Below are 72,089 nucleotides of genomic sequence, written 5' to 3'. Positions count from 1 at the left end.
CTATATTGACTTGCAACACCATACATTAATTTTGCCTATTTTTGATCTTATATACATGGAATCACACTATGTTTGTGAGATTTATCCATGTTGTTGTTGGTAGCTGTAGGTTAATCATTTTCATGCCTGTATAGTATTACATCATGTGACTAGACAATAATTTATTTATCCATACTACTAGTTAGGAACACTTGGGTTATTTCCAGGGTAGGATTCTTATAAATAATGATGTTATGAATCTTGACTCAATCACTTACTAACTTGGTGTGACCTTTGGCAAATTACTCAACTTCTTTATGCTTCATTTCTTTCATTCATAAAATAGGCTAATAATAGCAACAAACTAACCCATCAGGATGCTGTAAAGTTTAAATCATATAATGTAATGCACTTAGCATAGAATCTGGAATCCTGCAAATATTCAATAATAGGAGGGTGCCTGTTGGTATCACATTCCAATTCCACTTCCCTATATTCACGCAAAACGGGAAGGTCCCACCTCTCATTTAGCTTCCAGAATGCTCTGCCCCAGTGGAACTAATCCTATACGCTCTGGCTCCTGATTGTTAGAATGAAATGAGAGGGGACCTAGAATTACCTGGTTCTTTTCCCTGTAATCCAGCCCTCAGCTGTCACTGTCCTGAGTTGCTGCAGCCATAGCAAAGGAAATCTATTACAGCTCTAATCACCTATATTAGAAAAAAAAAATTTCAGTTTCTTTTGGAGTTACAGTTCAACAGTTTTAATGATTAAAGTGAAAAACAGAAGATGAAAGAACTGGATTCACGGTGAGGGAGGTTAATCTTTTGATTCTAAAATATTTTTTGCTGCTTGCTAAGTGTTTTGTCCAAAAGTATCTTTGATTTTAAAAAGAAAACAATTAGGTGCCATGAAACTCTGGCTAACATATCTTGTCAACTCAAATGGCCAATTTATAAGCATGAAAGTTACCAATATGGGAGGACATGAAAAAATGGAGTCCTATCATTAGCTTGTAATGAAATGTTATTTAAAAGAATAATTTGAAATAAGAAATATTAATAAGAAGAAATTTGATGTAATGTTACAAAGTGCAGAAAAAAATCCACTCACTTTTAGCTTTCTTTTTTTTTTTTATGAGGAAGACCAGCCCTGAGCTAACATCCATGCCAATCCTCCTCTTTTTGCTGAGGAATATTGGTCCTGGGCTAACGTCCGTGCCCATCTTCCTCCACTTTACATGGGACACTGCCACAGCATGGCTTGACAAACGGTGCGTCGGTGCACGCCTGGGATCCAAACCTGTGAACCCCGGGCCGCCACAGCGGAGTGCGCGCGCTTAACTGCTGAGCCACCGGGCTAGCCCCCATCTTCCTCTATTTTATGTGGGATGCCTGCCACAGGATGGCTTGATAAGCGGTGCATAGGTCCACTCCCAGGATCCAAACTGCAAACCCCAGGCCGCTGAAGCAGAGTGCGCAAAGTTAACCACTATGCCACCGGGCCAGCCCCGCTGTTGGTATTTTTGTTTTGTAAATTTTCTGCTAATGTCCTTTAGCCATTTACTCATTAGAGTATTGTCTTATTCGTTTATAAAAGTTGCCATATATTAACCCTTATCCTTGTCTTATATGTTGCAGATGCTTTACCAGTTTGTCATTTGCCTCTTAACTTGATTGGGAGCTAATTAATAAAGTTTAGAGTATATCATACAGAGGCCTGGCTCATTGCCCTGATTTAAAGCCTGATGCTACTACTTTGTTTTGTGTCTTGGGCAAGTTCTATAACCCCCTGTGCCTCAGTTTCCTTTTTGGTAAATGGGGATCATAATAGTATCTATTTTATAGAGTTGTGAGGATTAAATTAAATAATGCATCTGAATGACTGAGGACAGTCTCTGGCATATAGTAATCCATTTTAGATATGCTTTTTTTTGTTTGTGTTGTTTTTCAATGTACAGAAGATTTACATTTTATATAATTGAATCTGGCAATCTTTGTTTTAAGCCTTCAATCTATGTCTAAGCTTTAAAAAAAAAAGGGTGAAAGAAAACTTTCCACAGCTTTTTATTTTCCAAAGCACAGGTTAATTGGCAAGATCTTAGAGCTACTTTGTATAACTGCTAATCCATACAGACTTATAGGAAAACAATCTATCTGGCAATTAATGCCACTTAATTGTACACTTAACAATGGTTGAAATGGCAAATTTTATGTTATAAATATTTTTGCACAATTTAAAAAAATTAATAATATAATATTCCCAAAACCATTGAATTGTACAATTTAAATGGGTGAATTATATGATATGTGAATTTATGGCTCAATAAAGCTTTTTTTTTTTTTAAAAAAACACCTAACTGGGAAAGTAATGTCCATTTAGAATATGATTAACGTCCCTTCTCTGTGACAACAAGAATTGCTTTGCATTTTGATTCGTTCATTTGACACATATTTATTGAGCACCCATTATAGGGCAAACACTGGGCCAGGCCCTGGGGGTGCATTGAAGACCAACACAGTTGTGGAGCTGGTAGTAAAAGGTATGGGGGACAAACGTTAAAAATTCACCCAAGGGCTGGCCTGGTGGCATTGTGGTTAAGTTTGCGCGCTCTGCTTTGACAGCCCAGGGTTCGCAGGTTTAGATCCCGGGCGCAGACCTACATACGGCTTATCAAGCCATGCTGTGGTGGCGTCCCATATAAAGTAGAGGAAGATGGGCAGGGATGTTAGCCCAGGGCTAGTCTTCCTCAGCAAAAAAGAGGAGGATTGGCATCAGATGTTAGCTCAGGGCTAATCTTCCTCACCAAAAAAAAAAAAAAAAAAAATTCACCCAAATGAATATTTAATTACAAATCCAAAACATGCTGTTATGGAAACTGAATATTACTATATAATGGGGAAATAATTTAAATTAGGGGTCAGGAAAGGCCTCTTTGAGGAAGTCAAGCTGAGACTTAAAGGAAGACTAGGGCTTATCTAGGAGAATTTTCCAATGAATTCCGTGAACATATTATAGTAAATAATGAACAGCCTTTAGTGACATTAAATTTTATGGAAACGGCAACAACAAAAACAAACACCCTAACAATTTTCCTAAGACGTTTACACCTACTCAGTTCTCACTCTGATCACTGATGCTGGGATGCAGTAAATGTTCTATGCCAGTGCTCTGTGGACTTTGGTGTGCCTAGATACTTTCCTGAGAATCGCAGGTTCTGATTCAGTCCGTCTGGGCTGGGCCCTGAGATTCAGGTGCTGGCCGTGCTGCCTGGCAGAGAACAAAGGAAACAGACATCTGAATTCAATAGATGCGGCAGCTTTCTTGAATTATTTTGTGACCTCTCTCTGTTTATTTTCAGTTCAAGCAAGTTTGCTGCTGTTGGATTTCATAGAGCTTTGACGGAAGAACTGGCTGCCTTAGAAAGAACCGGAGTCAAAACAACATGCCTCTGCCCTAATTTCATAAACACTGGCTTCATCAAAAACCCAAGTACCAAGTAAGTGGAGACAGAAATGGTGAAAAAAGGATTGGTGATTGCTATGATTATCAGCCATTGTGTGGGTTTCCCTAAGTATTTTAATCTTTAAAATATCTGATATTGGATGCCCTTAGCTCATCTCAGTTTCAGCTTCTATAGATTGTGGGAAAACAGGTGGAGAGATAGAGAGGGAGAGAATTGTATATAAATAAAAATATGAATGATAGGGTGAACTTGCTTATCCTCCCTTTTTTCTTCCCCTAAGCAGTGGTTCTCAGACTTAAGTAAACATGCATTTCACCAGGAGTGCTTGGGAACCATGTAGGGTCCTACCCCCAGAGGTGTTGATTCATTGTGTTTGGTTGGGATAGAGTAGTGGTGGGGAAGGGGGCCTGGATCTCTATGTTTAACAAGCACCATATTATAATAATATCATATATATAATATAATAAGAAGTCATTGATAAAGATAACCCAGGACCACAATGTGAAAAACAGTTTCCTTTGGTAATCTAGAGATTATCCTCCATAATGAGTACCAGACCATAGTCTTTCCTTGGTTAAAAAATAAAATTATAGGGGCCAGCCCGGTGGCGTAGTGGTTAAGTGCGCGCGCTCTGCTGCAGCAGCCCAGGGTTCGAAGGTTGGGATCCCAGGCGTGCACTGACGCACCGCTTGTCAGGCCATGCTGTGGCAGCATCCCATAGAAAGTGGAGGAAGATGAGCACGGATGTTAGCCCAGGGCCAATCTTCCTCAGCAAAAAGAGGAGGATTGGCAACAGATGTTAGCTCAGGGCTAATCTTACTCACCAAAAAAATAAAATAAAATAAAATTATAAAAGACGAGCTCTGAGGTTAATTTTAATGTTTCCTCTCTTTGGAAATAACTTTAATGTCTTTGTAAACATGATGCAAACTTTTTTTTTAATTCTAATATAGAGAATAATATAAATAAGAAAGTTTCTTTTAAAATTTCCTTAATGGGCTGGCCCAGTGGCTCAAGCGGTTAGGTACCTGTGCTCTGCTGCGGTGGCCCCGGGGTTCGCAGGTTCGGATCGCAGGCGTGCACCACGCACTGCTTGTCATGCCATGCTGTGGCGGCGTCCCATATAAAGTGGAGGAAGATGGGCACAGATGTTAGCTCAAGGCCAATCTTCTTCTGCAAAAAAAAAGAGAGAGAAGGATTAGTATTGGATGTTAACTCAGGGCTGATGTTCCTCACAAAAAAAAAAATAAAAATAAAAAAAATAAAATTTCCTTAAAACTCTCTGTCCAGTAGAAACTACTCTTAACATTTTGATGAACATCCTTCTAGACATCTCTCTATGTACAGGTTAAATGTCTAAATTTTATATAACTGGCATATATTACACATGGGGTTCTGGAAGCTGTAAGTAAACTGCTGACTTCCCTCAGCATTATGATTATAGACAACAATACAATATTATACATTTCAAAGTTGCTAAGAAGCTAGATCTTAATTGTTCCCACTACAAAAAAAGAAATAATTATGTGACGTGAGAGATGTTATTAGCTAATGCTATGGTGGTAATCATATTGCAATATATGAATGTGTCAAACCAACACGTTGTCACCTTAAACTTACACAATGTGATATGTCAGTTATATCTCAATGAAAATAAATAAATCAATTACTTTTTTTAAAAAAGAGTTCACTAAAACTGAAAGGTGTCAAAGGAAGAGGTGAGTACCATCACCAAGGATAAAATTTGCCAATTTCTTACATTATTTCCAGGATTTAGATCACTGAAATAAGATTTCATTCAGACTGTCTTTCAGCAGTTAAAAACAGACACTATATTTTTTAAAATTATGATTCAATTTTTTACCCTTGCCCCAGGACAGGGCGCCACCTTCACGTGGGCAAGGGTGCCCTCTCCTGGCAAAGCTGTACTAGTACAATTAAAAAATAACTGAGAAGGTTGCTGTGGGGGAAAAGAGGAAATAGAAGCTGGCATGATTCCAGCCTAATCACAGGACTATAATCCAGCTAAGGAAGGGTCTGGGGCTTGGTCCTGCCATGTGAACCCCTTTGAAGAGTAGCTGATACTAGAGTGGACACCAAAGGTGAAGCTGGTTTTAATCTAGAAACTTAGTTCTTCTAATTAGATGACAGAGAGATCCTACTCTCGTTTATATTTTGGACACTAAATATAATCTGTAATTTTCTTAGACCTCATGACAATACTTTGCTTAGCGAGATCAAGTAACTTGCCCATAAGTTGCAGAACTGAGATTCAGACCAAACATTTTCCTTTTTACACAGGGGACAGCCTTTATGAAATAAGGAAGCTGAACCAACCTCTAAATGATTGATTCAAAATAATTTGTATCATATTAATGTTGGAACTTAAATTCTTTTTTAAAGCACATCAAAGATGTAGCTTATTGATTCTTATATTTACACATCTAACACACTGCAAAGAAAAGGATTTACTGTAAAGGTTATAATGCAGCATTAATCTGAGTTCATTGGAATTAAGTGTAATCAGGTGTTTTGAGTAATTTTTTTTGACAGGTAAGAGTTATTTTTGTTAAAAAAAAAAAACTTGGATATCAAGAAATTGTTTTATTAAAAGCATTTATTGAAGGCCTACTAAATACACAGTACCCCACTAGGTCTAGCACCTTACATAAATGACCTCTAATCTCTAATCCAGGAGGGCTAGATTTGGCCCAGGGCATAGTTTGCCTACTTCTGCTCTAATCCTTGTAACAATTCTGCAAGGTAAGTCTTACTATGCCTATTTTATGACAAAGAAACTGAAACTTGGAAAAGTAAAGAAAATTGCCCAAGGTCACACGGCCCCATAGTGGCAGAATGGAATTCCTTCCTAGTTCGCTGACTCCAAATGCCCTACTCTTCCTAGCTTTATTTTTTAACATAAATTTTTAATTGAAGCTTCTTTCCTGAGAATCATCATTTTAAAAATGTATATTAAATATTTCATTGGAGATATCTTTATTGCTTTTCTGATAATGTATGATGATCATAATCAAAATTTAAATGATATAGAGAAAAGCCCCTTCAAAGATGCTACTCTTCCAGAGATAACTTTATTGAAAAATTAGATTTCCAATTTAAGAGGCTATAGTTCTTAATTTAATGCATTTCTTTTTCTGGTGCATGGAAACATACATACTATTCTGGAAGCTGCCTTTTTGACTTAACAATATGCTGTTGTCAGCTTTCTGTGTTGATACATAAGGAGCTACCTTACTTTATTCTTTTTAATGTTAGCCTAACAAGCTTTGGATGTACGTCTTCTCTGTGGATGGACATTTAGATCTTTAGTCTTTCATTATTGTAATACATGCATATTCTTGTTTGTGTGTGCTTATACACGTGTAGACATATGTGTTGTGTGTTTACATATTCATATATGTGTATATATGTACATGTATGTATTTATATAGTGTGTGTGTGCATGTGTATCTTTGCTCACTTTTCCAGCTATTTTATGATTCTTTTTTTGAAACACAATTGCTGAATCAAAGAGTAGGAACTTATTTACCTTTGGTACATTTATTAGATTACGCTCCAGAAGGATTGTCCTAATTTATCCTCCCGTCAGCAGGAGGTCAAGTGCCCATTCCCCTCACCTTTGCCAGCTTTCAATATTAGCACACTTTTAATTTTTGCCAATATGATAGGGAAAAAAACAGTACTTCAATGTTATATTAATGTATTTTTGGTCATTAGAAAGGTTGATAATCCTCTTTTCATATTTAATAAGTCCTGTTATCTTGTCTACTCCACTCTGCTTATACAGATCAGACTGCGCTGTACAAGTGCTTATAAAAACTGGGTTAAGGAAGTTCCCTTATGTTCCTAGTTTGTTGAGTGGGTTTTTTTTCATGAAAGGGTGTTGGATTTTGTCAAATGCTTTTTCTGTGCCTATTGAGATGATCATGTGGGGCTTTCCCTTCATTCTGTTAATATGGTATATTACATTGATTGATATTTATATGGTGAACCACCTTGCGTTCCTAGAATAAATCTCATTTGGCCATGGTATATAATCCTTTTAATATGATGCTGGATTGGGTTTGATAGTGTTTTGTTGAGAATGTTTGCATCTATATTCATAAGTGACGTTGGTATGTAGGTTTCTAGCGATATCTTAGTCTTACTTTAGTAACAGAATAATTCTGGCCTCACAGAATGAGTTAGGAAGAGTTCTCTCCTCTTCTATTTGTTGAAGGACTTTGAGAAGGACTCATGTTAATTCTTTAAACATTGGGTAGAATTCATCATGAAGCCATCAGGGCCTGAGCTTTTCTTTGCTGGGAGTTTTTTGATTACTGATTTAATCTCTTGTTAAAGATCTACTCAGATTTTCTGTTTCTTCTTGAGTCAGTTTTGGTGCTTTGTCTGATCCTAGGAATTTGTACGTTGCATCTAGGTTATCTAATTTTTGGCATAAAGTTGTTCATAGTATTCTCTTATACAGGCATACCTCATTTTAGTGCACTTCACTTTAATGTGCTTTGCAGATATTTACACAAGACTTGCGTTTTACTCAAGACTCTCCACCAGCAAAAAAGCTTATGACTGGTTGAAGGCTCAGGTGATAGTTAGAATTTTTTAGCAATAAAGTATTTTAATTAAGGTTGTGGATTTTTTTTTAGACATAATGCTGTTTCATACTCTCTAGACTACAGTATGGTGTAAACATAACTTTTATATGCACTGGGAAACTAAAAAGTTCATGTGACGTCCTTTATTGTGACATTTGCTTTATTGTGGTAGTCTGGAACCAAACCCACAACATCTCCGAGGTATGTCTGTAATCCTTTTTACTTCTGTAAGGTCGGTAGTAGTGTCCTCACTTTCATTCCTGGTTTTAATAGTTTGTCTTCTCTTTTTTTCTTGGTCAGCCTAGCTGAAGGTTTGTCAATTTTGTTGATCTTTTCAAAGAGCCAACTTTTGATTTCATTGATTCTTTCTGTTGTTATGTATTCTCTATTTCATTTATCTCTGCTTTAATCTTTATTATTTCCTTTATTTTGCTTGCTTTAGGTTTAGTTCTTTTTTTTCTAGTTTCTTAAGGTGGAAAGTTAGGTTACTTATTTGAGACCTTTTTATAATTTTATTTATTTTTTCCCCCAAAGCCCCAGTAGACAGTTGTATGTCACAGCTGCACTTCCTTCTAGTTGCTGTATGTGGGACACGGTCTCAGCACGGCCGGAGAAGCGGTGCGTCAGTGCGCGCCTGGGATCCGAACCCCGGGCCGCCAGCAGCAGAGGGCGTGCACTTAACCGCTAAGCCACGGGGCCAGCCCAAGTTCTTCTTTTTTAATGTAGGTGTTTATAGCTATAAATTTCTCTCCAAGCACTGCTTTTCCTGCATCCCATAAATTTTAGTATGTTGTGTTTTTTCATTCATCTCAAAGCATTTTCTCATTTCCTGCGATTTCTTCTTTGTCCCATTGGTTAATTTCCACATATTTGTGAATTTTCCAGTTTTCCTTCTGTTACTGATTTCTAATTTCATTCCATTGGATTGGAGAACATACTTTGTATGATTTCAGTCTTTGTAAATTTAATGAGACTTGTTTTATGGTCTCACATGCGGTCTGTCCTGGACGATGTTCCTTGTGCCTTTGAGAAGAATACATATTCTGCTGCTGTTGGGTGGAGTGTTCTATAAAAGCTGTTAGGTCTGGTTGATTTATACTGTTGTTCAAGTCTTCAATTTCTTTTTTGATCTTCTGTTTAGTTATTAAGTCCATCGTTGAAAGTGGGGTTAATATCTCCAACTCTTATTGTTAAACTGTCTATGTCTCCCTTCAATTCTGTCAATTTTCGCTTCATGTATTTTGGCGCTCTATCGTTAGGTATATGAATAATTTTTTTCTTTGTGAGGAAGACCGGCCCTGAGCTAACATCTGCCAATCCTCCTCTTTTTGCTGAGGAAGACTGGCCCTGGGCTAACATCCATGCCCGTCTTCCTCCACTTTATATGGGACACCGCCACAACATGGCCTGACAAGCGGTGCATCGGTGCGCACCCAGGATCCGAACCAGCGAACCCCGGGCCGCCGCAGCAGAGCATGCGCACTTAACCACTTGTGCCACCGGGCTGGCCCCTGAATAGTTTTTAATTAAATGTTTTTCCCTCAAATAAGTCATCTCTTTTTTTCCAATTAGTGATACAAACAATGCAGCATAATCTGAATGTATTAGATTAAGTGTAATTGGATGTTCTGATTAATTTTTTTGACAGCTACGAATTACTTTTGTTGAACATCCTTTTAAAACATCTACTCTCCTGTATGTAATATACATATCAAATTTTATTTTCTCTAAAAATTTAGTTTTTGTGTGTGCTACAGATAGTTTTTATTGTCTAGTAGAATAAAAAAGAAGATGTTATATAAGGAGATGACAAGTGACATTTGTGTAGTATAACTGTATAAAGTACTTACATGGACATTTCCCATTTAACCATCACGTTACCAGTGGAGCACTGAAGCTGGCTTATGTAACTCCATGTTGGTAGCTTGAAATTGGCCATGGTGGGAGTATTTACACCATAGAAATTGGAAAACGCTACAAAATTGGTAATTCTGTCCCCTGGAGAGTGAGTTGTTAAACATTTACCAGCACACCACTACATTATCCCCATTTTTCAGATTAAACACAAAAACAAAAACCTGAGCTTTAAAGAGTAGAAATGTCTTCCCCCAAATTACTCAGCTACTTAAGTAAAAATAGTTAATCAAAAACAGTCCTACCTGAAAATACTCTTTCTCCCTGAGTATTCCTATGCTGCCACATGCGTTCTTCCCCACCCCAACAGATTGGCCCAAAGTGTTTTTGGATAGTTTCTACAAAATCCGTTATGAACATTTATTTAATAGGATTTGTGACTCTTGTTAACATTAGACTATCAGGGAAAAAATATTTTCATGTACCGACATTTTAATGTTAAGATTTTATTCTGCTAAAAAATTGAATTTTTTTCTGGAAACCTTTGCTTTTGGTCTTTTTAAAATCATGATATTGGACAGCCATTAAATTTAACAAAAATTCCTCTGACAGAGGCTAAGACCTTAAGGTAAAGAGATGGAGTGCACTAAGAAAAGGTCAGTCAGTGCAACACTATTTGATTGGTAGGTCAGCAAGGCCACAGTGTGACTGAGGGAGTGTGCTGTTTACACAGGTGTTTGTGAGCTTCCATGGAGCGTGGGAATACTCAACATGCTGGAAATATGCTCTGAACACTTTTCAAGGCACAAGCATCCTTCAGTTTCTAGATTCATCCTCCTTGATACCCATTACCTATCTATGCCACAGGCTACGGGACTATTAGTCTTCTTCAAGCTTCCATTGCCTTTCATTTTTGCCTCCTTGGGGCCCAAAGCCATCGCTCTCATTATCGTATTTCCTCTCCTGTCACATCTCTAAGCTTTTCATATGTAATACTATTACTCCAGGGTCCTGGGGTGAACATAGTCTTCTAATAAATGATTGACCTATGCTGAGAAGGAAAGGTTATGTCACATATACTTTAAGCTCTGCTCTCCTTCACAGTATTCTGTTATCATGCTCGCTTTTAAGTACAATACTGCACTCTCAGTTGTCTCAATTTTACTTTACTGCATATTCTTTTTTTTTTCCCAATTAGCTATTCTGTATTCATTCCTAAAGACTCGCATCTAATTCTTTTCATCTCATTTCTCTTCACACGCATTTAAAATCTGCCTCCCCAAAATGTTCGTCACCCAAACAGTTTGGTGACACTGGTGAATTTCATGAATATATTTAATTATGTATCTTTTTTCTAAGTCATTAATAAACTGTTAAAAACTTAGCACCAACTCTTGTACAACTCTATCTTAAGTGTACTTATTCTAACACCCAGATAACAAAGGCTACTTTGTAGGGACCACCTGCTACTCAGTAGTGCATATGCCAAGGTGATTACACAGTGAAGATGTAACATGGAACTAAGTAACAAAGCTGAAAATTAAATTAAGACCTAACGAATATAAGGATCCATATGGAGATCAAGGACCTAGAGCCGGGGACATTCCTATGTGTTAATTCATCTGACACTTTAGAAATTTTTCACTTAAGAGTCTTAGTATATAATAAAACTCATATAATGGAATCTGACTTCTTTCCCAAGACTTCTAAAGATTTAAAAGTGAGTTTTTCAGTCCTAATGTAGCTAAATTATTTTTGAGTCCTAGTTACTTTTGTAATTCTCATTTGCCAAATAGGGACTATAGTATCTCCTTCATAGGGTTGTTGTAAAACTTCAATGAGATAACCTATGTAGAATGTTTAGCACAGTGTGCAGTCCATGATAAGCACTAAATAAATGGTTGTTATTGTTATTATTATTATTGCTAAAGCAGCTACCTTTTTTTTTTGGTGAGGAAGACTGGCCCTGAGCTAACATCCATTGCCAATCTTCCTCTTTTTGCTTGAGGAAGCTTGTCCCTGAGCTAACATCTGTGCCAGTCTTCCTCTACTTTGTATATGGGATGCTGCCACAGCATGGCTTGATGAGCGCTGTGCAGATCCACGCCCAGGATCTGAACCCGTGAACCCTGGGCCGCTGAAGCGGAGCATGACAACTTCACTACTATGCTACCAGGCCGGCCCCAACAGCTACCATTTTTGAGCACCTATGATGGGCTTCATGCTGCCAGTCAGTTGTGTTATGGTTTCCATGGTAATTTAACTCATTTGTTTAGCAGCAGACTGAAGCTGGAGGCTGAGTGAAATGTTTTGTGTCTGAAGACCACTTCTGATTTCAGTTTGGGACCCACCCTGGAGCCTGAGGAAGTGGTGGAGAAGCTGATAACTGGGATCCTGACTGAGCAGAAAATGATTTTTGTTCCGTCTTCCATAGGCTTTTTTACAGTGGTGGAAAAGTAAGTGAGAGTTATGTTTGTCAGCATTATAAACAAAGCTTTATCTATTACATGTTTCTACTCAGATTTAAAACCAGGCATTTGATAAAGTACAGTGAAATGGAATCAAGTTAATAAAAATAATAGGCTTCAATCAAATTAAAAATCCATCAATTTTTAAAGCCACATTTGTTAATCATTGAAGCAAGATTGGTATAGCAGTTGGGTATATGAAATGAATAATTTCCACAAGTTTTTAAGTCTTTTTTTTTTAAAGAAAGAAATGTATGTATTTCTGGAAGTTTTGTCTTAAAAATGAATAAATATGAAGAAGGAAGTTTTTAAGCATTATTACCTAATGGAATCATAGGACAAGGATATTGGAGGAGACCATAGTTAGGTTTTAAGATATTCATTTAAATATACAACAGATAATCATTGAGCTCTTATTTTGTACAAAATCATACTGAAGCATAGGAATTGCCAAATAATCTTTTATAATTTTAGAGATCCTTGAGCCTTGCTGCCTCACATGTGGTCCACGGCCTAGCAGCATCAGCATCACCTAGGAGTTTGTTGGAAACAGAGTCTTCTGGCCTCCTGAATCAGAATTTGCATTTTAATAAGATCCACGGGTGATTTGTTTGCATGTTCAAATTTGAGAAGCATTTTTTTAGAGCAGTAGCTCTCAACTTTGGTGCACACTGGAATTCACCTGGGAGTTTTAAAAATGCTGCTGCTTGAGACTACTCCCCAAGGTTCTGATGTGATTGGTCTGGAGTGTGGCCAGTCTCTGAGGGATACAGCAACTTTCCTGGTGATGCTAATGTACAACCAAGACTGGAAACCACTGGTTTAAAGAATGCCTCATCATAGCGCATTACCTCATTACTCATCTGGGACAGCTGTGTGGCTGTGAGGCTGGTCAGGTAATGAGGGGAAAGTGAAGAGGTGCCTTAGGTCAAAAAAAAAAAAAAAGCCTCTTGCTGCCTGTGCCTTGAGTCAGGCTTCTCCCACATGCTGGCGTGTCAGGATCTCTTGGGAGGTCGATTTAAAAAACAGATGCCTGGATCTCACCTCTAGAGATTTTCATATAGGATGTTTTGAGTCGAAACCCAGAAATCTGTATTTTAACAGGTAACTGCCACAGACAGTTGGTTCAAAGATCGTACTTTGAGAATTACTGACCTAGAGACTGAAAAAAATTTGAGATCAAAAGCATAAGTGACGTGTCAGTCTTTTTAGCCCCTTCTGCTAGAAACTATGATTGAACATACCTTAGAGGTTTAAGTAGTGAAGCTCAAGGGTCTCCTTGGTGAATAACTGAGTTAAAACATGTGAATACCTGTCACATCACATAAGTAAGCCTCCAGAGATTGCGGTCCTTTAGAACGTAACTCTGCGAGGGAAGGAATTCTGCCTGGTTTTTATCACTGTATCCCCTGCACTTTGAAGAGTCAATGGGCACATAGGAGGCACCAAAATGTTTGTTGATTGAATAAATTAATTCTCTTTCCTAGACCTTTAACATAGAGACTCAAAGTTTGTGCTCTAGAGTTAGATGAAGCTGTGTTTATGTGACTTGGTCGCAATGTGAACTTGGATGAGTTTTTTAACTTCTTTGAAGCTCAGTTTCTTTGTCTGTCACATGGCAACAACAATAAGACTTCATAGGGCTATGAGGAATAAATTTAAAAATGCATTTAAAGTATTCAGTACACTATAAATACTCAAAAAATGTTATATACCACTATGGTTATTATAGTCAACACTATTATCATTGTGCTGATTTTCCTCTGACTGTGAATTTTTAGTGCTCAATTTCCAAAGCTTATTTTAATGCCGTTGAGGCGGATGTCTACATATAGTTACACTGACTTACATATTCTGTTTGGTTTCTCTCAGACTCATTGAAATGTGACAAGTTCCTCAATATTCTTAAGTACAGGGTGCGGAGAAAAATATTAGACCTACTATGTATCTGTCGCTATTTGAGGCATTTTATATTAACACACTGATTCTTCGTAAGAACACTGTGGGGTGGGTGTTAATTTTTCCATTTACACGTGAGGAATTTAAACTCAGAAGTTAAATATGTTCAGCATTATGCTCAAAACTAAGTGCGTCGTCTGTATTTTCATTTAGCAATTCCGCTTCCCCAGTCTCTTAGTGGAACATTTTGTTAATATTTTGGATTGTAAGGTATAAAATTAGTTCCTAGTCTCACTCACTTCCTTTCCAATCTCAGTTTTCTTTTTTTAAAAGCCTTTAGCATCTCAACTGTTCAGTTCTATACACCTCTCTTAGACCTTTTGAAAAGTGTTGAGTGTATTTATTTCAAAAGCTAAATATTTCAAGTCACCCCTATCCTGAAGAAGGTTAAACCTCCTTCCTTTTCCTTTTGAAAAGGAAATGGATTTAACTGGAAAGAACATATATTAGTGACTCAGAGTTACAAGTTCTTAATCTTGTTTAAGATGAACATGGACATGATAAATATAAGTATTTTAAAAGAAGATATTTTTAAAATGCACTTATATTAATTTCCTGATTATTTTCATGTCTCTTTCTTTTAGGATCTTTCCTGAGCGCTTCTTGGCAGTTTTAAAACGAAAGATCAATATTAAGTTTGATGCAGTGATTGGATATAAAACTAAAGGCCGATAAGTGCTTGGTTTTTTGAAAACTGATTTACCAGTGTTAAGTCGAGTTTATCTAATATTAATCAGACTTTTAATGTTTGGACTTCTGCTTTTCCTAATTATCTTATTTTCTTCAACATCACCTTTTGAGGCTCTGGCAGTCCTCATTTATTACCACTTGTTCTTTAACTGAAAGCTAATTTCATATAATGAAAAGAGAGAAATATCTTAGGAATTGACCTTATGGGAAATGGAGAAAAAGAACAAAAACAGTTTTACAATAATTTCCAAGATTTTGTCGCTCATCTGAAGGCTTTGCAAAATTTGTACTGTAAATGTTTGATATATCTTTATTTTTAATTACACTTAAATTTTATATAATTCACGTTTCCTTTTGTATTCTACATAGAAACAGAAACTTCAAGCTCTCTAAATATGAGGAAGAACTGAATCTAGTGGCATTACCATGAATTTCATGTGATGTAAGAAATGTTGCTCACACATTTCATCCTACACGTTGCATATGTTTTCCGAGAGAGACCTCACATTTCACTACCAAACGTTTCAGCACAAGGAAACTAGAGATGGATACGTGTTGCAAATATAAAAGAATCATTGGGATTTGAGGCAGAGAATTGGGAGAATGTATCCATAGTGGCAACAATAACAAAGGGATTAAACTTAAACTTTTGGTGTTTCCATCTTTTTCTTTTTTTTAAACAGAACGTGACTTAAGCTTCAAATGAAAGGAAAATGGATTTATAATCAAAGGTCTTTTTACTTTTTTTTAGTGTCTGGAAATTTCTTGGATGTGCGTGAGGCTCAGTGAGATGGGGCTATAAGATCAGAACTATAAATTGACAAAATAAATAGTTTGGTGGGATTCTATTAAAAATATTTTCAAAACCATGTGAGACACATACGTATGAAGTAAGAACTTTGGTCTTTATATCAGAAAGTTCATACTCAGAAAACTTAAAAATCAGAATGTAATGTAGTGAATGAGCCACAATTTAGGTTCAGAAACTTCATGGTAAAAGATTTTGATCCAGTTTCTAAGCAGAAATTAATGTTTACTCAACATGTGTCAGGTACTGTCCTAAACACCTGACTTATTGAACGAGTTCAGTAATCTCCTCAGTGCCACTGCAGATTATAAGGACCATATGATAATCCATTTAAGGAAGGTTATACTATAGATTTGATAACATATAAGAAAATTTCACAGAAGGTATCACTCTTACTGTAAATTTCTCCCTCTTTCCCATCAACTACCTTCTTCTAATACAGAGAATCAAAGTACCATTGCTGGGGCCGGCGCCATGGCTTAGCGGTTAAGTGTGCGTGCTCCACTGCTGGTGGCCCGGGTTCGGATCCCAGGCACACACCGCTTCTCCCGCCATGCTGAGGCCACGTGCCACATACAGCAACTAGAAGGATGTGCAGCTATGACATACAACTATCTACTGGGGCTTTGGGGGGGAAAAGATAAATAAATAAAATCTTAAAAAAAAAAAAAGTACCATTGCTGTTTGACCATATTCTACATGTAGTTGATGTAAATACAAATCTGAGTCAAAAGTGCCTGGTTCCAGAACATCATTATATTTGAGTCATGTAACTTAGATTCCTCTCTACACATTAGCTATATTCTAGTAGCCTCTACTAGAGCATCTGTGAATTGCCACAGAGTTTATAGGGTGACCTAAACCCTATCCTGTTAGACGATAATGACTCTAGTAGGTGGAGAGTCTGTTACAGTCAGCTTCTAACTCGTTTTGAAATAGATGTAATTGTTTATTCTTTTGATGAAGTTACACCTGTTCCAGCTTGCCAAGTGGAACGGTGAAGTCGACTAGGAGAAAGCCTTTAGTGAAACTTCAGTAAAATAACTGAGGCCCAAAGTGTACTGATAATTTTCCTCTTTTCACAGTAAACCTGTTTTGGCTCTTAACACACTTGTCTGAAATTAACACTTGGATGAACTTGGGCATTAACCATTATGAGAAAGAAGCACTACTCCTTGAATATTATGCTGACAGAATGGTAATCAGTCCCTTTTATTGAATGTTAACCACATGCTAGGCACAGTTTGCCATTGAAACCCCCAGTGATCCTATGTAGTAGACATTGTTGAAGGACCTGAAATAGCTGTGAGCACAGCAGTAGTAAGCAGGAACCCAGAAGAAGCTAGAACCTGGAGCCCTACTCCACTGGGAGGCGAATGAATGCTGTAGGGGTTCTGAATTTTGTTCTCTGCATTTTTTTAACAAAACTTGCTCCAATTCACCAACATCAGGCAGTTACTGCTGTGACTAAGTCTGAAAACTTCTAACTGTTGGTTGAATAAGTTAATCCTAACTTTGAACCCACTTCTAACAGTTCAGTGAGAAAATCCATCTCAGCCATCAATAGAGCTACTTGTGAGGGTCACACCAGAATCAAAGAGGCTTACATGGTCTTAGGGTAAATGGGGAAAGACTCCTGATTGTCAACCATCATGGAACTCTGTGGTCCTACACTAGGACCTTGATGACAGGGGGCTCTCTCTTTTGCGGGGTACAGAAATCCTGACTGTGGCAGGAACCTGCCCTCTCTGGACACCCCATGAGGCCTTCCTCTGAGCCCTTGCTGTCACTCTGTGGCTCTGCCATGGGACTGCTAGGACTTGCTGGCCTCTCTCCTGTTCCCTTGGGGAATATTCCCACGCTTGCCTTCAGAAACACCTCCCGGCCCTGACCCCATGCCACCATTCTGTTTTGCCAGAAATCTACTCTGTTTAATGGAAATGAGGATTAGAAAAAGTGGGGAATCAGGCCAAGGAAAAGAGTTAAAATTGACCCTCAGTACATCTTCAACACCAATTTGGCTAGAGGGTAAACAGCTAAAAAGGATTTTACTGCGGGGAAGGAGAGCAATTAAGATCCTCCTCTGCCAGGCTGGGTGATAGATTTACTCCCTTGGATAATTCTGTGTGTGTGACATCATTATCCCCATTTTATAGACGAGATACCTGTAGTCCAGAGAGTTCAACAAACACCTAAAATCACACAGCTACTTAGAGTCCAGCTAAGGATTTGAACCCAAGTTTGCTGACCTCACTATCATACAGACTCAGTAGAGAGATGAACATTGCCCCCAACACCCTCCAATTCCATTTACCCAAGCTTTCCTTCTTATTTAAACAATATTCCAAAATCAGCCAATGAAAATCTCTGATGGCAGTTGAAAAGCTATTCAATCTAGGAATTAATTTAAGGTAGAATAAAATGCTACAGTGCTGATACCCAATTATTCCTCCTGAAAAAGGTCCAGCCTGGCCTGGCCCAGTATCACCACAGTCTAAAGCTTCCTGAAGTTGAGACACTGAGCCTGAAAATATTGGGATAGTCTTAATCTACACTGGACACCGCATCCTTCCCCAAAATAGATAGGAATTCCCCCTTGACCTTAGAGCCAATCTGACTATTGAAGTTTTTTTGTTTTTTGTTATTTTAATCTAGAGAGGATTGGGCCAACCTCAGAATTAGGGAGATGTGCCTTTTACTTTCACAGTCTAGTACTGCGAAAAGAGCACTGGACAATCTAATTCAAGATAGCTGTTCTGGAACCTCAGTTTCCTCATGTATAAAAGGATCAAATTAGACTACATAATCTCCTAGATTATCTCCAATTCCAGTTAAATAAATGTCTTATAATCAACACATGCAAAACCGAGCATCTTCACTACCCCATCTGCATTCCCTAACAGAGAATGGCACTTCTAACAAGTGTTCAAGCCAAAAACCTGGGGTTGCACCTGCCTCCTTCCTTCCCCTCACCTTCATCGCTCACCTCACCAAAATCCTCTAATCCCCACCACGCACGGTCCATATAAGTCACCATTCTCTCATTTATATTTCCAGCCCGAATCTCTCCTCTGAACACCAGACACATATCCAAATGTCTTCTTGATATCTCTGCCTGTCTGGCCAACAGGCATTTCCAGGTAATCTTGCCGGAACTGAGCTTTTGATGTTTTTGATCCCAGACCTGCTCCAAACCCTGTTATTCCAATTGCTCAGGCCAAAAAAATTAGTGTCATCCTTGATTCCTCTCTCTCACTCCCCACACCCATTACAAAAACAATTCTGTTTGCTCTACTTTGAAAATACATCTAGAATTCTCTCACTTCTTATCATCCCACTGCTACCACCCTGATCCAAGCCACCATCACCTCTTGTTCCCCTTTGTGCTGTTCCCAACACCAGAAGCCAGAATGACTCTTTAAAATATGAGATTGAGCCAGCCCTGATGGCCTAATGGTTAAAGTTCAGTGCACTCCACTTCGGTGGCTCAGGTTCGGTTCCCAGGTTTGGACATACACCACTTGTCTGTCAGTAGCCATGCTGTGGTGGCGGCTCACATAGAAGAACCAGAAGAACTTACAACTGTGTCCTGGGGCCTTGGGGTGGGGGAGAAGAAAAAAAAAAAGGAGGAAGATTGTCAACAGATGTTAGCTTAGGGCAAATCTTTCCCTGCAAAAAAAAATAAAACAAAATACGAGATCATGTCATGCTTCAGCTCAAAATCCTCCATTAGCTTCTCATCTAAAACTTAAAGCTAGAGTCCTTACCATGACAAGGCCATATGTAATTGTCTTCTTACCCACTACCTTACTACCTGCATTAGGGTTCTCCAGAGAAACAGAACCAGTAGGAGATTTTATATACATACATACATGCAGAGAGAGAGCGTGATGTATTTCAAGGCATTGAGGAATTGGCTCACGTTTGTGGGAAGCTGGCAAGTCTGAAATCTGTAGGAGAGGCTGACAGGCTGGAAACTTGGGTAGAAGCTGTTGCTGCAGTCTTGAGGCAGAAATTCTTCTTGCTCAGGGTATCTTAGTTCTGGCTGCTATAATTAGAATACCAAAGACTGGGTGGCTTATAAACAACAGACATTTATTCCTCACAGTTCTGGAGGCTGGGAAGTCCAAGATCAAGCTACCGGCAGATTTGGTGTCTGGTGAAAGCCTGCTTTCTGGTTCACAGACAGCCTGTTTTCTTGCTGTGTCCTCACATGGCAGAAGGGGCAGGAATGCTGTCTAGGATCTCTTTTATTTTTTATTTATTTATTTTGTGTGTGTGTGAGGAAGATCAGCCCTGAGCTAACATCTGCCAATCCTCCTCTTTTTGCTGAAGAAGACTGGCGCTGAGCTAACTTCTGTGCCCATCTTCCTCCACTTTATATGGGACGCCGCCACAGCATGGCTTGACAAGCGGTGCGTTGGTGCGCGCCCGGTGCGCACCCGGGATCCAAACCTGGGCCGCCAGCAGCGGGACGCTGGCACTTAACCACTACGCCACAGGGCGGGCCCCTAGGATCTCGTTTATAAGGGCACTAATCCCATTCATGAGAGTTCTGCTCTCATGACCTAATCACCTCCCAAAGGCCCCACCTCCAAATACCATTACCGTGGGGATTAGGTTTCAACATGTGAACCTTGGAGGGACACAAACATTCAGTCTATAGCACAGAGAAAGCTCAGCTTTGCTTTCAAGTCCTTCCACCTGATTAGATGAGGCCAATCCACGTTATCAAGAATAATTTTTTTTTAAAGACTACTGATGATAGTTGTTAACCATATCTACAGAATACCTTCACAGCAACACCTAGATTACTGTTTGATTGAATAACTGGGAACTATAGCCTAGCCATGCTGACCTATAAAACTCACCATCACACTACCCTCACCCTCTTTCTTTTTTTTTCTCTTTTTTTTGTGAGGAAGATCAGCCCTGTGCTAACATCTGCCAATCCTCCTCTTTTTGCTGAGGAAGACTGGCCCAGGGCTAACATCTGTTCCTATTTCCTCCTTTATATAAGACGCTGCTTTTTGTCAGGCCACAGCATGGCCTGACAAGCAGTGCCTCGGTGCCCGCCCAGGATCCAAACCCAGCCCGCCAGCAGCAGAGCGCATGCACTTAACTGCTACGCCACAGCGCCGGCCCCAGATTTGGGCTTTTTTTGTTCTTTTTCTAGTTCCTTTAGGTGTAATGTTAGATTGTTTGAGATGTTTTTTGGTTCTTGAGATAGGCCTGTATTGTTATAAACTTCTCTCTTAGTACCACTTTTGCTGCATCCCATAGACATTGGTATGTTGTGTTTTCATTTTCATTTGTCTCCAGGTATTTTTTTATTTCTCCTTTGATTTCTTCATTGATCCAATACTTGTTCAGTAGCATGTGTTTAGTCTCCACATATTTGTGACTTTTCTAGCTTTCTTCTTGTAGTTGATTTCTAGTTTCATAGCACTGTGTTTGAAGAGATGCTTGATATGATTTCAATGTTCTTAAATTTATTGAGACTTGTTTTGTTTCCAAAAATATGGTCTATCTTTGAGAATGTTCCATGTGAACTTGAGAAAAATATGTATTCTGCTGCTTTTGGATGGAATGTTCTACATATATCTATTAAGTTCATCTGGTCTAATGTTTTATTTAAGGCTATTACCTTGTTGACTTTCTGTCTGGATGATCTATCCATTGATGTAAGCAGGATGATAAAGTTTCCTACTATTATTGTGTTGCTGTCAATTTCTCCCTTTATGTTTGTTATTAATTGTTTCATAAATTTTCATGTTCCTATGTTAGGTGCATATATATTAATAAATGTTATATCTTCTTGATGAATTGTCCTATTTCTCATTATATAGTGTCCATCTTTGTCTCTTAGTTATCTTTTGTGGCTTACAGTCTATTTTGTCTGATATAAGTATTGCTACATCCCCTTTCTTTTTGTTGCCGTTTGCTTGGAGTATCACCTTCCATCCCTTCACTCTGAGTCCATGTTTGTCTTTAGAGCTGAGATGGGTCTCCTGGAGGCAGCATATTGTTTGATCCTGTTTTTTAATCATCTAGTGTCTTAATCACCCTGTGTCTTTTGATTGGTGAATTCAATCTATTTACAGTTAGGGTGATTATTGATATGTAAGGACTTAATATTGCCATTTTATCTTTTGTTTTCTGGTTGCTCTATATTTCCATTGTTCCTTGTCCCTTGTCGTTCTGACTGCCATTTCAGTGTGGTGGTTTCCTGTGATGTTTTTCTCAGTTTCCTCTATTTTTATCTTTTGTGTCTCTCCTCTGAATTTTTGTTTTGTGGTTACTATGAGGTTTGTATAAAAGGTCTCATAGATATGATAATCCTTTTTCTGCTGATAGCATCTTATCTTTATTTGCCTATGTAGGTTCTGTCCTTTTTCTTGTCCTTTTCTATGTTTTTGTTGTCACGAATTATCACTTTTCGTATTGTGAGTTCATTACCAAATCGAAGTGGTTATAGTTACTTTTAATGCTTCCTTTCCTTTTAACTTATAATTACATGTTTACTAACCTATTCTGATATAGAGTTGCTATTTTTTTCTGATTCTGTCTGTCTATTTATCACCTTGCTCAAAGCTCTGTATACCTTTGCCTTTTTGTTTCAGGTAGGAGAGCTCCTTTCAACATTTCTTGTAAGGCAGGTCTAGTGTAATGAACTCACTCAGCTTTTATTTGTCTGGGAAAGCCTTTATTTTTTCATTCATGTCTGAAAGATAACTTTGCTGAATAGTGTATTCTTGGCTGACAGTTTTTATCTTTCAGTATTTTGAATGTATCATTACACTCTCTCCTGGCTGGTAGAGTTTCTCCTGAGAAATCTGCTGATGGCCTAATGGGGGTCCCTTTGTAGCTTATTGGGGTTTTTCCCCCCTGGCTGCCTTAATATTCTTTCTTTATCATTGACTTTTGACAGCTTTGTTATCATGTGTCTTGGAGAAAGTCTTTCTGCTTTGAGATAATTGGGTGTTCTATTAGCTTCATGGATTTGTATATTCACTTCCTTCCCCAGGTTAGGGAAGTTCTCAGCTATTATTTCTTTAAATAAGCTCTCTGCCTCCTTCTCTTTTTCTTCTCTCTCTGTTATACCCATTATCCTTAAGTTGTGCTTTCTGATGGAGTTGGATAATTCTCGTAGAATTTCTACTTTTTAAAAAATCTTAGTTCTCTCTCCTCTTCTACCTTCATCATTTCTAGGTTTCTATCTTTAAGCTCACTAATTCTCTCTTCTATATGGTCTGTTCTATTTCCAGTGCTTTTTAATGCATTCTTCACCTCATTTGTTGAGTTTTTCAGCTCCAGAATTTCTGTTTGGTTCTTTTTTAGAGTTTCAATCTCTTTGGTAAAGTATTCCTCTGTTCACTGATTTTATTCCTGAGCTCATTGAACTGCGTTTCTGAGTTTTCTTGTAGCTTGTTGCATTTCCTCATGACAGCTATTTTGAATTCTTTATCAGTTAGATCACAATCTTCCATGACTTTATGTTTGGTTTCTGGAGAACTGTTTTTTATTTTCTTTTTGTGATTCTGTGTTACTGTGGCTTTTTGTGGTGCTTGTGGAGTTATTCCTCTGTTGGCATATTTGTCATACTAAACACTTGTCTTATTTAGGTATAGCTTTGTTTTGATTCAGACTTTTCAACTGATTGGAGATTAGAGGCCTTCCTTTTGTTTTTCAGTAGGTGGCGCTATAGCGCTAGTTTTTGTTTTCTCTTACCTGAGCTGTCTCTGCCTCTATTTGAGGATCTGCACATTCCACCCTCCACCACTTCTATTAGGGGTGCTGCCAGTACTCTTGTCTGCCATCTGCACCTCTGAGGGTCACTGATGCCTTGCTGTTGCTGGTGTCACTGTGGTCGCTGGCTTTGCTGCCAGGGGTACAGGGAGGGCTGACATCTCCACTGCTTTGGGATCAACTGGGTTGGAAACTCTAGCACGATGGCAAGGTTTGGGGGAGGGTAGGGAGGGAGCTGGGTTTGTGGGTCACTGTCTCTGCTGTTGCTTGTTACCTTGTGGCTGCAGGCACCAGTGTGGTTGGGATGTCAAAGTTGTGTGTGCACCTCTGCTGCTGCTAACAGGCTCTGAGCTGCAGCCAGAGGGCCTGGGATCACAGGCCTCCACCTCCACTGCTGCTTTATTCCCTGTGGCCATAGGTGTCCCTGCAGCTTGCTAGCCAGACACATGTGCCTCTGCTGCTGCCCGCTGGGTTCTCTGGGGCTGGAGGCAGGTGGCTCAGCCACCATGGCCGGGGGTCCAGGGTCTTGGGCACTGCCTCTGCTGTTCTCCCATTTTGCCTCATCTGTGTGCTTCAATTCACCCACCTTTGTATGTACTGATGTGTGGATCTCTCCAGTGTCCTGATTGTTGGGCAATTAGCCTTTGTTGGGTTATGGATGTTTTACTCACTGTAGATTGAAGGGGAGAGACAAAGAGATCCTCTCATGGCACCATGCTGATGGTGATGTCCTAAAGCTACTACTATTATTATTATTTGATTTATATAGGCATTTACTACTTGCAAAGCCATTTCATATACATGCTCTCTCATTTGATCCTTATAACCACCTTACCTGTGGGTATGTGAGGGAAGGTTGAGCTTGTGATGTGTGGTGAAGGTCTGTGTTTGGTAAAAGCATTTTACCCAAAAGCATTTATTTTTATCTTTATTTTCCAGGTTAGGAAACTGAGGCATAGAAAAAGTAAATAGGATTACCTGAAGTCACACTTTTTTTATTGTGGTAAAATATACGTGACATAAAGTTTATTATTTTAATCATTTTTAAATGTACAGTTCAGTGGCATTAAGTACATTCACATTGTTGTGCAACCATCACCACTATCTATCTCTGTAACTTCTTCATCACCCCAAACTGAAACTCTGTACCCTTTAAACAATAACTCCTCCTTCTCCCTACACCCCCATCCCTGGTAACCACCCTTCTACTTTCTGTCTCTGTGTATTTCACTATTCTAGGTCATATAAGTGGAGTCATATAATATTTCTCCTTTTGTGTTTTGCTTATTTCACTTAGCATGATGTTTTCAAGGTTCATCCATATTGTAGCATCTATAAGAACTGCATTCTTTTTAAGGAGGAATAATATTGCATTGTGTATATATATATATCTATCACATTTTGTTCATCCATTCATCTGTTGATGGACATTTGGGTTCTTTCCACTTTTGAGGTATTGGAAGTCACACCACTTTTAAGCAGAGACTTCTGGCTCCTGGTCTAATGATCTTGTCCATATTATCACAAAGGGAACTGATTGCTTTGTATAACCTACAATCTCCCCCAAACTCAAGAGGTTTTCAGGGAAATGGGCATCTTGTGTAAAATGATTAGCTAACTGAAATATTGATGCAGAGCTTTCATGAATAAATGAATCAAACTAAGCTTGGTTGGCCCATACTTTATTCAAGTGTTCTTAAGATAACATCTCTACTTCTCCTTTTTCTTCATTAAAAAAAAAAATAGTTTACAGAGAGATACCAAGAGACCATTAGCTGATACAATATCTCTAGAATTATTTCTAGAGGTGAAACTTCATGGTGAAACATGTTAAAGAACTGCTTCTCAGAAAGCAAGTCCAGGGCCAGCCCCCGTGGCTTAGTGGTTAAGTGCACGCACTCCGCTACTGGCAGCCCGGGTTCAGATCCCGGGCGCACACCGCTGCACCACTTCTCCGGCCGTGCTGAGGCCGCGTCCCACATACAGCAACTAGAAGGATGTGCAGCTATGACATACAACTATCTACTGGGGCTTTGGGGAAAAAAAAAAAGGAGGAGGATTGGCAATAGATGTTAGCTCAGGGCCGGTCTTCCTCAGCAAAAAGAGGAGGATTGGCATGGATGTTAGCTCAGGGCTGAGCTTCCTCACAAAAAAAAAAAAAAAGAAAGAAAGAAAGTCCAGACAGCACTTTCTTTTGCTTTCCCGTTTCCCTCTGCCAAGCTTTTACTAGCAGCAGGCATCACTTCAAAAGCCTGAGGTCTAGCCAATCAATTAGAACACGTAGACAAAGCTTGCCTGCAAATCTGTCTTACCTCTGCCGGTCCCGTCAACACCTGGGGCACAGCTCTTCCCTTGAGCTCTGTGCAGAGGGCAGCTTTTCGCTGGACCTAGCAAGGACTGAACCAGAGGAGAAGAGTAGACAGCAGAGCCATGAACATTGTCTTGGATCTCCTCCTGCTTCTGATCACCATCATCTACTCCTACTTGGAGTCCTTGGTGAAGGTTTTCATTCCCCGGAGGAGAAAATCTGTGGCTGGGGAGATCGTTCTCATTACAGGAGCCGGGCATGGAATAGGCAGGCTGACGGCCTATGAATTTGCAAAACGGAAGAGCAGACTGGTTCTGTGGGATATTAATAAGGTAATGGACTATCTTTTAAAGTCACAAGTAAGACGTGTTTAAAAAATTACTTGAGGGCCGGCCCGGTGGCTTAGTGGTTAAGTGCGCGCGCTCCGCTACTGGCGGCCCGGGTTCAGATCCTGGGCGCACACCAACGCACTGCTTCTCCGGCCATGCTGAGGCGGCGTCCCACATACAGCAACTAGAAGGATGTGCAACTATGGCATACAACTATCTACTGGGGCTTTGGGGAGAAAAAAGGAGGAGGATTGGCAATAGATGTTGGCTCAGAGCCGGTCTTCCTCACACACACAAAAAAATTACTTGACTTAGCATCTGCTTTCCTTTGTATTTTTTCTTCGATAACTAAATTCCCTGGAGCCTTATTCTACGTATGCATCAGGATGGTTTGATGAAAGGAAGATAATTAGATCTAAGCTGTGATTTTTATGCCATGATACACAGGTTTATAACTCAGACTCAGGAGCTAGGCTACTTCGAAGCTGCTTCAATTGAGCAATCACTTAATTTCTCTTAGCCCCAGTTTCCTTATCTCTGAAACGGGGATAATACCTCACAGGATGGGTAAGAACAGGGGTTAGCAAACTACAGCTAATGGGCCAGACCTGGTTCCTGGGCAGCCTGTTGAGCTAAGAATGTTTTCTACATTTTTAAAGAGCTGTCAAAGCAAAAAGCAAGTAAGGAAACAAAGAACATGCGACAGATCTGCTTAGTACCTCCCCTCACACACACACAATCCTGAAATATTTACTATCTGGCTCTTTACAGAGAAAGTTTGCCGACCCCTGGGCAAGAGGATTTAATGAGCAAATATTGTAAGTGCTTAGAAAAAGGCCTGGCCACAGTAAACAACAGTTGTGTTAAATAAAACCTACATGCAGTGAGTCAGGCTTTCTCTTGGGCATTCGTATATTTCTTATACTGTTATTTGTAAACACTCTATTAACTACTCAAGATAAAACTGAGGTAACTGAAATCTTGTATCATTTTCCCTAAACTTGTGAATTCTGATAAATCTGTGAAAAGATACACAGAAAAATGGTTACAGGATTTTCAGATTGGAAAGATAGTGAAGTTTTTCTGAGAATCAGGTTTTCCACAAATCCCAGTGAGATTTTAATTGACGTTATGTTATTGCTTTCTCATGTTCTTTGCTGTCGTGTCTAGTTGGCACTTATTTTCTTAAGGTCTTCAAAAATGACTCTTAAACTTAGAAACCTGGTTCTTTCTAGACAGTAAAGAATGATATAAGAGAGCCTGGCCAGTGGCGCAAGCAGTTAGGTGCTCGCACTCCGCTGTGGCGGCCCGGGGTTCGCCGGTTGGGATCCCGGATGAGCACCGATGCACCACTTGTCAAGCCATGCTGTGATGGCATCCCATATAAAGTAGAGGAAGATGGGCATGGATGTTAGCCCAGGGCCAATCTTCCTCACAAAAAAAAAAGAAGAAGAAGAAGAATATAAGAAAAAGTTGATATATTTTTATATAACAGATATGGACATTTGTATAATAGATGAGTTGATATACATGAAAGTGATTTGCCATGAGTTTGGTACTTGAAGAGGTTCCAATGAACTTTCTAGAAGAGGACAAGAATTTACAAATTGAGAAACTTCTTGTCTGCTGTTCTCAGGCATTAATCAAAAAATATAAATAAGTATAAATCCATGAAAATGGCTTGAAGAAATCTAACCTTTGGATCTCTTTCCACATATGTAATTTTGAGGAGAGGACTAATATTTATTACATTTTTTAAATTCCAGTGAAAAGAAATAAAAATGACTTATTTAAGATTCTGCCTGAAGGATGGGTCACCTAACCTTACCGGGTCTCTTTGAATTCCTGAATTTTATGGTTAAACATTTAAGGTTTTAAATAATTCACTCTACAGCTATAATGTAATTCAGATCTCCTTTACCTGTGAAAGGTGCCAACTGCCTTTTTGTTACAGGTGGTTTCTTTTTTTTTAATTGATGTTTTAATAGTTTATAACATTGTGAAATTTTGGGTTGTACATTTTTGTTTGTCCATCACCATATATATATCTCCCTTCACCCCATTGTGCCCACCCCCCACCCCCATTGCCCCTGGTAACCACAGTATAGTTTTCTCTGTCCATGTGTTGGTGTATATTCCACATATGAGTGAGATCATACAGTGTATGTCTTTCTCTTTCTGGCTTATTTTACTCAACATAATACCCTCCAGGCCCATCCATGTTGTTGCAAATGGGACGATTTTGTCTTTTTTTATGGCTGAGTAGTATTCCATTGTATATATATACCACATCTTCTTGATCCAATCATCAGTCGAGGGACATTTAGGTTGCTTCCACTTCTTGGCTATAGTGAATAATGCTGCAATGAACATAGGGGTGCATAAGCCTCTTTGGATTGTTGATTTCAGGTTCGTTGGATAGATTCCCAGTAATGGGATAGCTGGATCATAGGGTATTTCTATTTTTAATTCTTTGAGGAGTCTCCATACCGTTTTCCATAGAGGCTGCACCAGTTTGCATTCCCACCAGCTGTGTATGAGGGCTCCTGTTTCTCCACATCCTCTCCAACATTTGTTGTTTTTTGTCTTGGTGATTGTAGCCATTCTAAAGTATGGAGATTAACCCCTTGTCAGATATATGTTTTGCAAATATTTTCTCCCAGCTGGTGGGTTGTCTGTTCATTTTGATTCTGGTTTCGTTTGTCTTGTAGAAGCTCTTTAATCTGATAAAGTCCCACTTGCTTATTTTTTCTTTAGTTTCCCTAGTCTGTGTAAGCATGTCATCCAAAAAGATTCCTTTATGACCAATGTCAAATAGTGTGTTGCCTATATTTTCTTCTATGAGTTTTATAGTTTCAGGTCTCACCTTCAGGTCTTTGATCATTTTGAGTTAATTTTTGTGAATGGCGATAACTGATGGTCCACGTTCATTCTTTTGCATGTGGCTGTCCAGTTTTCCCAACACCATTTATTGAAGAGACTTTCCTTTCTCCATTGTATGTTCTTAGCTCCTTTGTCGAAAATTAGCTGTCCGTATATGTGTGGTTTTATTTCTGGGCTTTCAATTCTGTTCCATTGATCTGTGTGCCTGTTTTTGTACCAGTACCATGCTGTTTTGATTACTATTGCTTTGTAGTATGTTTTGAAGTCAGGGATTGTGATGCCTCCAGCTTTGTTCTTTTTTCTCAGGATTGCTTTAGCTATCTGGGGTCTTTTGTTGCCCTATATGAATTTTAGTATTCTTTTTTCTATTTCCGTGAAGAATGTCATTGGGATCCTTATTGGGATTGCATTGAATCTGTAGATTGCTTTAGGTAATATAAACATTTTAACTATGTTTATTCTTCCAATCCATGTGCATGGGATGTCTTTCCATTTCTTTATGTCATCATCGATTTCTTTCAATTATGTCTTGTAGTTTTCATCATATAGGTCTTTCACCTCCTTGGTAAGGTTTATTCCTAGATATTTTATTCTTTTTGATGCAATTGTAAATGGTATTATCTTTTTGAGCTCTCTTTCTGTTAGTTCATTATTAGAATACAGAAATGCAACTGATTTTTGTAGATTGATTTTGTACCCCACAACTTTGCTGTAGTTGTTGATTATTTCTAGTAGTTTTCCAACAGATTCTTTAGGGTTTTCTGTATATAAAATCATGTCATCTACAAATAGTGAGAGTTTTACTTCTTCGTTGCCTATTTGGATTCCTTTTATTCCTTTTTCTTGCCTAATTGCTCTGGCCAAAACCTCCAGTACTCTGTTGAATAGGAGTGGCGAGAGTGGCAGTCCTGCCTCGTTCCTGTTCTCAGAGGAATGGCTTTTAGTCTTTCCCTGTTGAGTATGATCTTGGCTGTGGGTTTGTCATAAATAGCCTTTATTATGTTGAGGTACTTTCCTTCTATACCCATTTTGTTGAGAGTTTTTATCATAAATGGATGTGGTATCTTGTCAAATGCCTTCTCTGTGTCTATTGAGATGACCATGTGGTTTTTATTCTTCGTTTTGTTGATGTGGTGTATCACGTTGATTGATTTGTGGATGTTGAACCATCCCTGTGTCCCTGGTATAAATCCCAGTTGATCATGGTGTATGATCTTTTTAATGTATTGCTGTATGCGGTTTGCCAATATTTTGTTGAGGATTTTTGCATCTATGTTCATCAGCGATATTGGCCTGTAATTTTCCTTCTTTGTATTGTCTTTGTCTGACTTTGGTATCAGGGTGATATTGGCCTCATAGATTTAGGAAGTGTTGCATCTTCCTCTATTTTTTGGAATAGCTTGAGAAGGATGGGTATTAAATCTTCTTTGAATGTTTGGTAAAATTCACCAGAGAAGCCATCTGATCCTGGACTTTTATTTTTGGGGAGGTTTTTGATTACTATTTCAATCTCTTTACTTGTGATTGGTCTATTCAGATTCTCCATTTCTCCTTGGTTCAGTTTTGGAAGGTTATATGAGTCTAAGAATTTATCCATTTCTTCTAGATTGTCCAATTTGTTGGCATATAATTTCTCATAGTATTCTCTTATTATACTTTGTATTTCCGTGGTATCCATTGTAATTTCTCCTCTTTCATTTCTAATTTTATTTACTTGAGTCTTTTATCTTTTTTTCTTAGTAAGTCTGGCTAAGGGTTTGTCAATTTTGTTTACCTTCTCAAAGAACCAACTCTTTGTTTCATTAATCCTTTCTACTGTTTTTTTGGTCTCAATTTCATTTATTTCTGCTCTGATTTTTATTATTTCTCTCCTTCTGCTGACTTTGGGCTTTGTTTGGTCTTCTTTTTCTAGTTCTGTTAGGTGTAATTTAAGGTTGATTATTTGGGCTTTTTCTTGTTTGTTAAGGTAGGCTTGTATTGCTATGAGTTTCCCTCTCAGGACTGGTTTTGCTGCATCCCATATGATTTGGTATGGCATATTTTCATTTTCGTTTGTTTCCAGATAGTTTTTGATTTCTCCTTTAATTTCATCAATGATCCATTGGTTGTTCAGTAGCATGTTGGTTAATCTCCACATTTTTGTCGCTTTCCCAGTTTTTTTTTCATGGTTGATTTCCAGTTTCATAGCATTATGGTCTGAAAATATGCTTGTTATGATTTCAATCTTCTTAAATTTATGGAGGCTAGCTTTGTTTCCCAACACATGGTCTATCCTTGAGAATGTTCCATTCACACTTGAGAAGAATGTGTAGTCAGATGTTTTTGGATGGAGTGCTCTGTATATGTCTACTAGGTCCATCTCGTCCAGTTTTTCATTTAAGTCTACTATTTCTTTATTGACTTTTTGTCTGGATGATCTATCCATTGATGTAAGTGGGGTATTAAGATCCCCTACTATGATTGTGTTGTTGTTAACGTCTCCTTTTAGGTTTGTTAATAGTTGCTTTATGTATTTTGGTGCTCCTATGTTGGGTGCATATATATTTATAAGTGATAAGTTTTCTTGGTGGAGTGTCCCTTTTATCATTATATATTTCCCTTCTTTGTCTCTCTTAACCTCTTTTATCTTGAAGTCTACTTTGTCTGAATATGAGTATGGCAACACCTGCTTTCTTTTTCTGCCATTAGCTTGGAGTATTGTCTTCCATCCTTTCACTCTGAGCCTGTGCTTGCCTTTAGAGCCTAGATGTGGTTCCTGGAGGCAGCATATTGTTGGGTCTTGCTTTTTAATCCATCCTGCCACTCTGTATCTTTTGATTGGAGAGTTCAATCCATTTATATATAGGGTAATTATTGATATATGAGGGCTTAATTTTGCTGTTTTGTCACTTATTTTCCAGTTCTTTTGCATTTCCTTTGTTTCTTGTCCCATTTGTTTCAGACTGCCAATTCAGTTTGGTTGTTCTGTCTTATGACTCTTCTAGTTTTCTCTTTGTTTATCATATGTGATTTTGTTTTGATTATTTGTTTAGTGGTTACCTTTAGGTTTGTATAAAAAATCTTGTGTATGAGATAGTCCATTATCTGATGGCCTCTTATTTCCTTATACTAAGTCAGTTCAATCACTTTTCTCTTCCCCTTCTAAGTCATTCTTGTTATACCTTATTCTATCTTGTGTTGTGGGTGTGTGTTTACAGTGATGAGGTTATATTTATTTTTGGTGAATTCCTTCCTTTGATCTTTGATTTTGGTATTTAAGTGGTTGCTAACCTATTCCGGTAAAGATCTACTATTTTTCTGATTCTGTCTACCTATTTTTCTCCTTGCTCCAAGCTTTGTATTCCCTTTCTTTTCTTTTTTTCAGGCCTGAGGGCCTTCTTGAGTATTTCTTGTAGTGGTGTTCTCATGGCCATGAACTCCCTTAGCTTTTGTTTATCTGGGAAAGTTACTATTTCTCCATCATATTTGAAGGAAATTTTTGCTGGATAGAGTATTCTTGGCTGAAAGTTTTTGTCTTTCAGTATTTTGAATATATTACTCCAGTCTCTCCTAGCCTATACAGTTTCTGTTGAGAAATCCACTGAGAGCCTGATGGGAGTATCTTTGTACATTATTTTTTGTTTTTGTCTAGCTGCCCTGAATATTGTTTCTTTGTCATTGACTTTGGCCAGCCTTACTACTACGTGTCGTGGAGTGGGCCTTTGCCTGTTGACATATTTACGTGACCTATTGGCTTCACTTACTGGTATTTCCTGCTCCTTCCCCAGATTTGGGAAGTTCTCATCTATTATTTCCTTTTATAGGTTCTCTGTTCCTCTTCCCCTTTCTTTTCCCTCAGGAATACCTGTAATTCTTATGTTACATTTCCTAATAGAGTCAGATATTTCTCGGAGACTTTTTCATTTCTTTTTAGTCTTAGTTCTCTTTCCTCTTCCATCTGGACAATATCTGTATTCCTATCCTCTAAAATGCTAATTTTCCTCCATCTTGTCAGCTCTGTTCTTTAAAGATTCCAGATTCTCCTTGATCTCCTCCATTGTGTTCTTCATCTCCATCAGTACTGATTGGTTTTTCTTTATGATTTCAATCTCTTTTGTGAAGAAACTCCTAATCTCATTGAATTGTTTGTCTGTGTCATCTCATATTTTGTTGAGTTTTTTTATGATAGCTATTTTGAAATCTCTGTCTTTAGGTTATGGATTTCTGTGTCTTCAGGGTTGGTTTCTGAGTGCTTGTCATTTTCTTTCTGGTCTGGTGATTTCATGTACCTTTGCATTGTGGTTCCTGTATTGGCTTTATTTTTCCTCATCCTGGAAATATCTGGTTGTAATTTCCACCCGCCGCCACCATATGGGGGTTAAGGGCTGTGTAATCTGAGCCCTCTGCGCTCTGCCCCAGCTGTTCGCTGTGATCTGCCAGCCACTTGGTCTGGTCTGGTCAGCTAAGCTGCAGTGTCCAGCATGTGGGGAGGGGTGGGGCTCTCTCTTTTGCCTGCTGGGTCCCTGGCATGGGGGGCTTCTCGCTCGCCCCTTGTTATCCGCTCTCCTGGGGTGCTCAGATGTTGATGGTAGCCCTGTAGAAGTTCTGAGTCCTCTGTGTGGGAGTTTCCCACTGGCTCAGAGAGCCCGAAGAGCTACAGTTTCCCCGCAGAGGGCCGCCCCTCCCCCCTCTCTGGGAGCCACATGGACCAGGATCGCTGATCTGATGGGGAAGGAGAGGAGTTCTCCTTACCTCTCCCCACTTCCTCCAGGGGCCCAGCACGTTCCTCTCTCAGATGTGGGGCAGTGTGGATCTTTCTGATCTTGCTTTTTGCTGTCTAGGAGTCCATTGTTGATCTGTGACTGTTCCTTTTGTTGTATCTTATCAGGGGAAGAGTTTATGGGAAAGCTCACTCCACCATGACACTGACGTCACTCCTACAGGTGGTTTCTTTTGCCTTACATGATGAGTTATGTTAGCAGTTTGCCCTCATTCAATCTAAACTGTTATTTTAGGAATACTGTGATAAGTGGAGTGAACAATGCACACTGGATTTGAAGCTAAAACAAGGATTTTGCTTACAAAAAGACAAGGCATTACATTTTGCAGTGCTCTAGCTCAAGTGATAAGATTGAAGAAATTTTAATTCTCCAATCAAAGCATCTGATGAAAGCTCTGGTTACTAATGCTCTCTACCAACCTTGATTCTAGAGTCAAGAGTGTGTAGTCGTTCTTGTAATCTTGCAATGAGCAAGCTATCAGCCAAAGCCTAAATCGATGAAAGATGCTCCTGTCCTCCCTCTTTACTCCTCTGCAATCCCCAAAAAGTTTACGAGGGGACATTGGCTCTGTGACTAAGTGTTCTAATCTTTGTTAGAGTCTGTTCTTTGGAATTTCAGGCTGATAGTCCAGGGTTTAGCCTGCGGTAGTGAAATATGAAGGATGTCATGGAGGCAACACTGGCTAAGGGAAACCAACTGCCACTCATTCAGAGACTGCCCCAATAACAGCAAAAGGGATGCAGCAAAAGTGATACTAAGAGGGAAATTTATAGCAATTCAGGCCTACCTCAACAAATAAGAAAAACCTCAAATAAGTAATCTTAAACTACACCTAACAGAACTAGAAAAAGAAGAACAAACAAAGCCCAAAGTCAGCAGAAGGAAGGAAATAATGAAAATCAGAGCAGAAATAAATTAAATAGAGACCAAAAAACAATAGACAGGATCAATGAAACTAAGAGCTGGTTCTTTGAGAAGATAAACAAAATTGACAAACCTTTAGCCAAACTCACTAAGAAAAAAAGAGAGAAGGCTCAAATAAAATTAAAAATGAAAGAGGAGAAATTACAACAGATTCCAAGAGAAATACAAAAACTTATAAGAGAATACTATGAAAAACTATATGCCAACAAAATAGAAAACCTAGAAGAAACGGATAAATTCTTAGAATCATACAACCCCCCAAACCTGAATCAAGAAGACAGAGAGAATCTGAATAGACCAATCACAAGTAAAGAGATTGAAACAGTAACCAAAAACCTGCCAAATTGGGCTGGCCCCGTGGCTTAGCGGTTAAGTGCACGCGCTCCGCTGCTGGCGGCCCGGGTTTGGATCCCGGGTGCGCACCGCTTCTCCGGCCATGCTGGGGCCGCGTCCCACGTACGGCAACTGGAAGGATGTGCAGCTATGACATACAACTATCTACTGGGGCTTTGGGGGGAAAAAATAAATAAATAAAATCTTTAAAAAAAAAAAAAAAAACCTGCCAAAAAATAAAAGTCCAGGACCAGATGGCTTCTTTGGAGAATTCTACCAGACATTCAAAGAAGATTTAATACCTACCCTTCTCAAATTGTTCCAAAAAAATGAAGAAGACAAGACGCTTCCTACCTCATTCTACAAGGCCAACATTACCCTGAGACCAAAACCAGACAAGGACAATACAAAAAAAGAAAATTACAGGCCAATATCACTGATGAACATAGATGCAAAAATCCTCAAAAAAATATTAGCAAATTGAATACAGCAATATATTAAAAAGATCATACACCATGACCAAGTGGGATTCATACCAGGGACGCAGGGATGGTTCAACGTCTGCAAAACAATCAATGTGATACATCTTATTAATAAAATTGGACTGAAAATCACATGATCATCTCAGTAAATGCAGAGAAAGCATCTGACAAGATCCAACATCCATTTATGATAAAAACTCTAAAGAAAATGGGTATAGAAGGAAAGTACTTCAACATAATAAAGGCCATATATGACAAACCCAGAGCCAACATCATACTTAACAGTGAAAAACTGAAAGCCATCCCTCTGAGAACAGGAACAAGACAAGCGTGCCCACTTTCACCACTCTTATTCAACATAGTCCTGGAGGTTTCAGCCAGAGCAATTAGGCAAGAAAAAGGAAATGAAAGGGATCCAAATTAGAAAGGAAGATGTAAAACTCTCACTGTTTGCAGACAACATGATTCTATATACAGAAAACTCTAAAGAATCCATCAGAAAACAATTAGAAATGATCAACAGCTACAGCAAAGTTGCAAAGTACTAAATCAACTTATAAAAGTCAGTTGCATTTCTATACACTAATAATGAACTGGCAGAAAGAGAAGTCAAGAATACAATTCCATTTACAACTGCAACAAAAAGAATAAAATATCTAGGAATAAACTTAACCAAGGAGGTGAAAGACCTATACACTGAAAACTATAAGACATTATTGACAGAATTAAAGAAGACAGAAAGAAATGGAAAGATATTCCATGGTCATGGATTGGAAGAATAAATATAGTTAAAATGTCCATATTACCTAAAGCAATCTACAGATTCAATGCAATCCCAATCAGAATCCGAATGACATTCTTCACAGAAATTGAACAAAGAATCCTAAAGTTTATATGGAACAACAAAAGACTCTGAATAGCCATAGCAACTCTGAGAAAAAAGAACAAAGCTGGAGGCATCACGATCTCTGACTTCAAAATATTGTACAAAGCTATAGTAATCAAAACAGCATGGTATTGGCACAAAAGCAGACAAACATATCAATGGAATAGAATTGAAAGCCCAGAAATAAAACCACACGTCTATGGACAGCTAATCTTTGACAAAGGAGCCAAGAATATACAATGGAGAAAGGAAAGTCTCTTCAATAAATGGTATTGGGAAAACTGGACAGCCAGGTGCAAAAGAGTGAAAGTAGACCATTATCTTACACCATACACAAAAATTAACTCAAAGTGGATTAAAAACTTGAATGTAAGACCTGAAACCATAAAACTCCTAAGAAAATATAGGCAGTACACGCTTTGACATCGGTCTTAGCAGCATCTTTTTGAATACTGTCTCTACTCAAGCAAGGGAAACAAAAGAAAAAATAAACAAGTGGGACTTTATCAGACTAAAGAGCTTCTGCAAGGCAAAGGATACCAGGAACAAAACGAAAAGACAACCCACAAACTGGGAGAAAATATTTGCAAATCATATATCCAACAAGGGGTTAATTTCCAAAATATATAGAGAACTCATACAACTCAACAACAAAAAAATGAACAACCTGATCAAAAAATGACCAGAGGATATGAACAGACATTTTTCCAAAGAAGATATATGGATGGAACACAGGCCCATGAAAAGATGTTCAACATTAGTAATTATTAGGGAAATGCAAATCAAAACTACAATGAGATATCACCTTACACCTGTCAGAATGGTTATAATTAACAAGACAAACAATAACAAATGTTGGAGAGGATGTGGAGAAAAGGGAACCCTCATACACTGCTTGTAGGAATGCAAATTGGCGCAGCCATTATGGAAAACAGTATGGAGATTTCTAAAAAAATTAAAAATAGAAATACTATACGATCCAGTTATCCCACTACTAGATATTTATCCAAAGAACATGAAATCAACAATTCAAAAAGTTTTATGCAGGGCCGGCCCGGTTGCTTAGCTGTTAAGTGCACGCGCTCTGCTACTGGCGGCCCGGGTTCGGATCCTGGGCGCGCACCGACGCACCGCTTCTCCGGCCATGCTGAGGCCGCGTCCCACATACAGCAACTAGAAGGATGTGCAACTATGACATACAACTATCTACCGGGGCTTTGGGGAAGAAAAAACAAAGGAGGATTGGCAATAGATGTTAGCTCAGAGCCGCTCTTCCTCAGCAATAAGAGGAGGATTAGCATGGATGTTAGCTCAGGGCTGATCTCCCTCACACACAAAAAAACAAGTTTTATGCACCCCTGTGTTCATTGCAGCATTATTCACAATAGCCAAGTTGTAGAAACAACCCAAGTGCCCATCAACTGATGAACGGATAAAGAAGATGTGGTATATATATATATATATATACATATAATGGAATACTACGCAGCCATAAAAAAGGCAAAATTGTCCCATTTGCAAGAACATAGATGGACCTTGAGGGTATTATGTTAAGTGAAATAAGCCAGACAAAGACAAACACCGTATGATTTCACTCACATGTGGAAGATAAACAAACACATGGATAAAGAGAACAGATTAGGGGTTCCCATAGGGGAAGAGGGTAGAGGGGAGGGCAAAAGGGGTAAAGGGCACATATATATGGTAATGGATAAAACTAGACTATTGGGGGTGAGCCTGATGCAGTTTATACAGAAACTGGTATATAATAATGTAACCTGAAAGTAGGCAATGTTATAAACCAATATGACCTCAATAAAATAATAAAAAAAAAAAAAGAAAGACTTCCTCAAATAAAGGTCCTTCTTTCTCCTGCCCTCTAGAGGGTTAAATCAGAATCATTGACGAAAGTATGATGGGCAGAGGTACATAGTTTATAAAATTACCACTAATTTAGAATTACTACTTGGTGCTTTACTGCGTATTAGATAGTTGGCGCTCAACAAATATATGTTAAATTAATTGTTGTTTTCTTTTCTTCTCCATACTCAAACGTCTCCTTTCATGACACAATAAAGAGCAACATCTCTCAAGCATGTTTTTCAAGCTATGAGAGTAGCCTGCTTTACAGAAACCACCTCCTGCACAACCTCCAACCCAAGAGGAAAAGCTGGAAAAATGTGAAGGAATTTTTTTTTTTTTTTTTGCTTTGGTGCAGAATGGCTGTTGAGAATGTAGCAAAACAAGATAAAAACACAGGACTAATACGAGCGTTCCCTGGTAGAAAAGCCGGGTATAGTCTCTTTGAGAATTAGGCAGGGTCTCTCACTAAATTTTCTTACAAGTAAGGAGGGCATTTCGTACATGAATTTTAATCTTTAAAAAAATTTCTTCTCCAGTCCTTTCTCCCCAACTCTTGTCCCCTAACTGACCTACATCTTTCTGAATTTGTTTTTTCCAATTTCAGCGCGGTGTTGAGGAAACTGCAGCTCAATGCAGAAAGCTAGGGGCTACAGCACATGCGTTTGTGGTAGACTGCAGCAACAGAGAAGAGATTTATAACTCTGTGAGCCAGGTGAGACTTCAGGATACAAATCTCTTCAAATAATTTTGTGTCCACTCACGTGGAAAATGAAAAGGTTCTTTATGACTGCCTGATTTAAATTAGATTTTTAGCCTCTGCTAACTGAGGTAGTTGTGTGAATAAGGAAGGAAGTACTTTTTCCTTGCATATAATCCACTCACCTCTGCCTATTATTATTTCATATTATTAATCAGTTTCATTCTGATTAGAAATTTGAGCAGTGGTACAGAGTGACGGAGAAAAGATTTACCACCAGGAAAAAAGATCACTTTCTACTTTTGTTTTAGTCCTATTACTTTAACAGTAATTCTTTTTTTTACTTTAATTATTTCCTGTGTGAGATTTTATTTATGTTGGTGCTAATCTAGTCTTCTATAGAAAATGTAATATTAGTGATTATTATAACAATTTTTAGAAGAGTAAATATCAAATACTCACAATGAACCAAGCACTCTGATAAACTATCACATTCTTGAACTTAATCCCTATAAAAACCCTATTAACCTCATTTGACAGATGAGCAAATTGAGGCCCAGAGAGGTTTAGCCAGACTAAGTGGAGCAGGATCACTAAATAACCACTTTAAAAATGTTTAGTCAGGGCCGGCCCCGTGGCTTGGTGGTTAAGTGAGCATGCTCCACTGCTGGCGACCCGGGTTCGGATCCCGGGCTCGCACCAACGCGCTGCTTCTCCAGCCATGCTGAGGCCGCGTCCCACGTACAGCAACTAGAAGGATGTGCAGCTATGACACACAACTATCTACTGGGGCTTTGGGGGGAAAAAATAAATAAATAAAATCTTTAAAAAAAAAAAATGTTTAGTCAGATCTTATTAATCAACACAAATATTAATTTCACTTTATCGATCAACTTTAAAAATTTATTGAAATTTGGATGCTAAAATAACAGTTTATCCCACCTTTATGACGGTGTTCCCTTTGCAACCACCACTTGAGCTAGCCTAAAGCTGCCTGAACTCAGAGATCTCATCAAATAGAATAAAGAATCTAATCCCTGGATGATATCAATCCCAAAACTATGAGTTTCTATAACATACATGTTCTTTCCATTTCAAAAGGTAAAGAAAGAAGTGGGTGATGTAACTATCGTGGTGAATAATGCTGGGACAATATATCCAGCTGATCTTCTTAGTACCAAGGATGAAGAGATTTCCAAAACATTTGAGGTCAACATCCTCGGACATTTTTGGGTGAGTATGAGTCAGAAACTTTTCTGGTTTGTGCATGTCTGACTCATCCTCTTAAGGCACATGAAGTTCATAATTGAGTTCACATCCTTCTGGGTGGAAGACTGGCCAGATCTTTACCTTAAATCAAGAACCATCAAATTAGTTTGAGTGGAAGAGTCTCTGACAGAAGGGCACAGAGTTCAAGGGGCCACAACTTAACAGAAAGTAGCTAGTCTGTCCTATCCACTGATACCTAACACAAAGCCTGGCACATACCAGGTGCTCAAAAAATATTTGTGTAGGTTTGCTAAGGGCTGTCAGGTACGTGTTTTCAGTGCTTTAGAGAAAATATATACAGTGTACATTCACTTGTGACCTCATGTCACAGAATTTTAGAACTGAAAGGACAACAAAAATCACTACTCGGATGTATGCAGGGGTTAGGGGCTCTTCTGGAAGGAACTCTGAGATGAGCTCTAGATCCATGCTGGAACTTAGAAATATGGCTATAGAGACCTCTTATAATTGGTTAGTTTCTTGGGAGACTGAAATAGCCTTTGCAGAGAGCATTTATACGACTTAATCTTCCAGTGCCGCAATATTAGTGTAGAAATAGGGCAAATCTGGATGCTGGAAGAGAGAAGAAAAAAAGAGATGTGTCCCCCCATCCTCCCCAACCCCTCACACATGCTAATGATAATTGATTATTATGCCCACCAAACTACATAGAGACCTCATGTATTAGTTATCTATAGCTGCATAACAAATTATACCAAAACTTAGTGGCTTACAGCAACAATAAATATTCATTTTCCTCTCACAGTTTCTGCAGATCAGGAATTTGAGGGTGGCTTGGACTGGCAGTTCTGGCTCTACACATCAGCATGGGGTCCATAGCGTGGGTCTATAAAACTCTCATAAAATATTATCAATATTTCTCACAAAACAGTAAAGCTTTTTGGAGATAAAGAAAGACTTTTTGTTTCCTGTAACATCAACATATAATGCACAGTTTTACAAATAGGGAGATACTAAATCTAATCACAATGCATAATGCTTGTGGGTCAGTACAGAACTCTTAGCGTTTTCTACTCAACTTGATATAGGTACACAAGATTTCAACCCTTCTCATTAGAGTGATAAAGCCCCAAAACAAAAAAATCACATGATACCAGATTACCATAGGAAATTTTTTCAGTTCTGAAAACTCTGAATTTTTCCCTTAATAATATTGTTTAGATGATATATCCATAGAGGAGATATTTGATTCCCTCTGAAGGAAAGAAGGGGGAATATTAAGATGAGTTGTTGGCATATGATATACAGTTTACAGCACTCAATGCCGGCTCAAACCAATACATTTTAATCCTTGTTTCATTTCTATCATTTGCATAGAAGTAATCGTGTAATCATGGCACGTATTTCATTTCATTGCAAAAGTTGTCTCAAATGCCATTTGGTCTTAAAAATAAAACTACCTAATCTGGAAACCTAACACCTGTGTCATCATTTCTTCTCTTTCTGCAACAATCCTTGAAGATCACAAAAGCACTTCTTCCGTCAATGATGAAGAGAAATCATGGCCACATTGTCACGGTGGCTTCAGTGTGTGGCCATGGAGTGATTCCTTATCTTATTCCGTATTGGTAAGTATTACTTTCCAGCAGTGCTATGTATTTTTATACTTTTAAGGGTTTAGTATAACTCAGATTCCAGTCCTCATAGCAGGGTAATTTGGATTTACAGAACTTATGTAGTAGTTTATTTATTTATTTATTTTTTTTAAAGATTTTATTTATTTCTTTATTTTCCCCCCAAAGCCCCAGTAGATAGTTGTATGTAGCTGCACATCCTTCTAGTTGCTGCACGTGGGACGCGGCCTCAGCATGGCCAGAGAAGCGGTGCGCCGCTGCGCACCCGGGATCCGAACCTGGGCTGCCAGCAGCGGAGCGCGCGCACTTAACCGCTAAGCCACCGGGCCTTCCCAGTAGTAGTTTAGAATAAACGTCTAAAAATGATTTTTCCTAAAACAATGAAACTGGTCGTAATCATTTAAAATATTTTTGGACTTGTGAAAACTCCTCTGTAGAGCAATGAAAGAACACAGTAACGCTATACATGTTTCCATTGTATCGTGGAATGAGTAGATGTTGATAAAAGGAACAGGGAACCCACAGACTAAGAAGCAAAACATACAGAAGTCCAAATGAACACAAATCTATGCCATGGCCTGCATGCCGAAGATAAGCTACCCAGAGTGGCCCCTGGATCAAAACATTTTCCAGTGTGCTTGTGTCATGAAAGATTGTGTGTGTGTCTTTGTGTCTGTGTCTTTGTGTGTCTGTGTGTGTGTGCGAGAGAGAGAAAGAGAGAGAGAGTGAAATTGAAAGCCTTTACCTGATTAGAGGCAGATAGCACACTCCATGTTCTACCAAGGACAGAAAAAGAAAAAGGTGGGAGACCCTAAGGATACACTATTTGCAAAATATATTTTCCTTGTAAACTCCTTTAATGGCATCTCATTTCCTTTTGCTTTATATCAACCTCATAGATAAATTTAACTTGTTAACATTTTGGTCAGTTCTTTTTGTAACTGCCAACACATGATTATCAGTGGGTGATTGTGGGGGTGGGTAGTTAGTTGATTTGTTATTTACTTATACATCCATGTTCAAGGTTAAATTTAGTCATGAACCAAATTATTTCTGACACTGAATATAGTCACAGATATAGTTCAATTTCAGTGTAGGTTAAGGTATCACTGTACATACATATGGTTGCTTCAAGCTGCCTCTACCATCTTAAAACATAAATAAGAATTTCACAGATTAAACATTCACTATTGTTTTAATGTTTAGAAATGTGGAAACCCAATGTAATAATAGTTTTCCTTTTTTTCTTCCCCTTTAGGAAAGCAGCCAGTCTTTAACTTTATTGTTCTTATTGTCACCTGGCTCAAAAATACAATTAACATTTACATAGATCCTTATAGGTAATAAAGTTATTATACATATGCTACTTGATTTAATCCTCAAGACAGCCCTATATTTTATCTGCATTTTAAAGATCAGAAAAATCAAAGGAAGAAGATAAAGTGATATGCTGAAGGTCGCATACACACACTTCCTGAAGTCTTTTTACTCCAAATCTTTAAAATGAAATTAAGAAGCCAAAGTGGCCTCCATGTCAAGAGAGAAAGTATCAACTCAGTTATCGAGAGAGAGGAGAAATGTGTAGAGTCTCACAGAAGTTTGCGGGACTAAATATGTTTTCTACATATGCTTTCCCTGATTCATATTTTTCAAAGCAAAAACAGCAATAAAAACTGATTAGAAAACAGTTCGAAGATTGAATGGAACACCTTACATGTAGGGTGGAAAAGTGAGTAGTAAGCCAGTCAACAAGTTATTAGGATTTGTTCTATTGCTATCGCTACTACTTAAGAAATTGGTACATGGAGAATTCTGTGAAATCCTATAAGAAAATGTAAATGAAAATGAATACTCAAGTGGAAGATTTGGGGGTTTGGCTTCTACTTGTTCTCAAATCAAATCAACGTTGCCTTCTCACGGAGAGCTGAGGACTGTGTTTCACTTGCCCATAGCTAACGATGGTGGATAATTCTCTTACAGTTCCAGCAAATTTGCTGCTGTTGGCTTCCACAGAGCTCTGACATCAGAACTTGAAGCGTTGGGAAAAACTGGTATCAAAACCTCGTGTCTCTGCCCTGTTTTTGTGAATACCGGGTTCACCAAAAACCCAAGCACAAGGTGAGGTCAAAATCAAGTTAGGATGGAAATATGGCAGGAGAAATTGATATGAAAACTATATGAGAAATTTCTAGGTGGGTCAACTGAGAAAATAGAAAAAAATAGTAAAAATATTTTTTCTTATTAACGTTACTGTATTGCCTTTAAGTTTTCACTTAGAAATTAGATGAACAACGGGGAAAAATGCATTAGGGACTAGCAGGAGTGATCAGCTGCCAATGAATTAGGCAATTGGGTATTTTTGTGACCAGGTAAAAGGTTCAGCACACACTCAGGGGCCAAGAGGGAGTGAGAGTGGGGGTTGGGGCAGGCTGGAGAGGTTGCTTAAGGGGATAGGAACAGTGTCCTCTGCTGGAAACCACACCTCAAAATGAATGACACCTAACAACCCCCTCTCCCATTCATGGCTCTTCCTCCTCAAATAGAGTATGGAAAGGTACAGGTGTATGCCCCTTTTCCATCTCCCACAGCACTGGGACAATGCTAGCATAAAGTACTCCAACATTTTTCAAACTTGCCTAATTCTAAGAATCATCACCTAAGCTTAGATAAAAAATAAATGTTCTTAGGCTCTTTCTTAGAGATTCTGATTCAATAAGCTGGGATGAGCTCCAAGAATGAGGTGTTTTGTTTTATTTTGTTTTCAAGCATACCAGGTGAGTCTGGAGACAGGTTTGGAAAACTTTGATATATGAAATATAACCACAAGCACTTGATCACTGTTACCACCTTGTTCTCCTTAAAAATGCACATGTTCCTAAGAGCAGCAATGAATTGAGTCCTTAACCCCTTAGTCAAGGTGAATTTCTGCAAGAACTTTGTCTCTAATAAGGGAGGATTTGAGACCATAAGAGGAGAAATGGTCCTGAAAGGGAGGGAAAAAGCAGAAAGGTGAAGACAAGGCCCTAAACTTAAGACATCTGCCTCACAAATTTGCCTCAATTCTAGTATATATTCTGTTGTCAGTTAACAAAATATATTAAGCTTGCTAATCTGAAGCCAATTTATTCCTGGAAGGGAATTAGTTCTAAATATATTCACTCATAAGAGCTAAAAAATTCCCTTTCAAACTCAGCCTCATTTGAAGCTAGTAACTCCGAAACTCTGAATTAGCTGTGTTGTCTCTGGAGCTGTGGTCACTCCCTGGCGGTGGAGTCCTTGACAGTGTTAGACCATAGGCACTTAACAAGTACACAATGTATAGGTAAATACTGTGGTGTGATTGGGACTCCTGGCTCAGCTTTCTTAAATAGGAAATTGAGCCCAATAAAAATCCTCTTGGTAAGCATTCAGGCTTAGCGTGTACCAAGAGTACCATGTCAACTGGTGGGGAAGACACAGTAGAAAAGAGTAGGACTAATGCAACCCTGGGTGGTGTGGTGCCTGGAGGTGACCCCTGGAGCTGACAGGCAATGCTGAAGATTTAGGATTGGTCTTAACCAGACTGCTGAATTCTGAATTTTCTTCACAAAGGCTAAAATGTCCATATACTGATGTCAGGCTTAGCTCAGAGACTGGGTAGGTGCAACTAGGTAGGAGAAATCAGGGAGGGAAGTAGTAGAACCCAATAATTTAGAAAAGTACGGATGTGTATTACTCTCTACTGGCTTGCCACTCAATGCCATGGAAACCTCAATCACGTAATAATCTGCAGTAAACTACAAGAATATCTGAAGGAAGGAGGTTATGACATTCACTGCTTACTTAACTCCTCTACACAAGCTTTTTATTCACTGGCCATTCAACTCATGCCCAGACATTTTAACTGGTGCAACACTATCAATCCATTTACGTTTTAATTTCCTGTCATCATCTTGCACTAATGGGCATTCTACAATGGACCTGTAGTTATGAATACTTCTCAAGAGCCCACATAGACAGTCTTCAGTATAAGCAAGGTCACACCTCCAGTTATAATGTAATACTCCCTGTGCATATCTCCAACTTTCATTAAACTGCAACATAGGAAGTCAGAGGTAAATCTCAAGTACTAAATACCCTTAAAACAATCCAGCTTTATGGGATACCTCTGCAAGAAAGAAAGTATACTTAGCTATAGAGTTCTCTCCCTGTCCCAACAAGCCCTGAGGAGAGATGTCAGATATTTCCTTTCTGTCCCATGATTAATCCTATGCACTAGTCTTCCTTTCCTGGTTCCTATTCTCCTCTACCATCTAATTCCTCTCCACCATTTTGAAAGTTTGATTGAGTGAGCCATGAAATACAACTATGATGTGAGAGTGTAAGACTGTGATAACAAAACATCAATATGGCATGCGAGGGCATCCGGGAGCAGGTGGCATTCGTGTAGTGAATCCTGGAGCATTTTAAATCCTAATTTGGTGAAAAGATAAGTTAATTTTCCTGCCTTTATTAATTAAAAAACAACAACAACAAAAAGAGCCAAACTTTTTCTCCTTTTAATCATAGACTATGGCCTGTATTGGAGACGGATGAAGTTGCAAGAAGCTTGATAGATGGAATACTTACCAATAAGAAAATGATTTTTGTTCCATCCTATCTCAATATCACTCTAACACTAGAGAGGTAAGTACAGCACAAAACACCTAATATACTAAAACACTAACAGAGCTATCATTATGGTGAGTCTTTCAGTTGTGAAAGTTGCCATGGAAACTCTCCATCCCTGGGGAGAACAGGTAAGTTTCCTCTGTTATTGCCTTACCCAATCTATAAAAAGATCATGATTCATTTTCTCTACCACATCTAGCATCTCCACCCAAACTTTGCCAGGGACTGTTCTAACGAAGGACAGACAATTTAAAGAGAATACAATATAGTGAAGTAGCTAAAAATTAAAAGTCTATAAAAAAGCCTGCTGGAGTTATGATTGAGATTGTGTTGAATCTATAGATCAATTGGGAGAGAATTAACATATTAACAATATTGAGTCTTCCAATCCAAGAATACAAAGAACACAATACATCTTTCCTTTTTTTTTTTTCCATTTTCTTCAATATCTCTACACGATGTTTTGTAGTTTTCTTTTTTTTTTTTTGGTTTGTTTTTGTTTATTGCAGTAACATTGGTTTATAACATTGTAAAAATTTCAGGTGTACATCATTGTACTTCTATTTCTGCATGGACTACATCATGTTCACCACCAAAATACTAATTACAACCCATCACCACACACATGTACCGAATTATCCCTTTCACCCTCCTCCCTCCCCCCTTCCCCTCTGGTAACCACCAATCCAATCTCTGTCCCTATGTTTGTTTATTGTTGTTATTATCTACTACTTAATGAAGGAAATCATACGGTATTTGACCTTCTCCCTCTGACTTATTTCACTTTGCATTATACCCTCCATGTCCATCCATGTTGTCACAAATGGCTGGATTTTGTCGTTTCTTATGGCTGAGTAGTATTCCATTGTGTATATATACCACAGCTTCTTTATCCATTCGTCCCTTGATGGGCACTTAGGTTGCTTCCAAGTCTTGGCTATCGTGAATAAGGCTGCAATGAACACAGGGGTGCATGTACCTTTGCAAATTGGTGTTTTCAAGTTCTTTGGATAAACACCCAACAGTGGAATAGCTGGATCATATGGTAGTTCTATCGTTGATTTTTTGAGGAATCTCCATACTGTTTTCCATAGCGGCTGCACCAGTTTGCACTCCCACCAGCAGTGTATGAGAGTTCCCTTCTCTCCACATCCTCTCCAACACATGTTGTTTCCTGTCTTGTTAATTATAGCCATTCTGACGGGCGTCAGGTGATATCTCATTGTAGTTTTGATTTGCATTTCCCTGATAGTTAGTGATTTTGAACATCTTTTCATGTGTCTGTTGGCCATCTGTATATCTTCTTTGGAGAAATGTCTGTTCAGGTCTTTTGCCCATTTTTTAATTGGGTTGGTAGTTTTTTGTTGTTGAGATGCATGAGTTCTTTATATATTTTGGAGATTAAGCCCTTATCAGAAGTATGGTTTGCAAATATCTTCTCCCAATTGTTAGGTTGTCTTTTCGTTTTGTTGATGGTTTCCTTTGCTGTGCAGAAGCTTTTTAGTTTGATGTAGTCCCATTTGCTTATTTTTTCTATTGTTTCTCTTGCCCGGTCAGATGTGGTGTTTGAAAAGATGTTGCTAAGACCGATGTCGAAGAGCGTACTGCCTATGTTTTCTTCTAGAAGTTTCACAGTTTCAGGTCTTACATTCAAGTCTTTAATCCATTTGGAGTTAATTTTTGTGTATGGTGTAGGGTAAGGATCTACTTTCATTTTTTTGCATATGGCTATCCAGTTTTCCCAACACCATTTGTTGAAGAGACTTTCTTTTCCCCATTGTATGTTCTTGGCTCCTTTGTCAAAGATTAGCTGTCCATAGATGTGTGGGTTTATTTCTGGGCTTTCGATTCTATTCCATTGATCTGTGTGTCTATTTTTGTGCCAGTACCATGCTGTTTTGGTTACTATAGCTTTGTAGTATATTTTGAAATCAGGGAGTGTGATACCTCCAGCTTTGTTCTTTTTCTCAGGATTCCTTTAGCTATTCGGGTCTTTTGTTGTTCCATATAAATTTTAGGATTCTTTGTTCTATTTCTGTGAAAAATGTTGTTGGAACTTTGATAGGGATTGCATTGAATCTATAGATGGCTTTAGGAAGTATGGACATCTTAACTATGTTAATTCTTCCAATCCAAGAGCACGGAATATCTTTCCATTTCTTTGTGTCTTCTTCAATTTCTTTCAGAAATGTTTTATAGTTTTCGTTGTACAGATCTTTCACCTCTTTGTTTAAGTTTATTCCTAGGTATTTTATTCTTTTTGTTGCAATTGTAAATGGGATGGTATTCTTAATTTCTCTTTCTGCTACTTCGTTGTTAGTGTACAGAAATGCAACTGATTTTTGTATGTTGATTTTGTATCCTGCAACTTTCCCATATTCGTTTATTACTTCTAAAAGTTTTCTGGTGGATTCTTTAGGGTTTTCTATATATAAAATCATGTCATCTGCAAATAGTGACTGTTTCACTTCTTCCTTTCCAATTTGGATCCCTTTTATTTCTTTCTCTTGCCTGATTGCTCTGGCTAGGACTTCCAATACTATGTTAAATAGGAGTGGTGACAGTGGGCATCCTTGTCTGGTTCCTGTTCTTAGAGGGATAGCTTTCAGTTTTTCACCATTGAGGATGATATTAGCTGTGGGTTTCTCATATATGGTCTTTATTATGTTGAGGTACTTTCCTTCTATACCCATTTTATTCAGAGTTTTTATCATAAATGGATGCTGGATCTTGTCAAATGCTTTCTCTGCATCTATTGAGATGATCATGTGATTTTTGTTCTTCATTTTATTAATGTGGTGTATTACGTTGATTGATTTGCGAATGTTAAACCATCCCTGCATCCCTGGAATAAATCCCACTTGATCATGGTGTATAATCTTTTTTTTTTTTTTTTTTTAAAGATTTTATTTATTTTTATTTTTTCCCCCCAAAGCCCCAGTAGATAGTTGTATGTCATAGCTGCACATCCTTCTAGTTGCTGTATGTGGGACTCGGCCTCAGGATGGACGGAGAAGTGGTGCCTCGATGCGCACCCGGGATCCGAACCCGGGCCACCAGCATTGCAGCGCGCGCACTTAACCACCAAGCCACAGGGCCGGCCCTGTATAATCTTTTTAACATATTGTTGTATGCGATTTGCTAGTATTTTGTTGAGGATTTTCGCATCGATGTTCATCAGTGATATTGGCCTGTAATTTTCTTTTTTTTGTGTTGTCCTTGTCTGGTTTTGGTATCAGGGTAATGTCAGCTTCGTAGAATGAGTTAGGGAGCTTCCCCCCCTCCTCAATTTTTTGGAAGAGTTTGAGAAGGATAGGTATTAAGTCTTCTTTGAATGTTTGGTAGAATTCACCAGGGAAGCCGTCTGGTCCTGGACTTTTATTTTTGGGGAGGTTTTTGATTACTGTTTCGATCTCCTTACTGGTGATTGGTCTATTCAAATTCTCTACTTCTTCTTGATCCAGTTTTGGAAGGTTGTGTGATTCTAAGAATTTATCCATTTCTTCCAGATTGTCGAATTGGTTGGCATATAGCTTTTCATAGTATTCTCTTATAATCTTTTGTATTTCTGAGGTGTCTGTTGTAACCTCTCCTCTTTCATTTCTGATTTTACTTATTTGTGCCTTCTCTTTTTTTTCTTGGTGAGTCTAGCTAAAGGTTTGTCAATTTTGTTGATCTTTTCAAAGAACCAGCTCTTGGTTTTATTAATTTTTCTATTGTTTTTTGGTCTCTATTTCATTAATTTCTGCTCTGATTTTTATTATTTCCCTTCTTCTACTGATTTTGGGCTTTGTTTGTTCTTCTTTTTCCAGTTCCTTTAGCTGCATTGTTAGATTGTTTATTTGAGATTTTTCTTGTTTGTTGAGATATGCCTGTATCGCTATAAACTTCCCTCTTAGAACCGCTTTTGCTGTATCCCATAAATTCTGGCATGTCGTATTTTCATTTTCATTTGTCTCCAGGTATTTTTTGATTTCTTCTTTGATTTCTTCGTTAACCCAGTCGTTGTTCAGTAGCATTTTGTTTAATCTCCATGTATTTGTGGCTTTTCTGATTTTCTGCCTATAGTTGATTTCTAGTTTCATACCGTTGTGGTCAGAAAAGATGCTTGGTATTATTTCAATCTTCTTAAATTGAAATGCAGACTTGTTTTGTGGCCTAATATGTGATCAATCCTGGAGAATGTTCCATGTGCATTTGAAAAGAACGTGTATTCTTCGGTTTTTGGATGGAATGCTCTGTATATATCTACTAGGTCCATCTGTTCTAGTGTGTCATTTAAGGCCAATGTTTCCTTATTGATCTTCTGTTTGGATGATCTATCCGTTGGTGTAAGTAGAGTGTTAAAGTCCCCTACTATTATTGTGTTACTGTCTATTTCTGTTTTTATGTCTGTTAATAATTGCTTTATATATTTAGGTGCACCTACATTGGGTGCGTAGATATTTACAAGTGTTATATCCTCTTGTTGGATTGTTCCCTTGATCATTATGTAATGCCCTTCTTTGTCTCTTTTTACAGTTTTTGTTTTAAAGTCTATTTTGTCTGATATGAGTACTGCTACCCCAGCTTTCTTTTCATTGCCATTTGCGTGGAGTATCTTTTTCCATCCCTTCACTTTGAGTTTGTGAGTGTCTTTAGGTCTGAAGTGTGTCTCTTGTATGCAGCATATGTATGGGTCTTGTTTTTCTATCTATAGATTGCGTTGAATCTATAGATCAATTGGGAGAGAATTAACATATTAACAATATTGAGTCTTCCAATCCAAGAATACAAAGAACACAATATATCTTTCCTTTTTTTTTTCCATTTTCTTCAATATCTCTACACGATGTTTTGTAGTTTTCAGTGTACAAGTCTTACACACTTTTTTGTCAGGTTTGTCCCAAAGTATTTCATGTTTTTTTTTTTTTTTTGTGAGGAAGATCAGCCCTGAGCTAACATCCATGCTAATCCTCCTCTTTTTGCTGAGGAAGACCAGCTCTGAGCTAACATCTATTGCCAATCCTCCTCCTTTTTTTCCCCCAAAGCCCCAGTAGATAGTTGTGTGTCATAGTTGCACATCCTGCTAGTTGCTGTATGTGGGACATGGCCTCAGCATGGCCGGACAAGCGGTGCGTCCGTGCACGCCCGGGATCCGAACCCAGCCGCCAGTAGCGGAGTGCGTGCACTTAACCGCTAAGCCATGGGGCCGGCCCTCATGTTTTTGATGCTATTGCAAATGGCATTTTAATTCTGTTTCCCATTTATATTTGATTTTTGCATTTTGATCTTATATTTAGCAGCCTTGCTAAACTCATTTCTAGTAGGTTCTTTGTAGATTCTAACAGATTTTTTTACATAAATGATCATATAGTCTGCGAATAAAGATACTTTTACTTCTTCCTTTCCAATCTGTATGGTTTTTTTTCCTGCCTTATTGTACTGGCTAGCACCTCCCATGCAATGTCAGATAGGATTGGTGAAAGCACACATCCAAGTGTTCTTCCTGATCTTAAAAGGAAAGTATTCAGTATTTCACAATTAAGTATGACGTCAGCTGTGTATTTTTTTTTTCCATTGATGCTCTTTATCACGTTGAGGAAGTTCCCTATATTACTACTTTGGTAAGAGTTCTTATCAAGAGTGGATATGGGGGGCCGGCCCAGTGGCACAAGCAGAGAAGTGTGCACGCTCTGCTGCGGCGGCGAATCCCGGGCGTGCACCAACGTGCTGCTTGGCAAGCCATGCTGTGGCGGCGTCCCATATAAAGTGGAGGAGGATGGGCACAGATGTTAGCCCAGGGCCATTCTTCCTCAGCAAAAAGAGGAGGATTGGCAGATGTTAGCTCAGGGCCGATCTTCCTCACAAAAAAAAAAAAAGAGTGGATATGGATTTTGCCAAATGATTTTACTGAATATTTTGAGAAGATCTTATAGTCTTTCCATTTAATTTTCTCTTCTTTTTCTAGTTTGTTAATATGGAAGCTGAGTTCATTGATTTTTTTTTCTAATATGGGCATTTAGTGCTATAAATTTGCCTCTGTGTACTGCTTTAGTTCTGTCCCTCAAATTTTGACATATTATATTTTCACTTACATTCTGTTCAAAACACTTTCTAATTTCTCTTTTGTGTCATGGATTATTTAGAAGTATGTTTTTTAATTTCTAAATATTTGGAGATTTTCTAGAGATCTTTTTGTTAGTGATTTCTAATTTAATTCCTATGTATTACTTGAATATTTTAAATTTATGGAGACATATTTAAGCTTAGAACATGGTTTATCTTCATAAGCATTCCAAGTACACCTAAAAAGAATGAGTATTCTGTGTTGTTGACTGTTCTATAAATATCAGTTTAAGTCAAATTGGTTGATAATGTTGCTTAGGTTGTCTATGTCTTTAATGATTTTCTGTCTATTTGTTTCACCAATTATTGAGAGAAGTCTTGAAATCTCTAGCTATAATTGTGAATTTGTCCATTTTTCTTTGCAGTTCTGTCTTTTTTTGCTTCATCTATTTTGAAGCCCTGTTATTATGTTCACAAACATTTAGGATTATTATGTCCTCTAGATGAATTGACTGCTCTGTCATTTTGGAAATGACCTTGTTTATCCCTGGTAACATACTTTGCTTTGAAATCCACTTTGTCTGATATTAATATAGCCACTCCAGCTTATTTAGATTAATGTTGTTATAATATATCTTATTCTGTTCTTTTAACTTATTTGTTTTTGTAAGTTCGAAATATGTTTCTTGTAGGCAGTATATAGTTGGGCTATTGTTTTAATCCAATTTGACAATCTCTGCCTTTCAGTTGAGGGTATTTAGACCATTTACATTTAATGTTATTATTGATATAGTTAGATCTAAAGCTGACTTTAAACCTTGCTGTTTGTTTTCTATTTTTCCCATTTGTTCTTGCTTCCTTTTTTCTATTTTTCTGTCTTTTTTTGGGTTAATTCATATTTCCATTTTATTTTCTTTGTTGGCTTATTAGCTATAATTCTTTGTTTTGCTATTTTAGTTACTGCTTTAGAGTTCATAGTATGCATCTTTAACTTATCACAGTCTACCTTCAAATGATATTATACTACTTCATGTATAGATCAAGAACTTTACACAGTATACTTCTATCTCTCCCATCCTAGGCTTTATGCTATTTTTGTCATACATTTTACTTTTACATATGTTACAAACCCCACATTATATAGTTATGATTTTTGTTTTAACATCCAATTATCTTTTTGTCTGTGTGTGAGGCAGATTGGCCATGAGCTAACATCCATTGCCAATCTTCCTCTTTTTGCTGAGGAAGATTGGCCCTGAGCTAACATCTGTGCCCATCTTCCTCTATTTTGTATATAGGACACTGCCACAGCATGGTTTGATGAACAGTGCATAGGTCCGTGCCCAGGAACTGAACCTGTGAACCCTGGGCCACCGAAGCAGAGCATGTGAACTTAACCACTATGCCACCAGGCCGGCCCCCAATTATCTTTTTAAAGAGGTTTAAATAACAAGGAAAATTCTTAAATGTTTACCCATGTAGATAACATTTCTGATGCTCTCCATTCATTTGTGTGGATCCAGATTTCCATCTGGTACCACTTCCCTTCTGCCTGAAGGACATCCTTTAAGGACATCCTTTCTTAGGGAAGTTCTGCTGGTTATGAATTCTTTTACCTTTTGTATGTCTCACAAATTCTTTATTTTGCCTTAGTTTTTGAAAGATATTTTCACTAAGTATAGAACTTCAGGTTAATAGTTTTTTGTCGTTCAGTACTTAAATATTTTGTTCTACCACCTCCACGTCTTCTTTGCTGGAGGCTGTTCTAACTGAAGGAAAGACTGTTTTAAAAGGAACACAATATGGTAAAGTGCTTAAGAACAAAGGCTCCTCCTAGATCAGAAAACCACTCTACCACTTATTAGTTCTTTGACCATGGACAAGTTATTTAACCTCTATGGACTCAGATTTCCCATATATAAAATGCGATAATACCTCTTTTCTAAGTAATCCATAAGAATAAAATAATATAATGCAAGTGAAGCCCCTGCCATTGAAAAGATACAGAAGTCAGATATTAAAGGCTTAGGAAGCAGAATTTATGTAAAATGGTAAGAGGAAATAGGATTATTTACCCAAAGGAGATAATCTCTCAGCTTTCTTCTTCTTTATTCTAAATAATGGTTTATAATAAATTGAAATTGTATCAGTGAGAAGATAGCTATACTAACTTCATAAGACCTTGAGCCTTTTTGAAACAAATCCATATAAACTGTGCTAAAACTTGGAATAGAACAATTCAAGAACAGGGACAAACTGCATTGCTGATCAATTTCAATCTTCCATTTTAGTTTAAATAGACTGACTTAAGTTAGCATAACCTCAACCTCAAAGCAACATCATCTGAAGAGTTGACTGAATTAGTGTCTTGGTGCTGAGCACTGTAGGAAATGAGTTTAATGGGATTCCTACTCTTCTGCAGCTCAAAACAGGTCATATTAATGTTGAAAAACTTAAACTCATAGCAGACTTGCATATGACCAAGACAATAAACATAGTTGTTCTGCTGGAGTTGGAGAGTAGGTATCCCTATACAATAAACAGAAGTCTCAAAATCTTTGGTATTATTCTGCAGCTGTCTTGGTGATTTGTCACTCAGGGACTTATTGTCAATCTTGTTGGCATTTAATTCCTATTACAGAAATAGACAATTTTGTGAGCAGATGCAATTACTAGCATGAAAATTTCTTTGTGAGGGTATTTAAAAGGCCCATACAAGTTCTCTTCTTATACTTGTCTTTCTCCCAGCGAGATCTTCCCTGCCCCTTTGTTTATTCCTCCACCTTCCACTCTACCCACCTCCTCAAGACAGGGAGGTAAATCTTGCATTAGCCAACAATGCCAAAGTGATTTTCAATATGACTTTCTTTGCAGAATGTGTGACGTCTGCCTCCTTATATATTCACTCATACGCTCTTCCTTTCATCTGCCGACTCAAATGTTACCCATCCTTGAGCATCCAATCGTCCTTTTGACGCTTTCCTTCACTTTAAACTTTACGCTTTCCAACCCACATTAAACCTCCTCACAGTTATAGCCCTTAATTAGAGGTGGTTAATATTTTTCAATAATTGTTTCAAGATGGCCACCTTAGCCTCTCAGCAACCAATAAGCTCCTCAAAGGCAGTAGCTGTTTTTAAAGTACTTTAGTCTACGTTATTATAGAGTGCATAATAGATATTCAGTAAATACAGTCATGTGTTTCTTAACAAAAGGGATATATGTTCTGAAAAATGCATTGTTAGGAGATTTTGTTGTTGTGTGATCATCACAGAGTGTACTTACACAAACCTAAATAGTGTAGCCTACTACACACCTAGGCTACATGATACTAATCTTATGGGACCACCGTCGTACATGTGGTCTGTCGTTGACCAAAATGTTGTTAGGCGGCACATGACTGTACTTAAGGAGAGGTGGAGGGATGGATGGAATGGATTCTGGTGGTGTCTCTCTGTGAACCCTTAGCATCAGGATTCATTGACAGTTTCAGCAATAAGCCCAGACTTTCAGTTTTAGATCTTTACTCATATAATATTTTATGAATATAAGATGAGAAGGTGAGAAGAGTGGTATGTATCAGTGCTTTCTTTATATTTGCATAATATTTGAACTGTGAGTATTAAAAGCCACACACAAGAAAAGACAGAGAGGTAGATGTTTGTGAAAGAAGAAAGGAAGAACAGAGGAAAATTAAATGCAAACCTGATAACTCTTAGGGTATTTTAACTGACAATAAAAAAGAACTCTGTTGTCAAAGATTTTAAATTGAAAATTTTTCATCATTTTTTTATATAGATTTCTTCCTGAACGTGCCTTGGCAGCTATAAATCATGTACAGAATGTTCAATTTGAAGCAGTGATTGGTCACAAAAGCAAAATGAAGTGAATAAATGAGCTCCAGCCAGAGATGTATGCACCTTAATGATGTGGATCTAAGTTTAAAGTCAATGCTTCAAAGCTTGATTTCACATTTTTCAATGCTGTTAATATTAAAAACATTGGGTTGGCATTAGCAGCAGTTGAATAAACAAGACTAATTACCTGTCTTTCCATTTCTCAAAAATATTAATGTAGTTTTAATAGTCAGATCCATTTTTCATTCCATGCCTCTTAAAAACTTCTGTGCTTAAATCAACATACTTAAAAGGTCATTTTTCTTTAATATACTTCATTTCTTTTCTTTTTTTTATATTTTTTTATTATTTTTTGTGTGTGTGAGGAAGATCAGCCCTGAGCTAACATCCGTGCTAATCCCCTTCTTTTTGCTGAGGAAGACCGGCTCTGAGCTAACATCTATTGCCAATCCTCCTCCTTTTTTTCCCCCAAAGCCCCAGTAGATAGTTGTATGTCATAGTTGCACATCCTTCTAGTTGCTGTATGTGGGACGCGGCCTCAGCATGGCTGGAGAAGCGGTGCATCGGTGCGTGCCTGGGATCCGAACCCCGGCCGCCAGTAGCGGAGCGCATGTGCTCAACCTCTAAGCGACAGGGCCAGCCCTCTTTTCTTTCTGTTTAAAGGTGGACAAAGCTATCTCCCTGGGAGTGAATACAAAGAGAACTTATTTACACAGGAAAGGTTTAAAACTGTTCTAGACCACAGAATGTCAACAAATACACAGTGTGAGCCGCGGTTAGAGATCAAGTTTAAGCAGGCAGCTACACTCCAAAGGACTGACAGATTACTTCTATGAAATTCAACATTTGGAAGCTTTCTCTAGTCTCTCCCTTTTTCATCAACCCAAAACAGCGCAATGGTATTCTGGACTTTCTCACCTGATTCTGTCCCTTGTATAGCTCTTATGTCTACCAAGAGTGGAGCCTCTATACTTTCTCCACTTTTCATACTCTCTTGAAATACAATATTACAAAAAGTGACTCTATCTTGAATCTCAAAGCATCTGAAATTTTAACCCAATTATAACCTCTTTCTTTGTAGTTTATGCTTTCATATGTCATTGGTACCAGAGATATTTAGACAGTTTTGAGCTTCAAAAATAAAAGCTAACACAGGAAAAAGAATTAGGTTGGCTATCTAATACTGAACAGTGGATCTGAGAAAGGGAAGGGAAAAAAGAGTGGTCTTTTTATTTAATAGAAAGAAAAATCTGACTCCCACTACATCAAGACTCATCTTGAGGCAGAGGTCCAAGATGGCAGTGTAGGAAAACCCTGGACTCACTTCCTCCCATGGACACACCAAATCTACACCTAAATGTAGAGTAGTTCCTCCTGAAGAAGGACTGAGGGCTAGCTGAACAGCTTCTGCACAAGAAATGATAGAGGGACCACACAGTTACGGGTAGGAGAGAGGGAGACACAGTATCAACAGGAACCCCCCCACCCAATGTGGTGACCTGCAGCAGGGAGGGTATCACTGAAGGCCCTGCGTGCAGGCTTGCCCACCCTGGGGCACAAAGGAAAAACAGCTGTTTAAAAGGCACCTAGAGGGCCGGCCCCGTGGCTTAGCGGTTAAGTGCATGCGCTCTGCTGCTGGCGGCCCGGGTTCGGACCCCGGGCGCGCACCGACGCACCGCTTCTCTGGCCATGCTAAGGCCGCATCCCACATACAGCAACTAGAAGGATGTGCAACTATGACATATAACTATCTACTGGGGCTTTGGGGGAAAAATAAGTAAATAAAATAAAATAAAAAGTTTTTTAAAAAGGCACCTAGATTGTAGGGGAAAGAACTGCTGGAACTCTACCAGGGTCAGAGGCACCGGCAAGCACCATTTATGGCATTCCCCCTCCACCTTGATAGTGCAGGCAGGAACACAGTCCAGATGCTCTAGCTGGCCTGCTAAGGCCACCCCAGTGTGCCCCAGACCCCTGGCCCACACCAGCTCCAGCCAGCCTGCCAAGGCACCCTGGACATGGCATGCCTTGGGACTTTCCCAGTTTGTACCCACCCCTGCTGCAGTCAGCACACCCCAGGACTCCCCCAGCCCACACCTACCCCAGCTCCAGCCAGCCCACTAAGGTGCCCCAGACGCAGTGCACCACTATAGTCCCCCAGCCCATGCCCACCCCAGCTCAAGACGGCCCACCAATTTGGCCCAAACACAGCATACCGCAGGACTTCACCAGCCTGCAACCACCCCAACCCCAGCTGGCCCACCAAACCCACCCAGCACACATAGTCTACACAAGGAACACTCCTACACAAGGCCACTCCAGACAATGAGAGGTAGCTGTTTCACCTAACTCAGAGAAACAAACACAGAAAGTCAAACAAAATGAAGAAACAGAGGAATATGTTCCAAATGAAAGAATAAGATAAAACCCCATTAAAAAAAAAAAACAAACTTCTAATGAAATGGAGATAAGTAATTTACCTGATAAAGAGTTCAAAGTAATGGTCATAAACATGCTCACAAAACTCAAGAGAAGAATGGAGAAACACAGTGAGAACTTCAGCAAAGAGTTAGAAAATATAAGAAAGAACCAATCACAGCTGAAGAATATAATAACTAAAATGAAAAATACACTAGAGGGAATCAACAGCAGATTAGATGATACAGAAGAATGGATCAGCAATCTGGAAGACAAAATAGTGGAAATCACCCAATCAGAACAGCAAAAAGAAAAAAGAATTTTAAAAAATGAGAATACTTTAAGGGACCTCTAGGACAACATCAAGTAATAACATTTAGGGGTCCCAGAAGGAAAAGAGAAAGGGAAAGAAAACTTATGTGAATAAATAATAGCTGAAAACTTCCCTAACCTGGGGAAGGAAACAGACATCCACCTCTGGGAAGCAGAGAGTTCCAAATAAGATGAACCCAAAGAGACCCACTCCAAGACATATTATAAATAAAATGGCAAAAATTAAAGATAAAGAGAGAATCTTAAAGGCAGCAAGAAAAAAAAAACAACAAATTGCAGACAAGGGAACCCCCATAAAACTATCAGCTGACTTTTCAGGAGAAACTTTGCAGGCCAGAAGGTAGTGGCATGATATATTTAAAGTGCTGAGAGGAAAAAACTTACAACCAAGAATACCCTACCTGGCAAGGTTATCATTCAGAATTGAAGGAGAGATCAAGAGTCTCTCAGACAAGCAAAAACTAAAGGAGTTCATCAACATTAAACCAGCCTTACAAGAAATGTTAAGGGTTTTCTTTAAGTGGAAAATAAAAGGCTATAACTAGAAATAAGAAAATATATGAAAGAAAAAATTCTCACTGGTAAAGGCAAATAGTTAGTAAAGGCAATAGATCACCACTCAGAAAGCTAGTATAAGGAAAAAAGACAAAAGTAGTAAAATTAACTAGAAGTACAGTAAGTTGTTAAGGGATACACAAAATAAAAAGATGTAAAAGATGACATCAAATACATAAAACATGAGGGGAGGGAGTAAAAATGTAGTGCTTTTAGAATGCGTTAGAATTTCAGTGATTATCACCTTAAAATAGACTGCTATACATATAGGTTGATATATATGAAGCTCATGGTAACCACAAACCAAAAACTTACAAAAAGTAAAGAGGAAGGAACTCAAACACAACACTAAAGAAAACTGTCAAACCACAATGGAAGAGATCAAAAGAAGAAAAAAGGAACAGAGAAGAATTACAACACAACCAGAAAACAACTAACAAAATGGCAACAAGTACATACCTATCAATAATTACTTTAAATGTAAATGGACTAAATGCTCCAATCAAACAACATAGGGTGGCTGAATGGATAAAAAAGACTCACCTATCTATGCTGCCTACAAGAGACTCACTTCAGATCTGAAGACACACACAGATTGAAAGTGAAAGGATGGAAAAAGATATTCCATGAAAATGGAAACAAAAAGAAAGCTGGGGTAGCAGTACTCAGACAAAAAAGACTTTAAAAGAAAGACAGTAACAAATGAGAAGGAAGGGCATTCCACAATGATAAAGAGGTCAATTCAAGCAGAGGATATAACATTCATAAACTTTTATGCACCCACCATAGGAACACCTAAATATATAAAGCAAGTTTTAACAGACATAAAGGGAGAAATTGACAGTAAATACAATAATAGTAGGGGACTGTGCTACTCCACTTACATCAATGGATAGATCATCCAGACAGAAAATCAGTAAAGAAACATAAATGACACATTAGGCCAGATGGACTTAACAGATATATACAGAACATTCCATCCAAAAACTGCAGAATACACATTCTTTTCAAATACATGTGAACCATTCTCCAGGATAGATCAGATGTTAGGCCATAAAACAAGTCTCAATAAATTTAAGAAGATTGAAATCATATTAAGTATCTTTTCCAACCACAACGGTATGAAAGTAGAAATCAATTACAAGAAGAAAATTTGAAAAAACACAAACACAAGGAGGCTAAACAACTCATTACTAAACAACCAATGGGTCAGTGAGGAAATAGAAAAAAAAATACCTTGAGACAAATGAAATTGGAAACACAACTTTCCCAAATCTCTGAGATGCAACAAAAGCAGTTCTGAGAGGGAAATTCATAGCAGTACAGGCCTACCTCAAGAAATAAGAAAAATCTCAAATAAACAATCTAAACTTACACCTAAAGGAACTAAAAATAGAAGAACAAACAAAGCCAAAAGTTAGTAGAAAGAAGGAAATGATAAAGATCAGAGCAGAAGAAAATGAAATAGAAGCTAAAAAAAACAATAGAAAAGAGCTATGAAACTAAAAGCTGGTTCTTTGAAAAGATAAAATTGATAAACCTTTAGCCAGACTCATTAAGAAAGAAAGAGAGAGGGCCCAAATAAATAAAACCAGAAATGAAAGGGGAGAAGTTACAACTGACACCACAGACATACAAAGCATCAAAAGAGATTACTATGAACAATTATACACCAACAAAATGGAAAATCTGGAAAAAATGGATAAATTCCTAGAATCACACAACCTTCCAAGACTGAATCATGCAGAAATAGAAAATCTGCACAGACTGGTTACAAGTAATGAAACAGAATCAGTAATTTAAAAACTCACAAAAAACAGAAGTCCAGAACCAGATGGCTTCATAGGTGAATTCTACCAAATATTTAAAGAAAAGTTAGTACCTATCCTCAATTTATTCCAAAAAAAATGAAGAGGAAAGAATGCTTTCATACTTATTTTACAAGGTCAGTATTACCCTGATACCAAAACCAGATAAAGACACCACAAAAAAAGGAAATTAGAAGCCAATATCCCTGATAAACACAGATGCAAAAATCCTCAACAAAATATTAGCAAACCGAATTCAACAATACATTAAAAGGATCATACACCACGATCAAGTGGGATTTATTCCAGGGATGCAAGGATGGTTCAACATCCAAAATCAATCAACATAATATCCACATTAACAAAATGAAGGATAAAAACGATACGATCATCTCAAAAGATGCAGGAGAAGCATTTGACAAAATTCAACATGCATTTACAATTAAAACTCTCAACAAAGTAGGTATAGAAGGAATGTACCTCAACATAATAAAGGCCATATATGACAAACTCATAGCTAACAACATACTCAATCATGAAAAGCTGAAAGCTTTTCCACTAAGATCAAGAACAAGACATGGATGCCCACTCTCGCCACTTTTATTCAACATAGTATTGGAAGTCCTAGCCAGAGCAATTAGGCAAGAAAAAGAAATAAGAGGCATCCAAATTGGAAAGGAAGAAGTAAAACTGACACTTTTTGCAGATGACATAATATTATATACAGAAAACCCTAACTAATCCACCAAAAAACTATTAGAACTAATAAATGAATTCAGTAAAGTTGCACAATACAAAATTAACATATAGAAATCAGTTACATTTCTATACACTAGTAACAAGCTATCGGAAAAAGAAAGTAAGAAAACAATTCCATTTACAATTGCATCGAAAACAATAAAATATCTAGGAATAAATGTAATCAAGGATGTGAAATCCTGTGCTCTGAAAACTGTAAGACTTTGATGAAAGAAGTTGAATGTGACACAAATAAATGGAAAGATATACTGTGCACATGCATTTGGAAGAATTAATATTGTTAAAATGTCAATACTATGCAAAGCAATGTACAGATTCAATGGAACCCCATCAAAATACCAATGGCATTTTTCACAGAACTAAAACAAAGAATCCTAAAATTTGTATGGAACCACAAAAGACCTTGAATAGCCAAAGCAATCTTGAGAAAGAATAAAGCTGGAGGTATCACACTCAAAACTATACTACAAAGCAATAGTAAACCAAACAGTATGGTATTGGCATGAAAACAGACACATAGATGAGTGGAATAGAATAGAAAGTCCAGAAATAAACTCACTCATATATGCTCAATTAATCTTCGATAAAAGAGGCAAGAATATACAATGGGGAAAAGACAGTCTCTTCAACAAATGGTGTTGGGAAAACTGGACAGCTACACACAAAAGAATGAAAGTAGAGGGGCTGGCCCCGTGGCGTAGTGGTTAAGTTCACGTGCTCTGCTTTGGTGGCCCGGGGTTCACAGGTTCGGATCTCAGGCATGGAGCTACACAGCACTTATCAAGCCATGCTACATGAGGCATCCCACATATAAAGGAGAGGAAGATTGGCACAGATGTTAGCCCAGGGCCAATCTTCCTCAGCAAAAAGAGGAGGATTGGCAACAGATGTTAGCTCAGGGCTAATCTTCCTCACCAAAGAAAAAAAAAGAATGAAAGTAGACCACTATCTTACATCACACACAAAAATAAATTCAAAATGAATTAAAGACTTGAATGTAATACATGAAACCATAAAATTCCTAGAAGAAAATATAGTCTGTCAGCTCTTTGACATCAGTCTTAGCAATATTTTTTTGGACCAGTCTCCTCAGGCAAGGACAGCAAAAGCAAAAATAAACAAATGGGACTACATCAAACTGATGCTCGACATCACTAATTGTCAGGGAAATGAAAAGCAAAATCACCTCACACCTGTCAGAATGGCTATTATCAGAAAGACAAAAAATAACAAGTGTTGGAGAGGATGTGGAGAAAAGGGAACCCTCGAAAACAGTTGGTGGGAATATAAATTGGTACAGCCAGTATGGAAAACAGTACAGAGGGTCCTCAAAAATTAAACATAGAACTACCATATGATCCAGCAATTCCACCTCTGGGTATTTATCTGACGAAAATGAAAATACTAATTTGAAGAGATATATTCACCCTATTTTCATTGCAGCGTTATTTACAATAGCCAAGATACGGAAGCAACCTAAGTGTCCATCAACAGATGAATGGATAAAGAAGATGTGGTATATATACACAATGGAATATTAGCCATAAAAAAGAATGAAATCTTGCCATTTGCAACAACATGGAGGGACCTAGAAGGTGTTATGCTAAGTGAAATAAATCAGACAGAGAAAGACATATACCGTATGATTTCACTTACATGTGCAACCTAAAAAACAAAACAAAACAGAAACAGATTCATAGCTACAGGAAACAAACTGGTAGTTGCTAGAGGGAGAAGAAATTAGGGGAGAGGTGGAAAAAAGTGAAAGGGATTAAAAGGTACAAACCTCCAGAGATAAAATTAATAAGTCATGGGGATGTAATGTACAGCATAGGGAATATAGTCAATAATATTGTAATAATTGTGTACGGTGACAGATGGTAACTAGACATCATGGTGATCATTTTGTAATGTATATAAATATCAAATCATTACGATGTATACCTGAAACTAACAGGATATTGTATGTCAATTATACATCAATAAAAAAAGACTAATCTTGTTTTCTGTGTTTTTCACATATATTATAGACTGCTTTTACATCAACTATTCTGTTTTTATTAAAAACAAATCATTAAAAAAAATAATTTCTTAATAAAAACATTTCTTAGAAACAAATAATAAACATGTTGTTGGCTTTTAAAAAATAAACCTCTTGTAGTTATAAAATTGGTTTGATATTCTAATCTCTGAGTCTCTATGGGTCTCCTTGAGGAAGCAAGGATCTGGATGGTAACAGCTAGATCTTGCAGATATTAAGAGGCACCTGTGGTCCTCTCAACTCCAGCTTCCTTGACAGTAGAAGTGTTGGTTTATCTACTGAAGCTTACTGAGTCCTTTCTATGCATGGCACAAAGCAGAGTATGATTGTTTTGAGATTTTTTTTCCTAGTTACTTTGGCAATAACTTTTGTTCATGATATTCTTTTAATTCCATGCCTTAAAACTAAGAACTTTATGGGTGAAATTTTAAAATGTACTATTTTTAAAATGTGGTTACAAAACTTCAAGAGAGACATTTGTTAAGTAAAAAATGTAAGCTTACTGCCCACAGTCCCATTCCCTAGAGGTCAGGCTGTTAATGCACAATCTTCCAATCTTTTTCTAATGCAAATACAAGCATATATATGACAAATACATTACATTATTTTATTGTCTGCATTACATAAGTAGGTTCATAACATATATTATATTCTGTAACTTGCTTTTTTCACTAAGCAACGTATCATAAACACTCTTTTCTTTCAATATGTAGAGTTTAACCTCATTGTTTTTCACAGGCAAACAGTACTAAATGGTATTATATTTAACCATTCCCTTGTGCTAGACATTTAAGATGTTTCCAATTTTTCTCAGTTTATTTATTTATTTATTTACTACTTAACAAATACTTGTTAAGTGCCAGCCAAAGTTCTAGGCCCAGGAGAAACATCAGTTAATAAGGCAAACTCTTTGTCTTAATGGAGCTCACATTCTAGTAGGTGGGACAAACAGTAAACAGAATATAAATATTATGAGAGAGAGTATTTACACAGTAGAGGCAGGGAAGAACTCTCTGAGAAAGCAACATTTGCATAGAAATATGTGTAAAATGAAGGCACAGCCCATGCAAATATCTAGGGAAAGGAAAGTGCAAATGCCCCGATGAAGTAACAGACTTCTCCCAAGAACTGTATGAGGGCCACTGAGGCCGCAGTGGAGGAGCTGGTGGGCAGGGTTGTAGGTGATATGCTAAGATGGGTAGGTAGGGACCAGACTAGTGGGGCCCACATAGGCCACAGAAGTTCTTATTTTTCTCAGAGTTTGAGAGGAAGCCATCTGAGGAATTTGAGTTGGGGACTGACCCAATCTGATTTATGTTTTAAGAATTCACCTCTCTGCCCTGGAGAGACTTACAGTAGAGTGGCGAGTGAGAAAACAGACTGGATCAGAGCTATTTCAATGGTGTAGAAGACGATGGTGAACCAAAGAACGGCTACAGAAGTAATGATAAACATTTGGATGAAGTACATAGTTTTAAAGCAGAACAGACAGAGCTTGCTGATGGATTGATAATAGGCTAAGGGAGAGCAGACAAGTATCAGTCCTAGGCTTTTGTCCCAAGCAACTAGAAAAATGCAGTTGCCATTTACTGAACTGGGGAAAGACGTATGGGTTTTGAAAGGGCAGTGCTTGGGAGTCAGAAGAGGAAAATCGAGAGCGTGACTTTGACACGTTAATTTGAGCTGTCCATTAGAAAACCAAGTAGAAATGCAATAAATGTGCTTCTACATGCATATTTGCAAATGTATGCAAAGCTTTATAAGATAAATTACTAAATATGGAAACGCTAAACCAAAGGGTAAGATCATTAAAATTTTGGACAAATACCACCAAGTTCTCATCCAAAAAATACCTGTAGTGATTTATACTCTGGTGGAGCATTTCCTGTTGTTCTGAGTTTATTCTTTGTGGGCAGAATGAAAAATTTGTCTTGTTTCCTTGGAATATGAAATAGAAAGGAATGTTTTTTCCTCATAATTCTCCCTCAGTGTTCAGTTTTTCCCATTGCATGGGTGTAAACAATGATGCCATTTTATTTGTCTAACTTGGTGAACCAAATATTTACACAGAGATTTGCAATTGTGAAATCTTAACACTTTGTTCTCTAGTTTTAAAAGTCCTTGAACACATTTTGTTTTAGTTGCACACTATTGGGCAATAACCATATGCAGGCACCTAAAAACTATTCTATTAGACACCTACTAACAACAACAACAAAAACCTCTCAGTCAGTCCCAGCCCTAAGTGTTAAGAAGAAAACTTCCCTTTTTAATTCAACTTTTAGTTTTAATCCTTTGTGACTAAAACTCAGAGAAATGCCTGGAAGCACAGTAGTGAGATCCCTTTGCCAATTTTTCCTGCATATTTTGAGTGTAGACTTCTTCCTTGTAAGTTCCAGCTGAGCTTCTAAATATTTTACTATAACAATCTCCATCCCATAATTCTCCCCAAGGTCCTCACTCCCACCAAAATCCCAGTTCTATGGCTATCTCTAGGGTGCGCAGGGCCCTGGGCAAATTTTTTGTGGGGTTCCTGTCTATATAATTAAGTTGATTTAAAAATGTATTATAGGGCCGGCCCCGTGGCTTAGCGGTTAAGTGCATGCGCTCCACTGCTGGTGGCCCGGGTTCGGGTCCTGGGCATGCACCGACGCACCACTTCTCTGGCCATGCTGAGGCCGCGTCCCACATACAGCAACTAGAAGGATGTGCAGCTATGACATACAACTATCTACTGGGGCTTTGGGGGGGAAAAATAAATAAATAAAATCTTAAAAAATAATAAAAATAAAAATGTATTATAAAATTCATAGGTCCATGTGAAGTATAGAGATTTGTTGATGACGATTTAGAATAATGGGAAAATTTATTTATTTATTGTCCAATCAGTGCATGTAAAGATTCTTCTTGGTATCCAAGTACCATCTCTTCTTGTTTGGTTCAGGAATCATTTCTTTTTTGCCTTTATTATCAAATGAGCCATTCCTTGCTAATGTCATATCTTTCACCACAGGAAAAGGTAGCAGTGCTATTATTACACATAATGCCAGGGAGCTTTGTAATATGGTTGTGTGGAGATAATATGAATCTTCCAGCCTCTGTAATACCCTACCACCATTTATTTAATGTTAGTTATATCATTACTCTTGAATTTGTATCCTCCCTTGTGCTACTTGAAAATACTGGCTTCTAATCACTGAAAGATTGTTATGGCACTTCTTTGATAATAACCACAAATTCAAATCTGACCCAGAGTGTGCAGGAAAACTTGAATAATTTGTTTTCTGGTCATGTTAAATTTATCATTTAGAATGTTACAGCATAACATAGAACAACACATCTCCCAACTATGCCTTGTCTTGAACTCTTTAGGCCATAATCATTGCCTTCCTAGAATGTGATCTTTTTCACTGCTGACCGCACCCTGCCTCTCATACACCACCATCAGGAGGGAAAGAATTGTGGGCAGAATAAAATGAGCAGTCCCCTTTGTGTAAGGAATATCTGTCCCTCACCTAGGAGAGCTTAACACCAACCGGGGAGAACCTAGCATCACCACATCAATCAGAAGGGCCCACTGGTCTGGTGGAGCAATAGCCTTGAAAGCCCTCAGAAGAGACAGTTCAGCCACTCCCAAAAGACTGCTTGACCCCCAGCACAGAACCTGCAAAGGGGATAGGGTGAATGCCCTAAACACCAGTGGCAAGGGGCATAAGGACACCTGATGTCAACCCTGGAGCCCTTGGGTGTTATATACCAGAGGTGGCACCACAATTAGAACGTAGATAGTAAGAGTGGATACATGGGCCCACACATGTGGCCTGGGCAGTGGACCTTAGGTAGCCCAGAGCCCTGAATTAGACCTATGCACAACATAAGTGAGAATCACCCAAAATCAGCATGTCAGCATCATTCTGACAGCCCAGTTTCACATGATCCTACAACAGAAATACCTTGCCAAGCAGCAGCAGCAATCAGCTCACCAGGCACCTCTCCTAGAACTGGGACCCAGAAACAGAGCCCCAGGATGACCTCCTAGGTACAAGTCCCCAAGCTCCTCAGGGCATCTGGTCAACTCAATGTGCAGGGAGAGAGACAGACAGTACCCCAAAGGAGAGAAACAGGGCCAGCACCAAAAGGGGACTTAGAAAACTTCAAAGAAGTCACTCCAAAGAGCAGGAATCTCTGAGGCACAGGGCTGGGGCAAGGTCCCCACTTGCCCAGGTCTAAATGTAGTCCTGCCAAGCTTCCCCAGATTTATGCATAGCTTAAAGGAGTGTCAAAGTAAGTGGATGACTAAAGCGAAAATTTTCAGTTAGTCTCAGATCTAAATCTTATATCATGCATATGATCATTTATAGAGATGAGACTAACATCTAACATTGAAGTTCTCCATTTACACAGGGCATGATACTCAAAAGACCCACCCTAGGATTGCTCTATGCCCTTGCATCGTGGCCATCACGTGAAAGTGTGTTGAAAATGCAAACTCTTGGGCCCCAGCCCAGACTTACATAATCAGAACCTTTGTTTTTTCTTTTTGCTGAGGAAGATTCGTCCTGAGCTGACATCTGCTGCCAATCTTCCTCTTTTTGTATGTGAGCCGCCACCACAGCATGGCCACTGACAGATGAGTGGTGTAGGTCCACACCTGGGAACCAAACCTGGGCCGCTGAAGCAGAGCATGCCAAACTTAACCACTAGGCCACCAGGGTTGGCCCAGATTCTGCATTTTTTTAAAGACCTCCTCCTAGGTGACTGACAAGTACGTTAATGTTTGAGAAGCATTGCTTTTTTGACATTAGCTTTGAATTCAATGCAGCCATCTTGTCAGAACTGGGCTGTTGTGAATATACGCTCATTATAACAAATCCAACATTTACCTCTGTCCTTATTTCCTCACAAATTATATGAGAAACCATAGGGAGGGAACTCCAACCCCTGTCCTAAGGGTCTTCTCACACTTTCTACTTTTTGCTTTCTCATTTATCTAAAGGTTATTACACAGCATATGACTTCTTTTTCAATTCACTTCTTCAAATATGCTAGGTGTTTTGCTGAAAACCCCTTCTTTGATTGGATATATTATAGCTGACAAAATTTACCTATCAGTTGCTTGCAGCAAGGGTGGGATTATAGGAGAGTTAAGTGACATGTATTTGATGGGAATTGTCTTAGTCTGTTCAGGCTTCTATAGCATCATAAACTAGGTGGCTTATAAACAACAGAAATTTATTTCTCACAGTTCTGGAGGCTGGGAAGTCCAAGATCAAGATGCTGGCAGATTCAACGTTTGGTGAAAGACTTTTCCCTATGTGCTCACATGGTGGAAGGGGTGAGGGACTCCTCCAGGGTCTCTTTAATATGAGGACTCTGACTTCACGACCTAATCATCTCCCAAAGGCCCCACCTCCAAATACCATCACATTGGGGGTTAGCTTTCAACATAGGAATTTTGGAGGGACATATTCAGTCTGTAGCAGGAATCTTTTAGAATAACAGTGGTCACAGTCAAGTTACAAGTATGCACATTCTGACTTGCCTAGGATGCAATCACTTCCCATTTAAACTAGCTTTACCAGGGTGCAGTTACAGAGCATGCATAAGTTCACACCAAAACACTTATGAAAAGCAAAATCACTCACCTATCGTACTCCAATAATGATCCATTATCTCAGTAGAGACTTTGTTATTTTTAAATGTGAGGCTAACTTGTGTAAATTAAGACAAATATTTCCAGACAACAATCAAAACCTAAACTGCCTATTCCAATATCTAATTCTAATAACTAGGATTTTTTTCTTTTGGTTTCTCAATACCTCTTCCCTTTCGATGACTTTTTGCTCATTAGTTCATATTTTATCCAATTATTTTGGTGCATTTAGCTCTCTACTTCTCCTCCATTATACTCATTCTCTTTTCAGCCTTCCCCTTCCAAGCTCCTATGCACAATTCAATCTGGTCTGGAAACATACCCTATTTCTTAATCACCGAAACTAACCTCTACTATCTATGCAGAAGTGAAAGAAGACCACTCGATGTTGAATTCAATCTGGAATGATATAATTTATGTATTTCAAATAATATTGTAGTTTTAGTCTACCTTGTTATCTAAAGATATTGCAAATTTGAGCGTTCCTTTTTATCTCAGTGAATCCCATACAGACAATATCTAAGATAGACTATACAGACTCATAGACTTTTTTCAAACCAAACAAGGCTTTTTCTATAATTCATACAAGAAAAGCTATTCATTCAGCATGAATTTCATTAAACAAGTTTGATAGGAAACTTATATTACCAGGCTATAGAAAAATCAGAGATTAAGACATGATCTTTGCTTTAAAGAGGATTACAGCAGAGCAAGAGACCAAGCACATTTGTAAATAACTGCTCACCCACAGCCAGACCTGATGACCTAGTGATTAAAATTCGGTGCACTCCACTTCAGCAGCCTGGGTTCAGTTCCTGGGCACAGAACCACACCACTCATCTGTCAGTAGCCATGCTATGGTGGCGGCTCACACAGAAGAACTGGAAGGACCTACAATTAGAATATACAATACGTACGGGGGCTTTGCAGAGGGAAAAAAAGAAAAGGAGAGAGAGAGAGGAAGATTGGCAACAGTTGTTAGCTCAGGGCGAATCTTTCCCAGCAAAAATAAAAATAAAAAATAAAAACTGCTCACCCAAAGAAAAATAGAGTTAGTACCCTTGAAAAGTTACTAAGTGCTTTGTGAATAGAGAGCAAGATTAATTTTGGATGAGAATGCAAGTCTTACTGAGGAGATGTAATTTAAGGTATTAAGGACGAGGAGGTGCAAGAACTTTCCAGAGATAGAAAAGCACAGGGGAGTGAAAGTGTATGTTGGTACAAAATGTGTGCTTTAGAAATTGTGTGATTGCAGCCTGGTGAGTCATTGAGGGCCAACAGGAATCATGCGCCCGGGAATTTAGGGGGATAAAAGCTTGGAAAAGATGTTTGGGGCCCAATAGTGCACAGCCTTAAAAAAACATGTTGAGGTATGTGGACTTTACTTAGGCAAGTGGGAAAAGGTGGTGTACACAAAACCAAGGAGGTCAAATCTATTTGAGAAAGACAAAACTGGCATTGAAGTGGAGGATAAAGCCCAGAAGAAACAGAGTAAATTATAAAACAACCAGTGTGTAAATAAAAATAAATGTATGTAGCTATTAAATCTCACAATATACAGCCACAAGATAAAACCATGCAAAATTTCAAATTGCTGTAAGTATATTTATTTGAGCCATGTAGTAACTTATACTTTATCTATTATTGACCATTGAAAGAGTAAAGTTGATATATGGTAGCTGGTTTTTATTGATTACTTCCTACCCTGCTTTATTCCAGAAAGGGTTTCCAGTGCTTACAAGAGTATCTAAAATTATGAAGTGCACAGGTCTAGAGGTACTGATAGAGTGTAGTTGAGTGATGACTTTTCAGATTTAAAACGAAATAACAAGGGAGACAATAAACAGTTTTAAAATAACCATAGTATCTAAACACAGAATTACCATATGATCCAGCAACTCCACTTCCAGATATATATTCAAAAGAATTGAAAGCAGGGACTCAAACAGATATTTGCACACCCATGCTCATAGCAACATTATTCACAGTAGCCAAAAGGCAGAAACAACCCAAGTGTTCATCAACAGAGTAAACAAAATGTGGAACATT

The 72,089-nt window shown here is 38.3% G+C and overlaps 2 protein-coding genes across 4 annotated transcripts in view; both read left to right on the top strand.

The window, feature by feature from the left end:
• HSD17B11 (hydroxysteroid 17-beta dehydrogenase 11) overlaps positions 1-16,513 on the top strand; it is a 33,697-nt gene extending 17,184 nt beyond the window's left edge. Inside the window, exons 5-8 of one of the 2 annotated variants that reach the window (XR_015552944.1) lie at positions 3,341-3,478; positions 12,255-12,371; positions 14,927-15,474; positions 16,283-16,505. Coding sequence is in view for 1 of the 2 variants with exons in the window: in XM_004430929.2 (XP_004430986.1) it covers positions 3,341-3,478; positions 12,255-12,371; positions 14,927-15,017 (346 nt within the window). In the remaining variant the exon portion in view is untranslated. Of the gene's footprint in view, positions 1-3,340; positions 3,479-12,254; positions 12,372-14,926 lie in introns of both variants that reach the window. The other variant, XM_004430929.2, reaches the window with a different exon arrangement.
• A 9,506-nt stretch (positions 16,514-26,019) lies between these two features.
• HSD17B13 (hydroxysteroid 17-beta dehydrogenase 13) lies at positions 26,020-56,665 on the top strand. Of its 2 annotated transcripts, XM_004430927.3 has the most exons (7): positions 26,020-26,229; positions 38,962-39,069; positions 40,156-40,287; positions 41,806-41,912; positions 43,899-44,036; positions 46,467-46,583; positions 56,415-56,665. In XM_004430927.3, exons 1-7 carry the CDS (start codon positions 26,020-26,022, stop codon positions 56,503-56,505), a joined length of 903 nt encoding a protein of 300 aa, XP_004430984.1. In that variant the 3' UTR covers positions 56,506-56,665. The 2 variants fall into 2 exon arrangements, with proteins under 2 accessions (XP_004430984.1, XP_087290855.1); XM_087434729.1 differs by lacking the exon at positions 38,962-39,069.
• Positions 56,666-72,089: the final 15,424 nt, after the last annotated feature.

The sequence above is a fragment of the Ceratotherium simum genome, chromosome 8 (genome assembly GCF_057802395.1).
Source record: "Ceratotherium simum simum isolate JZ-2026a chromosome 8, ASM5780239v1, whole genome shotgun sequence".
Lineage (NCBI taxonomy): Eukaryota > Metazoa > Chordata > Mammalia > Perissodactyla > Rhinocerotidae > Ceratotherium > Ceratotherium simum.
This window is presented reverse-complemented; position numbering and strand designations above follow the sequence as displayed.

What these genes read in the sequence shown, in the direction of transcription:
- HSD17B13 (XM_004430927.3), top strand. Translation starts at nt 26,020, where the DNA reads ATGAACATTGTCTTGGATCTCCTCCTGCTTCTGATCACCATCATCTAC. An exon ending in TTCTGTGGGATATTAATAAG is followed by an intron (nt 26,230 to 38,961) that starts GTAATGGACTAT and finishes TTCCAATTTCAG; the next exon opens with CGCGGTGTTGAGGAAACTGC. An exon ending in ACCAAAAACCCAAGCACAAG is followed by an intron (nt 44,037 to 46,466) that starts GTGAGGTCAAAA and finishes TTTTAATCATAG; the next exon opens with ACTATGGCCTGTATTGGAGA.